The following is a 72,089-nucleotide window of genomic DNA, read 5'->3' as shown; positions in this document are numbered from 1 at the left end:
CAATCTTAGCACCTCCCCCTCGCTGGATGGAGCTCCAGCCGTGCAGGTTGCAGCTTCCGCCGAGGCCAGTTCTGCCATGCCTCCGAAGCCAGTTGCAGCTCTCTCTGAAGACCATTCTTATGTTTGGTGCTAGGTCACTACCCATCATAGCATCGCCCCCTCGCCGGATCCAACTCCCGTCATGCCGGTTGGAGCTCCCACCGAGGCTGATTCCAGCATGTCGTGCCACGTCGCTGCCCATAGTAGTACCACCCCCTGCCGGATGCAGCTCTCGCCGAAGCCAGTTCTAGCACCTCGTCCGCCCATCGTAGCATGACATAGCCGTCCTTCCAACACAACAGCATGGGCTGGCAGCAGCCATGCCTTCCGATTCTAGCTTTAGGTGAAGGCAGTTGCAACACCACGCGTTGTCGATTCTAGCATGACCCTCCTTCGCTCGGAGCTTGCAGCGCGGCATGGTTGCCGTCACGGCGCCGGCCAAGCATCCAACGAGGCAACACCTCGCTTCGACAGCTCTCGCATCAGTGCAGCGTGCAGGCAGTGATCACCGACTCCTAGCGCCATTGTATATCTCCACCTCGTCGGATCCATGGTAGACTTGCTGTGCGAACATGAAGGAGGGGAGAAACGTTGTGACAGTAAGCGGTGGTAAAAGCGAGAACTGGTTGGAGAATAACAAGCAGTGGATGCATGTCTCACTGTCTCCTTTTGCAGATCAGGTAAGCGGTGGTAAAAGCGGTGGGTGGACCCACCACGCATGTGCGACATGGCACGAGGCGACTGGTACTAGTGTTCCGCCAGCCGGCCCAATTTAATCATATCCCTTGTTGAAAAGAAATCAGTGTATTATTTTTTTAAAGAAAAAATTAGTCTATTCGGTACTATATAAAAGAAAGTAGGTCTATATTTCTGTCCTTAATTCTGACCTACACCAGCTCCATTCACCCTGTGACACTTGGCGCTGAAGTGAAGCCACATGTGGGCCCCCGGAGTTATTATCCAAAATTTGGGAAGCAAGCGCAATGCTTGTTGAAATGGCCTTTAAGTATATTCCTTAGGTAAAACTTCTTGGAGATAATGGTGTTGCTTATTTATTTCCTAAACTTTTTCATGCCAATAAGAACTTTACAGGATTTAAAATGACATTTTTAAGCACAATATTTTTCAAAGGTGCGTTATTGTTTTAAATGCTCGCCGTTTTATGGCTCTTAGATTGTGAGCTATTTTGCTGCTCCCATAGATGATTTCCTCTTTGATTCATGGGATTCTCTAAAGACATGAATAGAAAAAATATAGATTTGCAATGTCATAGTCATTTGAATTCCGTAGAAACTATTTATTTGATTGCATCACATGAAAAACAAATGATTCATTGCAAGAGATTTGAGTGGATACACAATTCCACGTGAAATGAACTGTAATGGAATCGATATTGCTTTTCATTAACATGCTACTCGTGTTCGAGTGCTATTTATGCATGCCTAGGAGTATTTCATGTCGCTGTTATGTTACCACTGACGACGTGTTAACACTTAGGTGGATTCGTTTGGAGATGACGTGACTCACTTCATGTTTTTTCAAGCACCAACAAATTTTCCTTCAGTGCATAGTTATCTTTCACGACATAACTCTTCACAGAAAACTAACATATGCAAAGTTTCGTCGTGGTTTTCCATAGTTTTTTTTTGGAAAAGGGGGGTTCCCCGGCCTCTGCATTAGAAAGATGCATACGGCCATCTTATTAACCAAATAAAGTAGTGCCAACATGGTTCCAAAGGTCTTCAAAAATAAAAAAAAAAAGCACAGAAAGCTCACACAGAGCCAATAAGGGCTAGAAACACCAACTAGCCAAGAAAAGATGCCACAACCGGCTGGCTAAAACTAGATAGGGAAACTAAATGCCTATCCTATTACATGACCGCCATCCAAACCGGTTGAAGATATCCCGAGCTACCATCTCCCAGCGAAAAGACCCAGTAAGCAAATGCTCCCTGGCCTCCGTCTGGGTGAGTAGCGACCACGAACGGATCAGTGCCGTAGTTCGGAATATAACCTGCAAAAAATGTATACATGATATTCTGTTAAAGACCAAATCATTTCTGCAAGTCCAGATAGTCCACAGCAAAGCACAAACTCCAACCCGAATATGTCTCGCTAAGTCAGGCTCAATCCCATTAAGCCATGTCCCAAATAACGCATTAACAGAATTCGGTGGTTTGATATTAAAAGCAATGTGGACCGTCTGCCAAAGTACCTTGGCCAACGGGCAATCAAAAAAGAGGTGTTTGATGGTCTCATCCCGATCGCAGAAACTACACCTAGTAGGTCCTGTTCAATTACGCTTTATCAAGTTGTCCTTAGTTAAAATAACTTGTTTATGGACAAACCACATAAACACTTTTATTTTCAAAGGAACTTTGACATCCCAAACATGCTTGGACGTAGGAATGGAGTTCGAATTAATAACATCAATATACATTGATTTAACCGTGAATACTCCAGACTTAGTCAATTTCCAGCGTAATTCATCGAGGTGTTGTGAAAGCTGGACTTCCATCAGTCTCCTAACTAGACGGAGCCATTCTTCCCAACGATTGCCCGCTAGCGTTTGTCGGAACTGAATATTAAGGGGGTAGATTAAAAGACCGATGCGACGAATACCTCACGTCGTTGCACAATGCGGTACAAAGACGGATATTGGATGGCCAAGGGTGTCTCGCCGAGCCAAGTATCCTCCCAGAAACATGTACTCGTGCCGTTTCCAATAACAAACTTCGTCCTATTAAACAAGGATTGTTTGACTTTCATCAGGCCTTTCCAGAAAGGTGAATCGGTCGGCCTGACTGTAACCTGGAACAAAGTTTTTGTCTGGAGGTACTTGCTGCGAAGGATTTGAGCCCACATAGCATCATTCTCCGATGAGAGCTTCCACAGCCACTTGCTAAGAAGGAATTTATTCTTAACTTCTAGATTCTTAATACCTAGACCCCCTTGGTCTTTCGGTCTACAGATGATATCCCATTTAGCTAGCCGATATTTTCTTTTAAGCTCATCACCCTGCCAAAAGAAACGCGATCGATAGAAGTCCAGTCTCTTCCTAACACCAACTGGGACCTCAAAGAACGATAGGAGAAACATTGGCATACTCGTGAGCACCGAATTAATCGGGATTAACCGGCCTCCGTATGACATGAGCTTACCCTTCCAACAGCTCATTTTCTTCTCAAATCGGTCCTCGATGCACTTCCACTCTCTGTTTGTCAGCCTACGATGGTGGATTGGAATCCCCAGGTAAGAGAAGGGTAACTCTCCCAACTCACACCCAAACAATTGCCTATAAGCATCCTGTTCATCTTTGGCCCTACCAAACAGAACAGCTCGCTCTTATGAAAGTTAATCTTTAACCCGGTCAATTGTTCAAATAGGCATAACACAAGCTTCATATTTCTTGCCTTGGCCAAGTCATGCTCCATGAAGATGATTGTATCATCAGCGTACTGAAGGATGGATACACCTCCATCACTAAGATGAGGTACCAATCCACCTACTTGACCATTTTCCTTAGCCCTTCCTATCAAAATTGCTAACATATCCACCACAATGTTAAACAAGATAGGAGACATCGGATCTCCTTGTCTTAGGCCTTTATGTGTCTGGAAGTAATGACCTATGTCATCATTAACTTTAATTCCCACACTATCTTTTTGCATAAATGATTCAACCTGTCGGCGCCAGGCTTTATCAAAACCTTTCATACGCAATGACTGTTGGAGGAATGGCCATTTGACCTTATCGTACGCTTTCTCGAAATCCACCTTAAAAATTACCCCATCTAATTTTTTGGAATGAATTTCATGGAGTGTTTCATGCAGGACGACCACCCCTTCAAGGACATTTCTGTCCAGCATGAAAGCAGTTTGGGACTGTTGCACCACAGAATGCGCAATCTGTGTGAGTCTGTTAATCCCGACCTTGGTGAAAATTTTGAAACTAACATTGAGGAGACAGATCGGCCTGAATTGCTCAATTCTCACAGCATCCATCTTCTTGGGAAGCAGTGTGATAGTCCCAAAATTCAAGTGAAATAATTGAAGCTGACCAGAGAACAGATCATGGAACATAGGTAGTAAATCCCCCTTAATAATGTGCCAGCACTTTTTATAGAACTTTGCCGGGAATCCATCCAGTCCGGGAGCCTTATTGTTTTTCATCTGTGCAATAGCATCAAACACCTCCTTCTCCGAGAATGGGGCAACCAGAATATCATTATCGGCAGCTGATAGCTGAGGCACGTCCTTAGTCCTGGACTCATCGAGGGACACACAATTATCCTCTGGAGGTCCAAATAACTGCTTATAATAGTCGGTAATATATGTTTTTAGGTTATCCTGACCTAAAATAGTGCCCTCGTCTTGCTCAAGCTGAAAGATACGCTTCTTTCTGTGCTTGCCATTAGCTATCAAATGGAAGAACTGAGTATTCGCGTCCTCTTGGACCACTTTGCGGACTTTAGCACGCAAAGCCCACTTCAGTTCTTCTTCGCGAAGCAGTTCTTTCAACCTCTTCTCCGCCTCATTTTTAACCTGAAGCTCAGCTGGCGATAAAATAGTGGATTCGGCCTGAATGTCCAGGGCCTGTATAAGAGTAAGGAGTCTATCCTTTTCAATCTTATACACACCACTGAGGTGCTTAGCCCAACCCCGTAAGAAACTTCTCAAATGCCTAATCTTATTCTGCCAACGCTCTATCGCAGTCTTGCCTCCTACACCTCTATCCCATTCCCTGGCAATCAAGTCCAAGAACCCCTCACGTTCAAACCATGACATCTCGAAGGAGAAGGTGTTCTTGTTACCCACATGGTTCGGCTCCCCTGAGTCCACGAACAATGGGGTGTGATCAGATATTCCCCTCGAAAGAGCTTGCACCGTAACCAGAGGGAACTTTTGTTCCCACTCCACGCTCGCAAGAACTCGATCAAGTTTTTCATAGGTTGGGTTGGGCAGAGCATTAGCCCAGGTGAACTTTCTACCAGAAAGCTCTATCTCTCTCAGATCCAAGCTTGGTTTTCCATAGTGTTTCCCAAGCATCTTGGTAGCTGTTAATGTGAAGTTGTCCTTTGTATTTCCTATATGCCCTTTAAACAACCTTGTCAGCTACCGGGTTGTAGTGATTAGAGTTTGACCAGTCTTGCTGTATCAAGCCTAGTCTTTCGCAAAAGTAGTCTCAGCGGGGTTGGGATGGGTGGGCAGCACTACAAGCCAGCTCAAGAGACAAACCACTTTTACAACCTGCCACACTTGTGTCACTTGTATTGCCCCATATGTTAAGATACCCACGGGCCAACATCTACCTTGATGTGTCAACTGAGCAATACAGTAAATAATGTAGCTAACTCTGACATTTTTCTACGTGCGTAGATATGCTGCCACACTTTAATATTATGGGACGGAGGGAGCAGTTAGGATTTGTGCTGCTCCTGTTCTTGATGAAACTGGTGTTCATGGTGAATCTACATCTAGTCTCCCGCAGCTCGCCTGAGTCATTATCTTAAATTTAGCTAGCAGCTCAAAGCTTGCTGAAAAGACAGGATTAGGAGTTTACGATGGCCTTATGTGGTTAAAGATGACGTCGTGCTGCTTCTTTGAGATGACGTACCTCCTCTATGCATTAGCTAGCTGACAAAGCAAAACTCACATGCATGCATGTCTTTCTGCCGCCACACTTTAATATTCTTGGGAATAATGGAGGTTAAATTTCGTGTTTTGACCCTTTTTGCAAACAGAATCGGGATCTGACCCCTGTTCGAACTTGTTTTGAGATTTGACCCTTTCGCTACCGCCGTAGGTCATGGCGGTAGGCTTGCACAGCCTACCGCCACGGGGAGCGGCGGTAGGTTAATGGCGGCCGCCGTCAGCCCCGTTGTGTGAGGCCACGCGGCGTAACGGTCGTACCGCCACAGGACGTGGCGGTAGTACAGCTAAGGCTACCGTCAGCAGGCTCGGCGGTAGTGCCGTAGGCTGTGCCTTCGGTACTGTGACGAAGATGGCGTTTCCGCTGGCGGTAGGGTACCCCAACCTACCGCCACGTGCCTTGGCGGTAGGGTCCTACACACATGCCTTCGGTACTGTGACGAAGAAACCGTGACCGCTGGCAGTAGGGTACCACAACCTACCGCCAAAGGTCCTGGCGGTAGGATGCCTACACCTACCACCGTCCCATTCGGCGGTAGGGTATGTGCCAGTTAACTTCTAAACTGGTTCTTTGTCTTATCAATCAAAAATAAATAAACATCACAACAAATATTGTTTGTAATTCAAAATAGGATGATCGCACACATTGTAGATAGCAAATTAACATTTCAAATAGTTTGAACATAGTTTGAAAGTAGCAATTCGACATCACCAACAAAGCTTGAAAGTACCAAATAGACATCACTAGCATATCATACAAGTTCTTGCTCACAACTAGTTGCACTAAACGATATCACCAACACGACCTATCACTTGCTCCTGCCCCTCTTAGCGATACGCTCCTCGTTTCTCTTCGAGCGGGTTTCGTCCGGCTTCTTCGTGCGACGACGAGGAACCGGTTTTCTGAAACGGGGATGGGCTCAAAATATCCTGGTGTGGATGAGATACCCTCTTCCCCTGGCTTGGCTGCGTCGGTTGAGGCCCGTCATTGTCGTCGTACTCCTCTGCGTCCTCCTCCTCCTCTTCTTCTGCATCCTCCTCCTCCTCTTCTTCTGCGTCCTCCTCCTCCTCTTCTTCTGCATCCTCCTCCTCCTCTTCTTCTGCGTCCTCCTCCTCTTCTTCGTCGTCCTCTGTTTCTTCCTCCTCTTTCTGCTCAACAACGCGGGATGACGAGGCAACATGAGTAGAGGAAGCTCCGCCGGCGTGGCTTGATGAAGCAATGGCACGCATGGACCCTTCATGAGCAGGATCATGGACGTTGGCCGCGTGAGCGCACCCAAGCATACCCACTATCTTACGACAACGGGTGATGAACTTCTGCAATAGTGAACAACCAAAAACATAATAAGGATCAACTCAAGCTTCTGCAATAGTATAACATGGCTAAGGAGCTCGATGTTACCTTCATTGTATCCCTCATTTTGGTGTTGGATTCCACGGTTCCGGCTTCATATGAAAGGGCGTTCGAGCCATCGATAATGCTTCTATTGAGATCTGAAGCCTGCACATGTAACCAATATGTTAAAGGCTCAAAATCGCTCATGGCTCAAAACAAATGAGATCACCACTTACCACTCTGTTCATCAGGGGTGCATACTCTCTGAAATCACCTTCGAGACCTTTGAGCCGGCCATGGTAAGCTTCGTCCTCGCTGTCATCCTCCTCCAATTCGGCGATATCGTCTTCCGTCCACTGCGGCCTCAGGCGTACACGGTACTTGACACCATCGTCATACCACTTCAGGTGGCGTTCACGGTAGGTGTCCCATTGAACCACTCTCCTCTCGCTGTCTTTGCGATACCTTCTCTCGTCCCACATTTTCATGTACTCCTGGTGCTCGTGCCCCCAGTCTGTGATGGACTGACAATTCTTTCTACTCTTCCTGCAAGGCATAGGAAGCAACGGACGTCATGACAACGTCAAACATAAACGAAAACACATCAAGTAGAGAACAATGTCCTCACCAGTGAAGGTCGGAACCGCCGGTGTCTGTGGGCTTACCCGGTGGGGTATGTTGCAAGATCCCAAACTGTGTGGCCACACGCTGTGGTAAGTGCCACTCGACGGCATACACACATATCAAGGGCACAATGCACCGCCAGGCAAGCCGATCCTCGTTGCACATCGAGTTGACCTCGAACCCCCATTCTCGGTTATGGTACGGAAACTAGTTCACCTACAAAAGGATCTTTAAGTAGAATGAAAGTTGCGGAACGATTGATAAGCTACTTGGTATACCTGGAAATCTGATAGGTTGTCCAGCTCGTTGCTGAAGAGCTTATACAGGGTAGTGGCCTTACCTGGAAATCCGCAATGGGGGGAGCATCTGTCAGAATGTAAACGAAATTGTTAGTAACTAATTTTGTCATAATAAACAATACATCAAATTGACGATAGACATTACCACTCCGTTCTCCATAAAACGGGCGCGGTGACCGTTGTCGAAAGCATGATCAAGCATCGTGTACTTCACGCCGATTTCTGGCGCAAGGGGTGGCCGTCTATAACAATTAAACAATAAGAAATGATGTCATTTTCAACCAACTTGTATCATTTTGAACAAACATGAACATATCAAGTCCAAATCTAAATGAATCATATTCAACCAACATTCATCATTTATCATATATTCAACAAATATAAATGATCAATGTAAATAAATTATTCACCAACATTCATCATTTATCGTATATTGAAACAATTAGAAAATTGCATATACATCATTCATCAAAATCCATCATATGACCATTTGTTCAAAAAAATGCATATACATATTTCAATCACATGTAAGCAACTACTTACAATCCCTCCAACATCAATCACATCACCACTTGTTCAAAAATAATGTTAATCTCCAACTACCTTCGTGATGAACTAGGGTTCATATCAAAACTACACATAATCTCCACAACTAGTTATTAGAGTTTATATTCAACTATATACATCATATATAATCAACCTAAGCAATCCTAGGGTAAAAACAAAGTAAAAAGATAGGTTTGTTTGCACCAAATAATGCATCAAATCGAAAGCGTTTCGAGTAGAACTAATTGGAGGGATTGAGAGAGCTTACTTTTCCCGTTTTGGAGCCGTCTCGATCCGCAAAAATGGTGCCCAAACGAAGGAGATCGGAGGGGGGAGTGGAGGGGATGAGAGAGAGCTTGTGCTCTCTGTTCTTGCGCCGCCCCGCGGCAAGGGGAAGAAGATGGGGGCGGGTTTGTGGGTGGGCCCCACGAGCCGGCCGCGCGGGCTTATAAGGTTTCAGCTCCTACCGCCAGAGCCTACAGCGGTAGGATTACAGAGCCTACCGCCGTGGGCTCTGGCGGTAGGGTGGACGGCAGGAGACGGTTCCGTTTACTTGGGGCTGACGTGGATAAGTGGGCTACCGCCGATCCCTTTGGCGGTAGCATGCACAGGCCTACCGCCGTGTAGCCTAGCGGTAGGCAAAAGGGTCAGATCCCAAAATTTTTTCGAACCGGGGTCAGATCCCGATTTTGTTTGCAAAAAGGGTCAAAACACGAAATTCGGCCTATAATGGACAGTAGAACTAGCAAGTTTGTCATTATTTTCTAGTATTTTCTAGCTGGACCTTCCATTCATGGATGTCTTTTTAATCCTTGAATGTCGTCAAGTACCCACTTTGCGGCCTATGGTGCCAAGTTTGTAATATGAAACAGAATTGTAGTTATATGTCCCACCGGTCACCAAGCAACTATATTCTGCCGGTCAATCATACGCAAGTTGGCATGATCAATCATCCCCGCCAAGTATAGAAGACACAAACAAGCCAGCAAGTTTGCACTAAGTTTTGCGGCCCATATTTCTACTTAACTGTAGTTGCCCGTGAGGGCGTTGGGCATCAAATTTTAATCCATTTGGTCTGAGCTGCCAGCCCTAGAAGCAAAATATATTTGTGGTGTCATGTGCTTCTCTTGCCTCTGTGTTGCTAGCCGTCTGACCCTTGGGTGTCTCTGGTTCCTCACCTCTAGTGTATGGGGGTAATTTTGCCAATGCAAGGACCTTGCCACTACGAACACATCTAAAAGGCAGGTGAGTGAGCTCACTGAGTCATAAAAGCTACTTACTTACCATTATATCGATTAGGGATATAGTGTTAATCTCTTTCCACAGCATATTAAAATATAAATATACCTAAACCATAAGCGCTGTCCTTGCTCTAACAAAATTATATAGCCCCTCCATTCTTTGTATTAGGTGTATTGACGAAGACACTTATCCGACAGTAATTTTGGACCAAAATTACCCTGGTTACAATGTTAATTAGAGAAGTAATTACCCGTGGCAGATTAATGATTTTTGCAATTCAGGGGAGTACAATTGGCATCTAGTGAAGATACCTATAACAATTCAATATATATAACCAGAGTGCCCTTACATTCGTAAACAATTCAATTTTTACTTACAAAATACATCTAATGAAAAGAAATGCAGAGAGTACATTGTTAGCCGGTTATATTCTAAAAATAATGAAAAGCAAAGGTCAAACTTAAGTAAATTTAGACCAGAAAAAAATATACAAAATGTAGGGAATCACAAGGCTGCCTCAGGAACAGTTCGCACACTGTGTGCTCAGAACACCTCTCTCCACATGCCCCCCCCCCCCCCCCCCCCCCAAATTTAGGAACAAATAGTAATAGCTCTGCTTCAAAATACATGCCATACATTGCTTTGCTAGGATCAGTCTTTGACCAAATATAGTATTAATATATTATACATGTGAGTTAAAATTGATGTCATTAGGTTTGTATTCAACCAAACATACCTGTGCGTTTCATTTGTATCACATAAATGTACATACTAACTTGTACCAATCTATCAGACGCTTGTCCTAATGAAATGAAGTAGGCAGTGTATTTTGAAACGGATTGTGTATGCTCACTAGGTTGCACCAAGTTTGTAGATCCACAATCTTTGCACACATTTATACAAAAAATTGTACTATGGTTTTAATAGTTTTTCTGTAGCTATGTATTCCACCTTCACCAAGAAATCATATTCTACAGTTCACTGTAGAATCTACTAGAAACAAAAAGTTAGCAAGTAACATAAATCTGACATTGAATATGCAGCTGGTGTTCAATTTAAAGTTTACTCTGGCCCTGTTGTCTTAAGCCATACTATACACTATGAACAAACTAAGGAAGCTACTCACTGCTTGCCGACTAGAAGCGTGTGTATTAGTGAATCTCCTATAAATCTTGTTAATAAAATGTCCTTGTCATCTGTTAGAAGGGAGAAAGGGATTTGGTGGAATCGTTGGTGTATTGCTTGAGCCTCGTGGGCATACATATAGGAGTACATGGTTAACTTGGAGTACAAGACAAGCCGGGACATATCTTAGTCTATCTCATATTTCCTAACTAAACATAATACTCAACATCCCCCCGCAGTCACAACGGTAGCGATGCAGACGGTGAGACTGGAGAAGAATCCGAAGGCAAGCCGACGGACACCCCCCACAGTCGTAAGGGTCGATGCATCGCTGAGTCGTGGCTGGAGTGGCAACCTGTTGCTCAAGCAAGGCGGTAGCCCTTTGTGCCGTTTGTCGAGGTAGTCGAGAGCGTATGTGGTGTAGCCGTAGTCGAGGTAGCCGTGCGAAGAACGCCGTGGTCGGGGTCGAGTCGGGGCTCGCCGGTGTCGAGGTAGTCGCCGAGGAGCTGCGAAAGAAGAGCAGCGGCGGCGGCGGCCTAAGGAGGCGGCGGCGGTGCTCGAAGTAGGCGATCGTGAACTCGACAGCATGACGAAGACCGGCGCAGAGGGTGACGTTCCTGCGCTAAAGGAGGCGGCGGGGCGCATATCAAGTGGAAGTCAACGCGCCTGGACGTCGGTGGACTGCGGGCCGCAGCATTACGACCCAAAGGGCCGATGCAACGGCGGCGGGCTGGTTGGGGCGACGGTGGGGAAGACCTCAGGGCGGTTGCAGGGATCACGTGCCACGCTCGCTACGGTCCGACGGGGCGACGCAGCAGCACGAGGGTCAGTGCAGCCTCGGGGACGGCCTGGAGCGGACGGCCTGAGCGCGGCGGTTGACCGCAGGCCGCGGCACTACGGTCCGAAGGGGCGACGCAGCGGCAGCGTGCGATATGGTGCAACCACGGGCCGGAACAGCCTCAGGGCGGCGACGGAGACCACATGCCGCGACGCTACGACCTGAAGGGGCGACGCAGCGGCGGCGCTGATCGGTGCAGCCACGGGGAGAACCACGGGGCGGTGGCCCTACGGTCCGATGAGGCGACGCAGCAGCAGCCCGTTACTCGATCAGTGGAGGGATGCTGTACTCATAGACAATCTTCACGGAATCCGGCCACATGCATCACGCAGCGGTACAGGGTAGGGCCGGATATATGTGGGGCAGGCAAGCTGATGCATGTGCACACGTTGTGCAAAGAAGAAGATCCATGCACGCATGCAAGGAGCAAATCCAACACAGGCAACGATCGGCGGCCGCATGCGCGGAACCAGTCACGCGTGGCCATGCAGCACGCCCGCGCAGGCGCGCGACAGCAGGCCAACGCACGACTGCGCTAGCGGCTGCCTAGCAGCATGCTGACATGCAGCAGAGCTCGGGCGTTGTGCGGCTACCGATCCCACAGAAGACGATGAAGTAGATGCGCATAAATGGAGGTGAGTGACGCAAACCGATTTTAGATCGGAACGTAAAAAAGAAACGCCAATCAATACAACCTGCGAGAGAGAAAAACCCCGATCAACGGATCGAGAAAACGACTCTCTAGAGCAGCCGGTCGACACGACCGGCAGACGAACCCTAGGTACGTGTGACGCGGCCCCCGGCGGCGGTCATGGAGGCCGACCGCCCCAGGGGTGGCGCGCGGATGTGGAAGCGGTGACGGCTGGGGTTTAGGATCGATTAGGCTGATATCATGTTAGAAGGGAGAAAGGGATTTGATGGAATCATTGTTGTATTGCTTGAGCCTCATAGGCATATATATATAGGAGTACATGGTCAACTTGAAATACAAAACAAGCTGAGACATATCCTAGTCTATCTTATATTTCCTAACTAAACATAATACTCAACATCATCAACCAATAAGATGTCGTACAATTACTTCAATTGGTTGTATCTAAGTACGACATCTTATTGATTGAGTATCTAATAGGAGTGGGAAATAAATGTGAGTTCTCTCAGTTTCACCTTGAAGCTTGTGCAAGGGCTGTTGGTGAAATACCATACAACTTTGCTCTCTTCTCTCATCTATTACGTGCCACATAATCGCTATGTCCTAGATGATAAATTTACCAACACCTATCTTATAACTGTTGGTGAATGCTCATAGTGTTTCATGTTGCCTTGGGTACCATTGATGACATGGTGCTGATTAGGTGGACTTTTTTGAAATGACATAGCTCCCTTCACGCATTGAGTCTTTCACAAAATAAATAAATCGATGGATTTAAGATGGGTGGGCGGCACCACATGATACTAGCTCAAAGGAGAACCCACTGACAAGACGGCAACCGTGATGTTTTAATTGGTATTACTCAAAGGTGCACTTCTCAAAAGGGATTTTTTTAATATAACTAATATGATAAAAATGTTTAATGCTTCAAATTTATGCTTGAAGCATATATTTTTCCATACCGAATAATATATTTGTTTTTAAATTTCTATTTTAAATCTTCAGGCGTATGTAGAACTTTTTTTTATGCATGTCTTTTAACTATTCACTATGCCAGCACATTATGACATTTTGCTGCAAGTGTTGATACATTGCCTGCTCTCATGGCGTGCAGCTAGCAAAGGGAAACTCCAGCGAGGATCACCATATCGCCTGCAAATGTGTGAACCGGGAGGTCTAGACACTTTAAGCCATACAGCAAGAGTCATCATATTTGTCCGGACCGGTCCGGACATCCGAAATCCCTCAAACCAGCACTAACCTGGGGTAGGTTCAGGAGAGTTTGTACATCCAGCTCGCCTATTGTTAGTTGGACCACATGTCCCCATAATCCATGTGTCTCACTCTCACCTCTCTTTCCTCTCAGTCCGCCTAGCCCACTGTCAGTCATAGCCTACATTCTAAATTTGATGACTACGGTTGGATAGCCGATACCCCGCTCATTATCCACGGAAACATCCGGTCATTTCCGCGGACATTTGTTGTCGTCTGTTTTGTGGTCCCCGTTGTAGTTTCCCTAACAAGTATAGGATTTGTGTTCCTCTTATTTGAGATGCAGCTCCCCTGAGTCATTAGCATAAATTTAGCTAGCTGCTCAACAGCTCAAGGCAGGTTTGGTATTTCCGTTGGCCTTAGGTGGTCATTGATGATGTGTTGTTGCTTCTCGGCGATGACGTAGCTCCCATATGCATTTGCTAGCTGCCAAAGCAAAACTCACATGCATGCATGCCGTTCAGCTGCCTTTAAATATCGATTTATGCTGGAGTTCCGTTCATGCATATCTTCTTAATCAATGCAAATTGACAAGTTGTTACGAGCATCATTTTTGTAAAACAAAATACTACTACGAAGGACTATGGACTACGAAGACACGGATGTGAATAAACTATATTCTGCAGTTCAATCATAGACAAGTTGGCACGATTGATCATCTCCGCAAAATCTAGGAGAAACAAACAAATTAGCGATTTTGTACTAAATTTTGTGGGCCATATTACTACTTATGTAAATAGTATATGAAGACGTCCGGTGTCAATACTTACTCCATGTGGATTGAGATACCGGCTCCCTAGATTCAGAATATCTACTGGGTATCTTGTCTCCATGTTGCTTGCCCTCCATGTCTTCTATCAATTGGGGGGGGGGGGGGGGGGGGGGGGGTCTCAGCTTCTCGGTCTCATCATTGCTGTGTACTTGCACTTTATCGAATAGGGGTATGACGTTGAGTGCGGTGATTCGGTGCCAAGGTGCAGTAAATTCAATTAAAATATTTTTTTGTGAATTAAATCTGAATCATTTTGCATCGAAGATGAAACAATGTGCTAGGAGCCCCTCGAATGACATTCGAGGACCTCTCCACAAAAAATAAATTTCTGGTCTCGGAGAAACTTTGAAAAAGAACACTATTTGGAGAAGATTTTAATTTTTTTAGGTGTAGAGCCCCTCGAATGTCATTTCTCCTAAAACATGTGCACGCACCTTGCATATTGGAGCATCTTCAATGCCAAAAAAAAATCTTTTTTTTTGAACTTTTTGAATTTATTGTTCATCGGTTGCAGATGAGCCTGGGCTCAGACGGGAATTACTATATGGCGCCAATCTTTCCACATCAAATGGAAATGGCAGCTCTACCTAAAATATAGGAACTATAAATCCTCAAACTGAATCCATGTGCTCCCTCCACCCCTTTTATCAGGTGTATTTGTGCATGGTAACCAAGACATTTATTTAGGGTAATTTGGCACGAAAATACCCATGCCTGCAACATTGTTAAATGGCTTGCACACAAAATATAGCTATATGTTCCACCAGTAGCCAAGAAACTATATTATACACTCATCATGAATATGGTAAACAATAGGGCACTATGCAAAGTTGCATTTTCCAGTAGCGGTGGTCAATATTTGTGAATTTGGTTGACTCTCATAATTCCATACATATATTGATTTTCCCGCGATATGATCTTCACCAATCTGTATTGATACGGTGTATCACTCACAATCAACATGTTGGCTAAAGCTACCTAGCGTCGATTTGTACCGCTCCGAATTTGTATGCCGTTAAGTAATATATGATATCTTGAATTAACTTTCCATCAAGACTTGACATCCATTCTTCTATTCTGCTTATGTATAATTTGTAGAACAAACACAAGAGAGGTGCACTTTTTTTACTCGTAAAAACCAAAACGATATATACTAATGTTTGCCCAAAAGTAAATATAATCAATGGTAATTTATGCACAATTGCGGCCGGGAACATGGCTAGTTTGTAGAGATAATACTACTATGCATTACAAGCAGGCACATGGTGAAACTGTTGCTGTGTTTTCCACCGGCCACCAAGGAACTATATTCAACAGTGTATGTACTAAATTTAGTAGCGAAAATTCGAATCTGAGCCCGAGCTCATCTGCACCTGCGCTCACGAAAAAAACTCAAAATAAATACTAGAAAAATTCAAAAAATTCCAAAAAAAAATTAGGGTGGTAGACAATTTGATGCGTGAGGTACGCTCCAATTTTCGAAACATTTGGACTTCTGCGCAGCTCTCAGAAAAAAAGACAAATCGGAGGTCTGTAAAAATGTGTACTGTTCGTATACTGTTCTGGTCTGATTTGTCTTTTTTGCTGAGAGCTGCACAGAAGTCCAAATGTTTTGAAAATTGGAGCGTACCTCACGCATTAAATTGTCTACCACAATGAATTTTTTTTGGAATTTTTTGAATTTTTTCGAATTTTTACGATTTTTTTTGACCGGGTGCAGATGCACCCGGGCACCGAAACGCGGCTCTCATTTAGTAGGCTATATTCTATTTAATTTTTGTAGTAGATGTGTGCGGCCGATCAGCGTCAAAATTTAATCCCTGTGGTCTGAGCTATCTGCTCGCTAGCTGCTCATAGAAAGTGATTAATCATTCAAGCGACCGATTAGCTACTTGCCGGCAATAAAGATCTAGTAGACCTGTACTATAGTGAATTGCTTTTCTTGACAGCTAGCCCTACTATTCTTTATTTGACTACCTTCGCTGCCTCATTTGTTAGAGACTCTTTGTAGGAAGGTGCCATAGCTAACTGCCAAATAAAGCGTCCGTATTGATGCATGTCGTGATGTCCCAGTTAATCAACCATGATAAACTAGTTCAGAAATGCAGATGGGAAATCAAACGAATCACTAACACCTAAGTTAGAGATTTCAACTACTACGGTAGTGATGGGGTGCCTGTTTACCTAAGTAGGCCTAGTTCTTTCTATAATGAGCATTCGCATCCAGCGACTTTGATCCAACTTCAGCCGATGGGGAAACGACAACGGATGCACCGGTATCTGGACACGTGATGGACCCAGTAGTAAATATTCCTTTGTGGAAGGCTTTGGTTATACCTGGGTCGCAAAGCGAAGTTTCTGGTGGGTAGGTGTCTAAAACAACCCTCTGCAAGGAAGGACGCCGACTTAATTTACCATAAAATTGGTCGGAAAAACTACTAAAAAGATCACAAGAAACCCAGCTCAAAGTGAATGGAGAGAGAACCCCTGCGCCTTGGAAGGATCTGAAGCTGTTCGGACACTCATAGACAAGTGAACTCCAATCGAGGATCCCTCGAAAAGTGAAGTGAACTAGCCAGGTAGAACAGTCAGGTTAGGAAAAGAGTCTTTCATGTCAAGGTGAACATAGACAGACAAGGTTAGTTTGTTTCCTTAATTCTCAGAGAAAAGACTCGTTGCTGGAACCGAGAGCACTGGCGATTGCTTTCTTTCTGACCTTCAGCCGAGAAATTCCATACCTTCCACCGACTTCTCTACCAAATGAAGGAATATACATCATTTGCAATTTCTCTGGGCGATACTTATCTGTACTTGGTTCATGCTCCCTGATACTTATGTGTACAGTCTTCTCATAAGTCATAACTGTTGTTTCCTCTACTAGAGCCTGCACACTTTACTCTATAATAGATCACATGCAGTTGTTGTGAATGGTTTAGAAGAGTATTATATATATAGCTGCAACATTTTTAACATTCTCTTCAATCTAGTAAGCTAAAATATTTGTAAGCGTTAATGTGTGGTTGTATTGATTTCTTATATCCCTATTTGTATATTTTGTATTTAGAATTCCAAATATATATTAATTTAATTGATCCATGGTTAAACTTAGTTGGCATCGTGCATGTTATTTCTCTCTACACAGAATTGTGCGTGCATGCATGTTCTTGCAAAATATCAATTCTGCAAAATATTGTACTGAAAATGCAACTCGAATAAAGGAGCTTGAAGAGCACCATGCATGATAGTAAAAGTTAAGTGGTGCGGAAAGAACCATGACGAGATTTAAAACACGGAAGGGATATAAGGGGCCTTAGAGCATCTCCACTCGTCTGGCCCCCAGCGCACCGGCCGGCACTTTTTTGGCCCTTCGGCCCGCGCTTTTCTGGCCCTGGGGGCGATCTAGTTTCCAGCCACGCCCCATGTTTCGGCCCCAAGACGCATATAAATTCAAATTTGACATTTTCCGCAACCCAAGAAAACGACACAAGTTTGGTGATCAACGGCTGCCACATAGTTCGGCGATCACCATGCCACAGTTTGGCGATCAATCATACTCGAAAGTTCGGCATTCAAAAGGAAGGACAATGCATCAAACGGCAGCGTTGTCCTCCGGCGTCGGACTGGCAGGAGTCGGCGTGCGCGGGCTGGTCAGCGTCGGCGCGGCTTGTGTGCTAGCCTTTGTGGAGGCATCATCGCTCGAGCTTGGCGGCGGCGTTGGGGTCGGCGTGGGACTTGGCGCGGTGGTCGATGGCATCTGGTTCAATATGAGGTCGCGCTCTGCCAGCTACAACGCCTTGACCTCCACGTCCATCGTCGACTTGTCCGCCCCCATAAAAAACGCCAGGTCGGTGTTCCTCTTCTTCGCGGCGACGTTGGTCCGGAGCAGGGCAACATTGGTCCAGAGCAGGTCGAGCTTGACAGCGCTGCTCGTCATCAACGCCGACCACCGCGCCTTGGATTTCTCTTCCCTCTAGGCGGCGTGGTTCTTGGCGTTGGCGATGCACTGCTCGATGGACGCCTGCAGCCGATCGGTAGCCGGTGCGACATCCTGGGCCGTCTTGGCTCATTTGTTGCCGTCAGGGCGTCCCTCCGCCGCGCCCGGTGTGGGCGCGTCCGGCTTGTACGTATCCTTGGCCTTGGCGAGGGTGCGCCGGACATCCGCCCACTTCTCGCACTTCTCGATCCGGGAGAACACATGGAGGTACTTGAACTCTTTGTCGGTGCTGTTGTCCTGGCGGTACATGGCGAACATCCGAACCATCTGCGCCGAAGAACAAATGTCGGTGATGCACACGAGGAAAAAGGAGCGAGAGCCGGCGTCTGTGCATACCTGTCCCTCAAATTTGGCGCCGCTTTCCGGGCAAGGTGCGGCCTCCTCGACGATCACATGCCATTTGTTGCACGCCATTTGGATGAGCGCCCAATGGTTCGCCGTGGCCTTCGAGCCGGGCTGCGTATGGATGGTGGCGAAGTAGGGGTCGACCAACTTGCGCTCGTCGAACTCCGACTTGATGCGCTCCTAGTACGTGTCGGCGTTCTGTTTCGTGTCGGTGATCGGGTCGAGGCAGAAGGTCTTCCATGCTTCGGCGAGGCACTCGTCTTCTTTGGACGTCCACTTGACGCGCGGTTCGCCGGTCCTAGCCCCCCGCTTCTTCTTTTCCCCTTTCCTCGCCTGAGCATGCGCCGGCTCCTCCTCCTCTTCCTCCTCCTCCTCCTCCTTGCCATAGTCGAGCTCGTTGTCCATGTCGCCGGCGAGGTCCATTGTATCGTATTGCGCCTGGAACCCGGGGGAGGCGGCGGCGGTGGCCGAACCGCTCGTGATGATCTCATCCATGTCGGCTTCCGTCGCGTCGGGGTTGCCGAAATGCGACGACGAGGCTTGTGAGAAGTGCAGGGCGCCACGGCGCAGAGGCGGCGTCAGGGAGGCAGCGTAAGCCGGCGGTGAGTAGGTGTGTGTGTGTGGGGGGGGGGGGGGGGGTATCGGACGCCGGCGAACACCGGCGTGGGCGTGCGCTGGTCGGGGTTCAGACCGGAGGGCGAGGCGCGCTGGCCATGCGGAAAGGTGGTGTTGGGGTTGAATCGGCCGTGCGCGTCGCCGTCGGCGGAGCCAGGCAAGGGTGTACACCCCCAGGGCTGTGGCGACGGCGAGAAGCTGGCCGGCGACCCGACGCTTTGCTGGCTCTAGGCAGCTTGCGAGCCCTGGCCGCCGGGTGGATTCATCATCCCCGTGCGAGACGCCTCTGCCTGCTCCGCCGCTGACGCGGCCGCGTCCCGGGCCCTCTTGGAGTTGAGCCAGTTCCGTCGGTCGGTGGTGAAGGCCTCCCAGCGTTGAACCTCCGCCTTTCATTCGGCGTTCGACCTGCCCGATGATTTTGCCGGTGGCGCCCTCGGCTTCCTCTGCTTCGGCTAGGTAGCATCGGCAACAGCAGCGGCGCAAGGGACCGTATACTTCTTCGGCGGGATGGCGGCCGGATGGCGGGTAGAGGGAGAAAATTGGCGGGAGAAGAGGGGCAAAAGGGGGGAATGGAGGGAAATGTAGGGGGCAAAGCGGGGGATCGGCGGGAAAAAGGGCCGTCTCTCGCTGACAGAGCGGACCCAGGTGCCTTTTCACTTCGGCCGGCGGCCCCTGGGGGCTTGGGTTCGGCTCGGGTTCGCCAGCTGTTATTTCGGCCCAAACCGGCGATAAACAAGGTCTTGGGGGCGCGACTTTTAGGCGCCAGCGCTAAAAAAAGAGCCCTGGGGGCATGTTGGCGCGCGAGTGGAGATGCTCTTATGATGTTATGTTTTAATGATCATTATGTTTTTGATGCAAATTGGAAATTTCATGTATTAATAGCTGCAGTTCTCCTATCTTATTTTCTGTTAGTTAATTGTATTTGGATATAAAAACTACTAAATCATTGTAAGGTTTATCTATTATTAAACCAAAAGAGCAAATATGCTGCGATGCAAATTGGAATTTTGAAAGTTCCACATGCATATATTCTCTATGAAAAAAATGCAATAGGATAGATTCATGTTGAGCAGCTGTGATCAATGTGGCCTATTTCCTTTCAAAGCTTATTCCACTGGTTCACGGATTAATAAACACTGGCTTTGCCCATTTATGAAGTAGTTATGTTGGCCTTATGTGTTTACGTCTGATGACGTCGTACAGATGAGGCAGCTCCCTGATGCATTTGCTATCTGCCAAAGCAAGACTCACATGCATGCATGCCTCTCGGCTGCAACACTTCCATATTCTAGGGCAGGAAGAGAACAGAACGACTAGCAAATTGTCATTCTTTTTAAGCTGGTTCTTTCCATTCATACATGTCTTCTTAGTACATGCAACTTGTTAGGTGCTAGGTCAATAAAGCTTCCATGATACCGCGATGGAACTGATTCGCAAGTTTGTACTTGGTTAAGTAAGGGGATCCAGATTATCAAACCAGGGGCGGGGGTGGTATTGAAGAATTAGGTGCATCTGAACCCAATGAAATTCATCTAACGCTCGATTAAATTAGTCTATGGCAATGGAACATTAGGCAAACTTACATCAAAACCCTTACAGCAACCAACAATTTAACCAATCACTCTTCGGCTTTGTTCCGACACATCTTTTTCCCATTCATAGACAAACTAATCCTAAGTCATCGTTTGTTTGGGCTTCAGCTTCATAGAATCAGCTGTGGATTCACTGTGACGGCAAAGCTGATTCGTTGAATCAACATTGACACTGAAGTAATCCGTGACGTGCTTCAGAGAAATACACTGGAAATTTCCCGAATCAGATTTTGGCTGTTTTTCATAGCTGATTTGAAATAGTGGTTTGTTTCTGCTAAATCCTGTCCTTAAAGCTGTAAAAAAATGCCGACAATAACGGACCGACACTATAACTCTGAAAGAAGTTTTGCTTGCTCAAAAATTGGAAGACGCTTGTCCTAAGTACAGGATTGAGATTAACTTAGGAAAGATACCGATGCATGGTTAAAGTTCGAAACATAGAACCTTGTTCTGTGGAACACTAGACGCACCGCAACATGTGTAAACCTAGCTCAAACACACGTTCAGAACTCGATTTACCACGGAGCCAGCTCTTTGGATAGCTCGAGCTGGATTTGCTCACTTCGATGTGTATTTCAAGGTACCCGACATTGATGTCTTTGGAACAAGTGTAAGAAATCTACCAGCTTGATGTGTGGGTGACTGGGGGGGGGAGGGTGCATCTATGTCTAAAACATTTCAACAGTTATAATGTAGGTGATGGAAGTAATTTACCTATGTCAACAAATATGGTGGCTTGTTTTGTTTGCTTGTTATTTTAATAATACAATATTCATATGGCGCACTTACCGAAAAAATTGAAGTGTATCAAATTTTTTCTGTCTCTATTTCTGAATTGTGTTACATACATCATATCTCTAAACTAAAGTTTTGTTATATACAAAGTCTCAAATTTACAAGGAAATTTTTGTACTCGGTTCGTAAAAGTGCATACATATATCTAAGTGAATATTTCATGTGTCGTTGTTATGAATTTTGTATGGAAATTATATATCACTACACATATGTTTATATACAACTAATTTGGACCGGTATACTTCGAATGAAGAAGTACGACAGGATGCGATCTCCCCGCGCGCCACTCCCGCGACGCGGCTGGGGCAAACCCTAAATCAGCGCTGCCCTTAGCTCCTCCCTCGCCACCGCCCAAGGGCGTGGATCGGCAAAGCCCATTCGTCGCTAATAGTGGTGGGGCCTCTGTGTCCTCCCGCTCGGTAGGCGCCGACATGGGCCGGCTCCCCGAGCTGGAGCATCGCGCTGGGGTCGAGTGTCACGGCGGCACGGTGTGTAGAGGCGATGCATGGGTACCTCTACCTCCTCGCGGCGGGCCGCGAGGTGGTGCGGCGCTACTGGGTCATTGGGACGGTGGCGGTGCGGGCAGCGGGTGGCCACCTCTGCGATGGCCTTCCTGGCTGGTGGTGGGTGCTGGAGGTCGGGGATGGTGGCTGCATCGGCGAGATCCGGCTTCATAGTGGCGTGGGCGATTGGCGACCTGGTCTGCAGTCAGCCACGTTGACAGGGGCCTCCTTGGTTGGTCGCGGTGGTGGCACAGTGGCGGAGGTTCGGCCAGCCCTTGTTCAGAGTTGTGGTTGGAGGTTCTTCCGGCGGGTGGAGCACAACGGTTCAGCGCTTCTCGCCTTTGGCTGGCCTCGGTGGCAGGGGCGCTCCGGGAAGTCGGCAGGGGTGCCTTCGGTCCTACTGTTGCCAAGGGTGGCAACGGCGATTATTCTTATGTTTGAAATCCTTAGACAAGACAGAGTTATATTACATATGCACTTAATAATCATTGTATATATGTACTTATATCAACTTACGTGTGATAGATTTCAGAGGTTATAATTCGGACCCACTATAGAATCACGGTGAAGATAGTTTAGCCTGTACCGACGATGAGATGAACATGGTTGCATGTTTGCCTCTTGTTTTGGTAATTTAATTGTTGTTAAGTCACATCCTTATTTTATTTTAGCCATTTCGCTTACATCCAACTGTGGCGACAAGTTGAATGATGTGAGTTAATCTGGGGTACTGAAAGAGTCTCCGATCAATAAATAAATATTCATAACATATATATAGATATGGACAGGAGATAGCTCCCTTACGATGTTTAGACATCTGACATTTTTTTTAGTACTTGGGCCAGTTGGAGCCTAGCTAGCACTTCGTCCTATTAATACCCTCTGAAACGAGCTAGATGCACCAAGAGCAAGAGTGTCTTCGAACACAAATCTATTCAGTACATCCTATTCCACAACTTTCCATCTATATATCCTACTTCATAGCATCCGTACAGCTAGCTCATGCGCAATGAGTTCGCAAACAATGTACGGATTCTCAAGTCTTACGGCTTTTGCTACGCTGGTCATTACCATGGTCACCGTACTTTTTTTTGCACTCAAAAATAGAAAAATTCTACTGTCTGTCAAAAGTGAGCAACACCAGCTCCCACCCGGGCCTCCCACGCTGCCCTTCATCGGCAACATTCACCAGATGAGGTGGAACAAGCCGGCCGTATTCCGGTGGATCCATCGCCTGCTCCAGGAGATGGACACAGACATCATGTGCCTCCGTCTCGGAGCCATTCACGTCGTCGCCGTGACATGCCCGCAGATAGCATGCGAGGTTCTGCAGAAGAAGGACGAGGTGCTGGCCTCCCGTCCGGCAACCTTCGCCTCGGGTTCGTTCAGCTTCGGGTACAAGGGCACCATCGTGACACCACATGGAGAGCAGTGGAAGAAGATGAGGCGCGTCCTCACTTCGGAGATCCTCACCCCGTCCATGAAGCAGAAACTCCATCATCTTCGGCAGGAGGAGTGTGACCACCTTGTGACGTACATCAACAAAACCTGCATGGCATGTCCAAACAACCTCGTCGACGTGCGACATGTCGCCCAACATTTCTGTGGTAACATGATAAGAAGGCTCGTGTTGGGTAAGAGATACTTTGGCAGCGAGCTGCCGTGTTCGTCGGCTAGCGGACCCGGACATGATGAGATGGCACATGTTGCCGCTCTCTTCACGCTCCTCAACTACCTCTATAACTTCTGCGTGTCCGACTACTTCCCAGCCCTTGTAGGGCTTGATTTGGAGGGCCATGAGAAGGTTTCCAAGGATGCTATGGGAATACTCAACTGGTTGCATGACTCCATCATTGAGAAGAGGATCATCGAAAGGTCGAATCTTCGGAATGGTGGTGGAAGCAAAGAGGCCAGAGACTTTCTGGACGTCCTGGTTTATCTAGATGATGCAGATGGCCAACCATTGTTGTCCGTGGATGATATCCGGGCGCAGATAGTGGTTAGTACGCATTTCAACCTCTATCAATATTCAGTAATCCAACAAACAACCATGCATGCATTCGTGAACTGCAAGAAGAATTTGATCCCCCAACTTTCTTTTGATAGAAAACTGACCATTTTTTTTCTATATCGATGTAGGAAATGATGTATGCAACAATCGATAACCCATCGAATGCTGTTGAGTGGGCGCTCGCTGAAATGGTGAACAAGCCAGAGGTGATGAAAAAAGCAACTGATGAAATCGACACCGTCGTCGGTAAAGATAAACTTGTCCAGGAGTCTGACATTCCACTACTAAACTATCTCAAGTCATGCATCCAAGAAGCTTTCCGCATACACGCATACCATGCTTTTAACCCACCCCATGTCGCCATGGTAGACACCACTATCGCTGGCTACACCATCCCTAAGGATAGCCATGTCATTTTAAGCCGGATGGGACTTGGTCGGAATCCCAAGATCTGGAACGAACCACTTGATTTTCAGCCCGAGAGGCATTTGAATACCGCAAATGTGCTCCTCAGTGAAACAGGACTACGTTTTATTTCATTTAGTAGTGGGAGGAGGGGTTGTCCCGGAATTTCACTTGGTACCTCAGTCACAGTGATGTTGTTTGCGAGGATGTTGCAGGGATTCTCCTGGACGAAGCCCCCTGGAGTTGACAGAATCAGTCTCCAAGAAAGCAATACCGGCGCGCTTGTCTTAGCTGAACCCCTGGTTCTGCAAGCTAAACCACGGCTGGCCGCACATCTCTATGAGAAAATTTAATAGAGTTAGTGCATGCTTTAACCGATTATCAGGAATATATATCCTAATAAGAATTTTGTAGATCCCATGTCCTCAGTGGTCGTGCATTCCTCGGTTCTTCAAAAAACAAAAGGGAACAACGTGTGTCTGTACAAATAAAGCAATGACAATGCTAATATAATGTGTGTTGTTGGGTTGTGTGCACTGTCTGTGTGGGCAGAAGCCGCAAAAGTTGTTATTTTATTGTATTGTCAAACTAAATCTATTGTATGTACTTAGCATTATGATACTCTGCAAACAGTTCATGGAATTATAAATTTATATGTTGCCTACCACCTTCGCATCATAAATGTACAAGCTAATGTTTATTACAATGTGACAACCAGCGGAATAAGCTATAATTATTCACCTCTTAGTATTAAATACAATTATCTAGGAGAAAATAAGATGAAGACTGGTGAAGAAATACGTATGGAGGGAAGATAAATAGTTTTGTATCATTAAAAGGTATAATATGAATACAAAATTATATTTCCACATTTTCTAATGTTGTGGAAAGCAAAGAAGGACACACATATACTGGTAAAACACATTGTCATATGACATCTTGTATTCTTCAATGTTTCAAATTCCTTCATATTCTTTTTCGACACTTCACTTTCAGTATTGTACATGGTGCTCTTCCGGCTCTCTTCTTTCACTTCCACGTACTCTTTCTGTAAAGAAATATAAGTGTGTTTAGATCACTAAATAGTGATCTAAGCTCTCTTAATATTTCTTTACAGAGGGAGTACCATATTTGCACCGTCAATATATATGGTGCAAGAAAAACATTCACATACATGATTGCTTCTAGAGACAGATGGTAGGATTCCAATTCATTTTAACCATGGAGTCGTGTCCAATTAAGATACAAATATTGGAATGCTTATTTACAAATTCAGTAATCCAAATAGGCATATAGAAAATCAATCCAAGCATACGTTAATGCTTACAAATATTTTCTTGTCAAGCTCGAAAATAAGCTACAAATGCAAAAATAGCAGGATTCCTATTAAGTTTAACCGTGTGTCAAAAGAAAAAATAAGTATAAGCATGGAATCATGTCCGATTAAAGATACAACTATCCAAATTATTGTTTAAAAGCCAATCTAAACAGGGATATAAGATAGCAATACACCCATGCATTAATGCTCACAGATATCCACACAGACAAGCCGTAAAGTAGACAAAAAATTGTCCAGAATCTATATAGTATAACAAAAGTGCACGCTCGTGTGGAGTAAGAAAAAATTATGAGACTGTAGGCCGTGGGGCATGAACCAACGACAGGTAGAACTAGAAGCACCCGTAAGATAACGTCGTCGACTATGAGTAGGACATGCACACGTTGTATATTCATTCATTTGGCAGTTAGAGATTCGTTAGATTTCCAATCTCCATTTCTCTGGACTAGTTTATCGTGACTTAGTAGTTGGGACTTCAACACATGCATGCATACGGACGCTTACAGAGAGTCTCTCTAACAAATGAGGCAGCGAAGGCTGTCAAGAAAGACAAATGTACAGGACCTGATAGGTATTGACGGCATGTCGTCAAAGAGTCGCTTGCATAATTCCTCACTTCCTTTGAACATGCAGCGAGCAGGTAGCTCAGGCCACATGGAATAAATTTTGACCCCGACCGTATGCATATACTACAAAATTTCAATAGAATATAGCCTACTAAATTTATGACGTGCTTGCTTGTTTGTTTCTCGTAGATTCTGCGGAGATGATCGATCGTGCCAACTTGTCAACTTGTGTATGATGAGCTGTATAGTATAGTTCAATAGCGACCGGTGGAAAAACATAGCTACAGTTTTGTGTGCGTCCTTGTAATCCACAATTGTGTTTTATTTTTACAAACCAGCCATGTCCCCATAAGCAGTTGCAGGTAAAAACATATCATTGAGCGCATTTAAATTTCAGATACATATCAGTAGATATTATTGTTATGTCGCCCATCCATTCACATATATAGGATGTTTTGGATATTTCAATATAGACAACGTAGGGACTTAAATGAGTGGCAAACACACTAAAATGTGTCTATATACATCCAATTCAGAAAAAAAGTTAGAACATGTTATATTATTGAACGGAGAGAATAGTTTATGAAAAAGAAGATCCATTCCGACTTGTGTTATTTATACATAATATGCATCGATACATACGTATATGTCAAGTCTTGATGGGAAATAAATTAACCATATTATTACTCACTGACATAAAATACTTCAGAGCGAGCTTATTACTATTATTTGATGGGACATTAATTATTGCCTAAAGTAGAATATTTTTTGTTCAAAGACTGATCCTTCAAAAAAGTACGCGATGTATTTCAGATCGAGCTTATTACTATTTTGCACCTAAATATGAACGGGGCCAGGGTTCACGGAAATTTCTCATTTGGGCCAGTAGGTAATAGTTGTCCTCGGGAGAGCCCGGTGGAGGTTGACATACTGAGCACACGAGATAATTTCCACCTATTTTCATTTTTCCTTCCCAATTTCTATTTTACTTCAGCTTCACCTTTGCTCTTTTTTTAATGTTTTTGGAATGTAAGTGGCCATCAATACATAATTCATCCTGTCCTTTTTATTAAATGTATTTGTTTCTGAATTTTTAGGTACCTTTCCTTCTTCCTCCCGTAGATTCTAATCTATTCCCCAGAAACTGTAAGACTCATTAATTACCTTTGCAAATCCAAAATAGAGCTCGAGCTCCATGGATCTCAGTTAAAAAAACATTTTAAAGTTTCAAAGAATTCTGAAAACAATAGTGCACCTTCATTAGGATGTATACTACATGTGTAATGTTTGATGATGATGTACATTAAGGTGAGATCTACACACAAAAAAATATGTGATTTCGAAAATAGGGAACAATACACAGACTATTCACTATAAAAAATGAACAATTTTTATGTAGCTCACATGTTAATGTATTTCATTGTAATTCTTTATACCCTTCATATAATACATCCATATAAACATGTAGAAAATATTAACGATTTTTTTGAAACTTTAAAGTATACATTTTGAACTTCTCAAAAAAAACTTCATGGAGTTCGGGCTTCAAAATGACTCACTCTAACTAGCTACCGTTAGTTACTACTTCAAGCAACATGTAAGCGGGGGAAATAATCCTCAAATAAATTTATTGGTAACCATGCACAAAATCAGAGTCTTGATAAAAGAAACAGAGGGAATATATGAATTCAACTTTAGCAATGACAGTTGTTAGGTTATGGGTAGATCAGAATTTCAATTTGTTATCGAAAGAGTATGACTTCATATCCCTAATAAAAACTTCAAGAATCATTAATTAGCTACTTGTAATTACTGCTCTAATCAACATTATAACCAGGGGAAATAATCCTCACAACAATGTCTTGGTCACCATGCACTAAAAAGATACCTGGTAATAGAAATGGAGGAAGTACATAATTCAACTCAAGAAATGATGGTGCTTATTGTTATAGGTAGACTTGACTTTTAATGTGTTGTGACAATATATTAACGTTATATCCTCTAACAGATATAGTGGCAGGTACATAGCTTTTTATGACACAAGGAACTCACACACCTGCCATTTACCGCCAAACCTAGGGACATTGTTCACGGTAAAATTACCCCCACCCCCTTATTGAACTCATGTTCTTTCAAGGAGACCGAGAATATGTGAATCTCTGATAAAGGAAATTAAGTATTTATTTCAGGGGCTTTGAAAAGCGAAAGGATGAAGATGATTTACATCCTTTGAAAGCACAGGAAGTGTGGCTTTTGAGCTTTTTCTCCACCCACCTCTGAGCATCCTGTTGGAATGGTCCTAGGAAAAACTACGTACGAGCACAACCATCTTTCCCCTTCTAAGCAAATAAATGTAGTATTTAGTCCAACCAATCATTGGTGAATATATGTATTTCATGAAAAGTGGAGTATTTGAGGCCAAGATCTTTCTATTAGTAGGTGCACACATCTAGAAGAAAGCTGAGACACCCAAGGCACGGGAAGGCAAGCAACATGGAGACAAGAGAAGCACAAGGTAGGACAAAATATATTCTGATTCTAGGCAGCTCGCAGCTCAGACCATATGGATTAAATTTTGACGTTGGACGTCTTCATGTACTAGTATAATTAACTAGAAATTTGGCCCTCGAAATGCAGCACAAACTTGCTGCCTTGTTTGTTTCTCCTAAATTTTGTGGAGATGATCTATCGTGCCAACTTTTGTATATGATTGATCTGTAGAATATAGCTCCATGGTGAGCACTGGGACATATACTTACAGCTTTGTTGCGTGCGTCGTTGTACTCTATAGTACCATTTCTTTTTACAAACTTGGCACCATACCCGGCAAAGTAGGCACTCGACGACACTGGAGATTAAGGGCACATTCATGAATGGATGTTCAGCTAGAAAATACTATTAGGAAAATAATGACCAACTTGCTAGTCCTTGTGATTTCACCTGCTGCTCTTGAATATATAAATGTCTTGCTTTTAGCAGCCAATAAATGAAGAGAGGAGCGACGTCATCTCAAAGAAGCAATACGACGTCATCTATAACCACGTAAGGCCAATGTAAATTCTAAACCTGTCATTTCAGCAAGCCTTGCGCAGCTAGCTAAATTTAAAATAATAACTCAGACGAGCTGCTCGAGACTAGATGTGGATTAACCATGAACACCAGGTGTGCATGCCTACAATAGGAGCAACACAAATCATGAACTTGTTAACTATGGAAAATTAGTCGTAACAAAATATTTGAATTCTTCATGTGCCCGGTGAATTAAACTTCAAATTTTAAACATGAATACTTGTTTGTTCTTTATGGAATTTGTGCTTAAAGGTTAAATTTGAAGCATTAAACAATTTTGTTGGAATTAGTTACATTAAAAAAAATCCTCAATGGACCCTTGACTAATTATTATAGTTACCAATTGACACATCACTCTAGTTGTGGGCTTCTGTTTTTATGGTTAGATGGTCCGTGTGTATCATCTCATATGGGATAACACAAGTGACACGAGTGTGGCAGGTTCTAAAAGTGGGTTATCTCTTGAGCTGGCTTGTATAGCCGCCCACCCCATTGAACTTTTTTTAATCAAAGCTTGGGCTTAATACAAGACTGGTCCAACTCTAATCACAACACGGTTGCTGACACAAGATGCATATACATAAAGAGTAACATGCTATTTCAGTGATATATCATGTGCCAAATACAAACTAAGATCATACTATATGGGAGAACAAAAATGGCTCGCTATTCTGACGTGCAATCACTAATGAGTGTTAAAACAAAATATACAATACATGCGAAAGTAAAATGTACCGACCCGACCCGAAACGGTCAAGTCTCTGTGTATCTATGCCGTCCCAAGATCAGGCTGGCACACAGAGTACATTAATGTATATATCAAAGTTCAATCGTACACACAGTACATTGATGTATATATCAAAGTTCAATCACACGTGCTTTATTACATCAAATCTCATATAGAGTCTTTATTACAATAGAATAATTTCGGCCAAAGGCTAACTCATGAGATAAACTACTGCGGTAGACATAGAAGATAGCGAGTCCACACGACTCCAAGGGCATATCACCGAGCATAGATGGTAGCCTCACTCCTAGTCAGAACAAACCTCTGCATCATGACACGTTGCAGCCGTGTAGGTCAGCATTTTGAATTTGCGGCAAGTCACATAGAGGAAACAATAATAAAATCCTATCGATGTATGCAATTTTGGTTGTGGGGCTGCAAGTTTAAGTTTTTGCGAAAAGAAATTTATATACTACAACAAAAGGACTTGCTTTTAATTACTACAAAGTATTTGTTGTTAATGAGATGGTTCCGCCAACCAGTGTCTCATACCAAAGTCATTATTAACCCAGCATTTAATTAATTATTTTGGTGTTGAGAGTTCCAGATAAATCTAATTCCAGAGGCTCAGATGTCCGTAACCGGGGATAGGGCTGATCAATGAGATTTCCACTCTGCAGAGTCTTCAGCACTTTACCCACAAGAATCGTTCCCTCCTTTTATATCCTCGCACTGCCTAATGTTTGAGGACGGGACAAACGAAACATGGCCTTCCGTAGAGTTCCTCTGGGCCACCACCGGTGCCCATCCATTTCCTACTGTTCTTCTACCTCTCCTGGCACCGTCCGTCCATAGTCACAACTAGGGTCAACCAAGCCAGAGTCCAATTGACTTGTGGCTCAACAAGTAAGTTTCCAGTCAAGGTGTATCCATTCGTTTCTTCGAGCCTGGGTGAAGCTTTCCGCAAGATGTCATGGCGCTTCTCCAAGCATCCCTGGGTTAACCACTGGGTACTCCAGGGTGCCCTTCCATCTGTCCTCGACCCAGTAGTGAAATTGAAGTCCGTCTTGAGAGCTAGAAGTCTTGGGGTTGTAGTCGTCAACCTAAATCTCACAATTCCCATGTAATTCACTCAACAAACCCTGTCTACTAAGCATAGCAAAATAACTACAACGTTCCTAGGCATTGGTAACAAGGTGATTTGGGTTCAACCTACCACATGATACTACTCAAGAACAGAAAATCAAATTCACCTACTTGCATGAAGTGTGGGCGGGATATCAACTAATGCAATAAAAATCATAGGTAATAAAATACATGATCAAATGACTTGCCTTGGTGACGATCTTCAAACTCTACAGACTCGTAATAACAAGCGTCACACTCCGCATAATCTATCAAAACAAACAAGACATACGTAAGCATACCATCATACAAAATAATACTATAACAGGAAGTAAATCTAATAATAAAACAATCAATGAAACACATAAAGAAACCTAAAAACAAAACCAAAGAAAACAATAAAACTCAATGCAACATCTTACTACAAGTAAAACAAGCTACAAATAAATTTTCGGCCACTAATAAATTTTAACAAAAACCAAAATAAAGGTTTTACTAAATAACAGAAATAAAATCAACTAAAAATTTCCATGCAAAAAGAATCATAGTAAAATCATTTATAAAACTCCTATAATGATCAAAACTAATTTTCAAGCAAGATAAAAGAAACAAAGTAATAAAAGTATTTTTTACTACAAATAATTGGTCTATTGTTAACTTAACAGAAATTAAATAGATCTTGTAAAAAAGGCAAAAGCAGATAATTAAAACAATTAAAACGAAAGAAAATAGCACTAATCCTGTAAAATACTAAAACAATACTGTTATGCTAAAATATAGATTCTAATATAAAGTAAAAAACAAAATCATAAGAGCTACTGAATACACAACTATTTTTATGACAAACTACAAAAAGAATTAACTTAAATGATATTTTCAAACACATGTTATTTCTAATCTAGTGTTTGAATGAAATTCATGCAAATTAAAATTTCAAGTTTTTAAACATAGCCAAACTTGTTCTCTATAGAAACTTCATAAAATTTCTAACCTAATGCGAAAAGAATAACTAAAAAAATACTAAAACTGTAGGAGATATGGATTTTCTAAAAACAGAAACTATTCTGAAATCTAAAAAGAAAATAGAGAAGAAAAAAACTACGGATCGGTTGATGGGCTACGAGGCAAAGCCCTATTGGCTACGGCTAGGGACCGAACTTAAACGCGGGTGGACGAGCGAGCGCTAGAGAAATGGTTCACACCTAAATAAAAATGCGTTCTATTATGGCCATGCGATTTAGATCCTACGGTGGAGGGGGCTCTGATAACCCACAAGTATAGGGGATCGCAACGGTTTTCGATAAGTAAGAGTGTCGAACCCAACGAGGAGCTAAAGGTAGAAAAATATTCCCTCAAGTTCTATCGACCACCGATACAACTCTACGCACGCTTGACGTTCGCTTTACCTAGAACAAGTATGAAACTAGAAGTACTTTGTAGGTGTTTTTGGATAGGCTTGCAAGAAGATAAAGAGCACGTAAATAAAAGCTAGGAGCTGTTGTAAGTAAAGAAGCAATAAAGTAAATATAGAGAGTGTGGAAAAGTGGTGGTAGGAGTTGCAAAATTGTCCCTTAAGCAATTGACTACTTTACTAGACCGATAGCAAGTATTATGTGGGAGAGGCCACTGCTAGCATGTCATCCCTGATTTGGAATTCTATGCACTTATGATTGGAACTATTAGCAAGCATCCGCAACTACTAACGTTCATTAAGGTAAAACCCAACCATAGCATTAAGATATATTGGTCCCCGCCTTCAATCCCGTATGCATCAATTTCTATGCTAGGCTGAAGCTTCTGTCACCCTTGCCCTCCAATACATAGTCCTATCAACATACAACTAACCCTATGGTATGATCCACGCGCGCGCTCATATGATGGGCACCAAAGGACAGCAACATAACCACAAGCAAATTAAATAAATCATAGCAATTCATCAACCACCGATAGGACAACGAAAATCTACTCAGACATCATAGGATGGCAACACATCATTGGATAATAATATGAAGCATAAAGCACCATGTTCAAGTAGAGGGTACAGCGGGTTGCGGGAGAGTGGACCATTGTAGATAGAGGGGGAAAGGTGACGGAGATGTTGGTGAAGATGGCGGAGGTGTTGGTGAAGATCACGGTGATGATGATGGCCCCCGGCGGCGTTCCGGCGCCACCGGAAGCGAGGGGGAGAGAGCCCCCCTCCTTCTTCTTCTTCCTTGACCTTCTCCCTAGATGGGAGAAGGGTTTCCCCTCTGGTTCATAGTCTCCATGGCGTGGGAGGGGCGAGAGCCCCTCCGAGATTGGATCTGTCTCTCTGTCTCTCTTTGTTTCTGCGTTCCTCCCTGCTGCCCTTTTACCGTTTCCTATATATATGGAGATCCGTAACTCCGATTGGACTGAAACCTTCGCCGTGATTTTTTACCAAAAATTAGCTTTCTTGCGGCCGAAGAAGGGCATCAACCGCCTTACGGGTGGCCCACGAGGGTCAGGGCGCGCCCAGGGGGTAGGCGCGCCCCCTACCTCGTGGCCTGCTCGGGCACCATCTCAGTTGACCTTTCTCCCAGATTTTCCAAATATTCCAAAAATAAGCTCCGTCCCTTTTTATCCCGTTTGGATTCAGTTTGATATGGATATTCTGCGAAACATAAAACATGCAACAGAAAGGAACTGGCACTGGGCACTGGATCAATATGTTAGTCCCAAAAATAGTATAAAAATTTGCCAAAAAGTATATGAAAGTTGCATAGTATTGGCATGGAACAATAAAAAATTATAGATACGACGGCGACGTATCAGCATCCCCAAGCTTAATTCCTTCTCGTCCTCGAGTAGGTAAATGATAAAAAAGATAATTTTTGATGTGGAATGCTACCTAGCATAATCTTCATCATGTAATCTAATCATGGCAAGAATATTAAGACATGAGTGATTCAAAGCAATAGTCTATCATTTGACATAAAGACAATAATACTTCAAGCCTACTAATAAAGCAATCATGTCTTTTCAAAATAACATGGCCAAAGAAAGTTATTCCTACAAAATCATATAGTCTGGCTATGCTCCATCTTCACCACACAAAATATTCACATCATGTACACCCCGATGACAGGCCAAGAAATTGTTTCATACTTTTGATGTTCTCAATCCTTTTCAACTTTCATGCAATACATGAGCGTGAGCCATGGACATAGCACTATAGGTGGAATAGAATATGATGATGGGGGTTATGTGGAGAAGACAAAAAGGGAGAAAGTCTCACATCGACGCGGCTAATCAACGGGCTATGGAGATGTCCATCAATTGATGTCAATGTGAGGAGTAGGGATTGCCATGCAACGGATGCACTAGAGCTATAAGTATATGAAAGCTCAAACTGAAACTAAGTGGGTGTGCATCCAACTTGCTTGCTCATGAAGACTTAGGACATTTGAGGAAGCCCATCGTTGGAATATACAAGCCAAGTTCTATAATGAAAATTTCCACTAGTATATGAAAGTGATAACTCAAGAGACTCTATATGAAGAACATGGTGCTACTCTGAAGCACAAGTGTGGTAAAAGGAAAGTAACATTGCCCCTTCTCTCTTTTTCTCTCATTTTTTTGTTTTCTCTTTTTTTTGGGCCTTCTTTTTTTGGCCTTTCTCTTTTTTACACCAAGTAGCCACCAGATGGTTTGAGCATCTCGCGTGACGTCACCGCCAATCTTAGCACCTCCCCCTCACTGGATGCAGCTCCAGCCGTGCCGGTTGCAGCTTCCGCCGAGGCCAGTTCTGCCATGCCTCCGAAGCCAGTTGCAGCTCTCTCTGAAGACCATTCTTACGTTTGGTGCTAGGTCACCACCCATCATAGCATCGCCCCCTCACCAGATCCAACTCCCGTCATGCCGGTTGCAGCTCCCACCGAGGTTGTTTTCAGCATGTCGTGTCACGTCGCTGCCCATAGTAGTACCACCCCCTGCCGGATGCAGCTCTCACCGAAGCCAGTTCTAGCACCTCGTCCGCCCATCGTAGCATGACTTAGTCGTCCTTCCAACACAACAGCATGGGCTTGCAGCAGCCATGCCTTCCGATTCTAGCTTTAGGTGAGGGCAGTTGCAGCACCACGTGTTGTCGATTCTAGCATATGACCCTCCTTTGCTCGGAGCTTGCAGCACAGCATGGCGGCCGTCACGGCGCCAGCCAAGCATCCAACGAGGCAACACCTCGCGTCGACAACTCTCGCATTAGTGCAGCGCGCAGGCAACGATGACCGACTCCTAGCGCCATCATATATCTCCACCTCATCGGATCCATGGTAGACTTGCTGTGCGAACATGAAGGAGGGGAGAAAAGCTGTGACAGAGGTAGGGACGAGAAACAAGAAGCGAGAACTGGGCGGAGAATAACAAGTGGATGCATGTCTCAGAGTCTCCTTTTGCAGATTAGGTAAGCGGTGGTAAAAGCAGTGGATGGACCCACCACACATGTGCAACGCGGCACAAGGCTACTGGTACTAGCATTCCGCCAGCCAACCCAATTTAATCATATCCCTTGTTGAAAAGAAATCAGTGTATTCCTTTTTTAAAGAGAAAATTAGTGTATTCGGTACTATATAAAAGAAAGTAAGTCTATATTTCTGTCCTTAATTCTGACCTACATCATCTCCATTCACCATATGACACTTGACCTATATTCCTTTTTTTTTATTTTCAAATTTTTGAATTATTTTAACCTCTAGTCTGTAATCACCACCCCTCATCACTTCTCAATTTATCCTCTAATCACCCCTCATCATTCCAAATCATCTAACTTCCCGAACGGTCACCCATCCTCCCACTCCCCCAACCTGAGCACGCTTAACTTCCGGGTTCTATTCTCCCTCGCTCCAAGTCTGCACTTGTTGTTTTCCTGACAATAGTAAGATGTCAATCCTATTAACCTTCAGGAATTTTGCTTGAGCATGAAGTGACATATTTCACTGTTTGAGTTTGAAACTATTGTTTTAAAAAACAATAATTATTTAGTAACACTAATATTTCTTGAATAATTAGTTTGACCATTGTTTGACCACAGTTTGACCACAGTTTGACCAGATTTGACCAAAATTGAAATAACTAAAATAATTATTCAGTAACACTAATATTCTAGAATAATTAGTTTGACCTTTGTTTGACCACAGTTTGCCCACTGTTTGAATATTTTTCGATTTTTTCCACTCTAGATCTTAAAAGCCCCGTAACTTTTTTTCTATTAGGTTTTTGAGGATTTTGCAAATGTTTAACGGGGTTCCCCCGTTAAATTCGTATGTAACTTTTCGAGTAGATGATTTTTCATATAAAAAACTTTTTCACCCAAGTTAGTATGCAAAAGTTATGCCCATTTTTAGAAATTTCAGAGAGATTTTGCAAATAAAGTCAAAATTCACATTTGCAAAATTTCCCAACAACTAGACCACAAATCACATGAGAAACTTATTTTCTTTTATTTTTTTGACATTTCCATCGTTTTCTTTTATTTTTTTTAAATTGAAAAGGCGATCCACCAGGGGGGTAGAGTTTGAAAATGGGACCTTTAGTACCGGTTCGTGGCACGAACCGGGACTAAAGGTCTCAACCCCATTAGTCCCGGTTCGTGCCTCAAACCAGGACTAAAGATTACACCTTTAGTCATGGTTTGAGGCACGAACCGGGACTAAAGGTCATCGCACCCTTTAGTCCCGGTTCATGTCTTAAACCGGGACTAAAGGGCCCGAGTGAACCGGGACTAATGCCTTAGCCGCATGAACCGGGACCAATGCTCACATTAGTCCTGGTTCGTGACTGAACCGGGACTAATGTGAATATTGCCCCGTGACCATAGCCCTGTTTTCTACTAGTGGTCACTTAACTCTCGAACTAGAACATAAGGCATATTGGGCTATTAAAGAGCTCAACTACGATTTTAAACTTGCCGATGAAAAGAGGTTATTTGATATTAGCTCACTTGATGAATGGAGAACCCAAGCTTATGAAAATGCCAAGTTGTTTAAAGAAAAGGTTAAAAGATGGCATGAAAAAAGGATACAAAAGTGTGAGTTTAATGTAGGTGATTATGTATTGCTATACATCTCTCATTTAAGATTTTTTGCAGGAAAACTTCTCTCTAAATGTGACGGACCCTATGTTATCGAGGAGGTCTATCGTTCCGGTGCCATAAAAATCAACAACTTCGAAGGCACAAATCCGAAGGTGGTAAACGGTCAGAGAATTAAACATTATATCTCAGGTAATCCCATAAATGTTGAAACCAATATTATTGAAACCGTAACCCCGGAGGAATACATAAGGGACACTTTCCAGAATGTTTGTAGACTCCGAAAGGAATAGGTATGTGGCACGGTAAGTAAACCGACTCCAAAACAATTTTTAAGGCAATATTTCTCCATTTTGGAATATTTAGAAAAATAGAAAATTAAGTAGCAGTCCAGGAAGGACACGAGGGTCCCACTAGGGTGGAGGGCGCGCCCCCTACCTCGTGAGCACCACGTGTGCCTTCCGAACTCCGTTTTCTTGCACGATATGTATTGTGGTCGGTAAAAATTTACTATATAATCTCCCGGGGGTTTTGACTCCCGTATCACGCAAAAATCTCCTGTCTTTGTTTCGAGCTGTTTTCTGTTAGGGTTGTCAAGGCCAGGCACTATGTCGTCTCCCTCCTCCTCCAACCATGAGGGCAACGATGCTTGGCTAATGAAGATAGAGCTGAAGATAGAAGAACCTATGGAGATCAACAAGGATGAAGGGATTAAGAAGGCCATGGAGGACCAAGTTCCAGCAATAGAGGACACCCTTCAACTGGATCATAATCTTCTTACCCCTACAGAAATCGAAGCTTTCAAGATGATTGAGTTGGCTCATATACAAAATAGTATCTCACACGTGAAAATATTTTGTTGAAGGAGCATATCATCGCACTCGAGGGCATTATCCGCAAGTTAGAAGACCTCCTACACTCGATGTGCGACTATCCGTCATCAACAACTCCACCTTCTTCACCAACAAAGGAGATATAATCACATGGGTATGGGCACTCCCCTTGGCGCCCACCAAGCTTGGGGGAGGTGCCCCGGTATTGTATCACAATCACAACTCCTATCTTTACCGTTTTCCTTCGTTCGATCCTATTAGTAGTATTTTGATCTAGTAGAATAAAGTTTATGGAATGATCTAGTTTTAAGTTTTGCTTTATGATCTCTCTATGTAATCGAGTCCATGAGCTATATAATAAAGATTAGTGTTGAGTCAAGGGCTTGATTTTCTTGCTATGATCTTGGGTGAATAAAAGAAAAGAGGAAAAGAATAAGAAGAAACAAAAGTTCATATTGATCTTATTGATAGTAATGAATTCACATAGAAAGAGTGTGATGATTAAAAGTTGTTGGGAGTTGGCAGACATAGCTTTTGTCATCGTTGCAATTAATAGGAAGTAATAAGGAAAGAGAGGTTTCACATATAAATATACTATTATTGACATTTTTATGATTGGGAGCACTCGTCAAAATATAACATGCTAAAGAATTGATGTTGGACAAGGAAGACAACATAATGGGTTATGTTTTCTTATATCTGAGGTAAAGTATGTTGTCATGGATCATCCAACATGTTGAGCTTGCCTTTCCCCCTCATGCTAGCCAAATTCTCAACACAAGTAGAGATACTACTTGTGCTTCCAAATATCCTTAAACCAGTTTTGCCATGAGAGTCCACCATATCTACCTATGGATTGAGTAAGATCCTTCAAGTAAGCTGTCATCGGTGCAAAGCAATAAAAATTGCTCTAAATATGTATGATTAGTGTGGGAGAAATAAGATTTATATGATCTTGTGATGTGGAAGTAATAAAAGCGACAGACTGCATAATAAAGGTTCATATCACAAGGGGCAATATAAAGTGACCTTCTTTTGCATTAAGATTTTGTGCATCCAACCATAAAAGCGCATGGCAACCTCTGCTTCCCTCTGCGAAGGGCCTATCTTTTATCATTATCTTCTACCTTATTCAAGTGTCATGGTGATATTCACCTCTCCCTTTTTCATTTTATCCTTTGGCAAGCCCAGCATGTTGGAAAGAACCTGATATATATATATATATATATATATATATATATATATATATATATATATATATATCTAATTGGATGTAGGGGGGCATGAGTTATTATTGTTGACATTACCCTCGAGGTAAAAGGTTGTGGGGCGAAACTATAAGCCCCTATCTTTCTCTGTGTCCGATTAAAACTCCGTAACCACAAGTATTGCGCGAGTGTTAGAAATTATGAAGGACTAGATGATAGTTGAGTATGTGGACTTGCTTTTTTAGCTCTGACATAGACTCTTTCTGATGTTATGATAAATTGCAATTGCTTCAATGACTGAGGTTATAGTTTTTGGGTTCTCAATAAGGTTTCTGATTCATACTTTTGCATTGTGAATAGATCATCACTTGAACATAAGTAATCATATGACAATATCTATGTATGTTGATGTTATGAGAATAATCATGATGCCTTCATGTCCGTATTTTATTTTTATCGACGCCTCTACCTCTAAACATGGGGACATATTTATTGTTATCGGCTTTCGCTTGAGGACAAGCGAGGTCTAAGCTTGGGGGAGTTGATACGTCCATTTTGCATCATGCTTTTATATCTATATTTATTGCATTATGGGTTGTTATTTCACATTATGTCACAATACTTATGGCTATTCTCTCTTATTTTACAAGGTTTACATAAGGAGGGAGAATGCCGGCAGCTAGAATTCTGGGCTGGAAAAGGAGCAAATATTAGAGACCTATTCTGCACAACTCCAAAAGTCCTGAAACTCTACGGCATACCTTATAATGAATAATGAAAAATCCTCACCAAAGATGAAGACCAGGGGGCCGACACCCTTGCCACAAGGGTGGGGGGCGTGCCCCCCCTAGGGCGCGCCCCCTACCTCGTGGGCCCCCTGGCGGCTCTCCGATGAGCATCTTCTCCTATATGAAGTCTTTCGTCGAGAAAAAAATAAGAAGCAACCTTTCGGGATGAAACTCCTCCGCCACGAGGCGGAACCTTGGCGGAACCAATCTAGGGCTCCGGCAGAGCTGTTTTGCTGGGGAAACTTCCCTCCCGGAGGGGGAAATCATCGCCATCGTCATCACCAACGCTCCTCTCATCGGGAGAGGGCAATCTCCATCAACATCTTCATCAGCACCATATCATCTCAAAACCCTAGTTCATCTCTTGTATCCAATTCTTGTCTCCAAGTCCGGGATTGGTGCTAGTAGGTTGCTAGTTGTGTTAATTACTCCTTGTAGTTGACGCTAGTTGGTATAATTGGTGGAAGATCATATGCTCAGATCCTTTATGCATATTATTACCCCTCTGATTATGAACATGAATATGCTTTGTGAGTAGTTACGTTTGTTCCTGAGGACAAGGGAGAAGTCTTGCTATTAGTAGGCATGTGAATTTGGTATTCGTTCGATATTTTGATGAGGTGTATGTTGTCTAGCCTCTAGTTGTGTTATGTGAACGTCGACTACATAACACTTCACCATTATTTGGGCCTAGAGGAAGGCATTGGGAAGTAATAAGTAGATGATGGGTTGCTAGAGTGACAGAAGCTTAAACCCTAGTTTATGCATTGCTTCGTAAGGGGCTGATTTGGATCCATATGTTTCATGCTATGGTTAGGTTTACCTTAATACTTTTGTTGTAGTTGCGGATGCCTGCAATAGAGGTTAATCATAAGTGGGATTCTTGTTCAAGTAAGAACAGCACCCAAGCACCGGTCCACCCACATGTCAAATTATCAAAGTACCGAACGCGAATCATATGAACGTGATGAAAACTAGATTGACGATATTCCCATGTGTCCTCGGGAGCTCTTTTCCTTATATAAGAGTTTGTCCAGGCTTGTCCTTTGCTAGAAAAAGGATTGGGCCACCTTGCTGCACTTTATTTACTTTTGTTACTTGTTGCTCGTTACAAATTATCTTATCACAAAACTATCTGTTACCACTTATTTCAGTACTTGCAGAGAATACCTTGCCGAAAACCGCTTATCATTTCCTTCTGCTCCTCGTTGGGTTCGACACTCTTACTTATTGAAAGGACTACGATAGATCCCCTATACTTGTGGGTCATCAGGGGTCAGTCCGGTGGCATCCTCCTCGGGGTGAAATGCGAATCTTTAGATGTGTTTAATGTGGTTTCGAAGATTTTACCGTCAAATTTCGAGTACGGTCGAAAGTTGCTGGCTTCAGATGGGCTTTGGTTGCCATAGATGGTGCGGCCCAGCCAGAGCTCAAATCGGATTTACTAGCGGATCTGTTGAGAATTTGTGGTGATGAAAGACTTCCCATTTAGGTGGGGGAGACTTCAATATAATTAGAAGACAAGATGAAGAAATAATGACAATTTCTAGGGGAGATGGTCATTCATGTTTAATACGATAATTGAAAGTCTTGAGTTGAGGGAGATTGACCTCACTGGGAGACAATTCACATGGGATAATTCTTTACCAGCACCTACTTATGAGAACTTAGACCGGGTTCACACTAGTATTGAGTGGGAACAAAAATTTCCTTTGGTAATGGTTCATGCCCTACAGAGGGCTATTTCTGATCATACTCCACTGTTGGTTGATTCTGGGGAAGCGACACATGTGGGCAACAAAAATAATTTCTCTTTTGAATTAGGATGGTTTGAGAGGGAAGGCTTCCTTGATCTCATTGCAGCCGAATGGGCCAAGGAGTCGGGTGGGATATCAAATATTGATAGATGGCAAAACAATATTAGACACTTGCGCCAATTTTTTAGAGGATGGGTCAAGAATCAAAGTGGTTTATATAAAGTAGAAAAGGAGAGACTGATACAAATTATTAATGAGCTTTATTTGAGTGCGGAAACAACACTTCTTAATATGTCTGACCAGAATATTAAAAATGAGGCGGAGAAGAAGTTACAAGCTCTTTTGCGAGAAGAGGAGATGAAATGGGCACTTAGAGAGAAGATATCTAAGATAGTCCAAGGGGAAGATAATACCCAATTCTTTCATCTCATAGCTAATGGGAGACACCGGCAAAAGAAAATTATTCAACTTTAACAAAATGAGGGTACAATTGTAGGGCATGAGAACCTCAAACTGTACATATCCAATTATTATAAAAATCTTTTCGGAGTACCAGAAGAAAATTCTATATCCCTAGATGAGAGCGAGATCGGGGATATACCTCAGCTTAGCTCCAACGAGAATGAGGTGTTGTCTGCTCGTTTCACAGAGAAATAGGTGTTTGATGCAATATCACAAACGAAAAAAAATAAAGCCCCTGGATCGGATGGGTTCCTGGCGGAATTTTATAAGTGGTGTTGGCATATGATCAAGGGAGATCTTATGCCTTTGTTCCAGGACTTGTTTGATTATAAATTACAGTTATTCCACTTAAATTTTGGAACAATAACATTGTTCCCAAAGAAGGTGGAGGCAATCCGTATTGAGCAATTTAGACCGATATGTCTTCTCAGTGTAAGCTTCAAGATCTTTACCAAGGTTGGCACGAATAGGTTAACGTAGATAGCTCATTCGGTAGTTCAACCAAGCCAAACCGCGTTCATGCCAGGATGACACATCCTCGAAGAGGTTGTCGTCTTACATGAAACTCTCCATGAAATGCACACAAAGAAACTAAATGGTGTTATATTCAAAGTTGACTTTGAGAAAACGTATGATAAGGTCAAATGGCCCTTCCTCCAGCAAGCCTTTCGTATGAAAGGGTTCAGTGAGTCATGGAGATCTCAGGTGGATGCATTCACACAAAAAGGTAGTGTTGGGATAAAAGTAAATGATGACACTGGGCATTATTTTCAGACTCACAGGGGGCTAAGACATTGGGACTCCATGTCTCCCATGTTGTTAAACATAGTAGTCCTTATCGGTCGGCCTAAAGAGAATAGCCAAGTAGGACGACTAGTTCCCCAGGAGCAGGGGGTATCCATACTACAATACAATGATGAGACCATTATTTTCATGGAGCACGACCTCGCAAAGGCCAGGAGTATGAAGCTTGTGCTTTGCCTATTTGAGCAATTTTTTGGACTAAAAATAAATTTTAACAAAATCGAATTGTTCTGTTTCGGGAGAGCGAAAGAGGTACATGATGAGTACAGAAAATTATTCGGATGTGAAATGGGTTCCATACAGTTTAGTTACTTAGGGATCCGAGTCCACCATAGGCATTTAACGAACAAGGAATGGAAATGTATAGAAGATAGATTTGAAAAAAGACTAAGCTGTTGGAAGGGCAAGCTAATGTCATACGGAGGTCGGCTGGTTCTGATAAATTCAGTTTTGACGAGCTTGCCAATGTTCTTTCTGTCCTTCTTTGAAGTGCCCTTAGGGGTGCGAAAGAGATTAGACTTCTATAGATCCTGCTCTGTTTGGCAAAGTGATGAGACTAAGAAGAAATATCTATTGGCCCAATGGGATATCATCTGCAGATCCAAGGACCAAGGTGGGTTAGGGCTTGAGAACTTAGAGGTAAAGAACAGATGCTTGCTTAGCAAATGGCTTTACAGGTTATCGGAGAAGACTGAGGGTATGTGCGTACAAATTTTGCGGAATAAGTACTTATGCACTAAAACTTTGGCCTAGGTTACAGCTAGACCTATAGACTCACCTTTTTCGAAAGGGTTAATGAGGACAAAAGTCACCTTCCAATGGGTGAAGTTCATCGTAGGTAAAGGTACGACCACTAGATTCCGGGAGGATACGTGGCTGGGGAAGATGCCTCTAGCCCTATGGTATGCATCACTATATAATATTGTGCAACAAAAGGATGACTTTGTTGCCACGGTATTAAATTCGGTACTGCTTAATATCCAATTTAGGCGATCCCTAGTAGGGGATCGGTGGAACGCGTGGTTACACCTTGTCCGTAGGTTGATGGAAGTTCAACTATCGGACCACGAAGATACGTCTCGCTGGAAGTTTGCTGCGAACAGGATCTTTTCGGTGAAATCTATGTATCTGGACTTAATTGATTCAGGGTCATTGTCTAGGTCTTTACACATGGAAAATTAAAGTTCCGCTTCGAATTAAGATTTTCATGTGGTTCGTTCACAAAGGAGTTGCTTAAAAGAAGTTGGATCGGTAGCTCCAGATGTTGTTTTTGTGAGCACTATGAAACAATTAAACACCTATTTCTCGAGTGTCCACTTGCAAAATTATTATGGCGCTCAATTCATATAGCTTTTAACGTACATCCCCCAACGAGTATAAACACGTTATTTGGGACGTGGCTCAATAAAGTGGACTTACATATGGCGAAACATATTCGGATAGGGATATGTGCACTACTTTGGGCGATATGGAATACAAGAAATGATGTGATTTTTAATGAGAGAAACTTCACGATTTTTTTGCAGGTAATTTACAGACCTACAACGTGGATCAGTATGTGGTCATTACTCACTCATGTGGGCTCCAGTGAGCTTTTGGTTATTGCGTGCAACCGTTGGGAGACGGTAGCACATGCTATCTTCAGCCGATTTGCATATCGTGTTGATAATAGACTAGGTGTAGGCATCATAGTCTGATCTGTATCGCCAGATGTGGCATTTTTCATTTGTTTTATTTCGTTTGGCACTTTGATTATGGGATCCTAGTGACCAAAAGACTTTGTTATTTTATTGTTAATAAGATGGCTGCATGCATCGATTGATGCAGAGACCGGGGGTTTTGCCTCCTTTTCCAAAAAAATACACTAATTAACACAAGGAACATACAATCATCACAAGGATGAAAAGCAACGCATCCTAAGTTGCGTTTGTCATTCAGGTGGATTAACCTAATAATGCTTTAATTTTCCAACCAACCCTTGCTTATTTTTTCATTTGGCTAACACAGTCTTTTTTTTGCTTTTGGTACCATTTTCTGATAGCAGGTTACAAAATACATTGAGTAGTGTAAGAACCGCCAAGCATAGACGGACACACTTACTTATTATAAAGAAATGAACACAAAACAAATTACACATCCAACAAAACATGAAGAAGTGACCGGTCATATTTCCAACCATTTGGTTTGATCACTGATATGCAGTGTACCTTGTCGGCACTCGGCACCAACATCAGTGTCGTCTTCTTTCGAATGGTCAGAGCCCCTTCCTCCTCCATGCTTAGATCCTCAATATTCATTCCAGGTGGAAGCTCCCAGTTGAAGCAGTAAAGCATGTTGGCCAGGATGAATTCTACGTTGGCCACACCCATGTCCATTCCTGGGCAGATGCGCCGTCCCGAGCCAAAGGGCAAAAGCTCGAAATGTGCTCCATTGAAGTCTATATCCGTGACCTCAAAACGTTCAGGGTAAAACTCCTCCGGGTCCTTCCAAACATTGGGATCCCTAGCAATAGCCCATGCATTTACAATAACCCTTGTCTTGGCTGGGATGTCGTATCCTGCAATCTGAATCTTCCGTAAGGTCTCCCTTGGTACCAGCAAAGCCGCCGGGATACGCAGCCGTAGGGTCTCCTTGACAACCATTCTTAAGTAGCATAGCTTGGACATGTCTTCGTTTTGCACCCTCTCTTTCTTCCCTACTGCAGTTCTGATTTCTTCTTGTACCTTCTTGAGCACCCTTGGGTGCCGAATTAGCTCTGCCATTGCCCAGTTTATTGTTATTGCACTAGTATCATTGCCAGCAACGAAAGTGTCCTAAAACATATGTATTCACGTGAGAAAAATATATTTGACTACTAGTTGCACAAGAAGATGAACCAAATATTAATTCTTTTCTTTCCGAAAAGGAGTTGCATGATGCATCTTCCACAACGAATGCGATAATTATTATTACCATGAGGATAGCCTTTACATGATCCTTAGTGATCTTATTGTGCTTTTTCCATAAGTCGATAAGTTCTTCCAGAAGTGCTGATCCACAATTGTCATCAAGTTTTTTCCTGGTGGGGTCTTCATTCACGTAATGCTCGATGACTTGTTCGAAGAATCCATCGAGCTTCTTAAAGATCCTGTGTCGGCGGGCCTTGATGCCTGTAACATGGTCAAAGAGGCTGCCAGTGGCGTTGGCAAAGAAGTCCTCGGCAGAGAAGCTGCTCAGCATGTCCACGGCCTCGTTCATCACAGGGACCAATTGCCCCTTGAATTTCTCTGCAGCGCGGTTTCCCCCCAAAACAAAAGAGCCAAAGATCCCATCCAACGTAGCAGAGATGTAGTCCGGAACCGGCACTGGTTTTGTCCTGATACTGGTGAGGTTATTCACCAGCTTTTCTACCTAATCATTGACATGTAGAAATTAATAGGATTACCACAGTCGTTTCCTGTTAATTCTCAATATTTTCTTATCCATGGACTAATAATTTATGTTTAGTTATGGACTACACACTCTCTCTCTACATGGCAAAAACTAACTCTATGTATAGTACTATGGCTAATATTAATTCTGAAGAAAGCAACCGTACTTAACTATCAGATGTGAATTATGCAGCTAGGTTGAACATGAGATTAGTTTGTTTTCTGCATTAGTTGTCTTAGTTTGAAACTAACTACCAAGGATGCATGTCTCACACATGAACTGTGCCAAATGGGCTCAAGGTGTATGCTTCAAAAGGAAAAATGAATTCATCGCCCAACTATTAGATAATTTTACTTAGGGACATGATACATATGTAACTAACATGTGTCCCCTAGAAAACTATAACACGTGTCACATCTCCATATTTTTTTCTTTTATTTTGTATTAATAAATGATTATGACAAAAGTTATAAACCATCAGCGGTTTGATTAGACTTTACGATCAAAATGTTGGAAGACTATAATTTAACTAACATATGTTTATAGTTGTCCTAAAAATAGATATATCCTTGAAAATTATACGTTGGCAGTAGAGAAAAAATATCTACTTCTGATAATTATGCCTAAGCTAATCTCGCTCATAAATCCCCATAACTTTCCTGAGAGAAAAACAAGTTATCTTCAAAATTAACCCAAAACGTATCAGAGAAGATAGATAACTATATCGTTAACGAGTATATATTTATATTTGTTGCGGATGGAAACAGCCTCTAAAATTCTGCAGTACATGAAAATATATAATCATGGTCTTCATTTAAATTAATCACACATGATAAATCTTAATAATTTCCCTGCAAGAAAACCTTGATAGCCATATACTATAAAGTATTAGAGACATTAAATCACTATAGACACACCTGCACAAATCAAAACTCCTAATCATCACGAATGCATGCCTCAGGCTCGAAGCAAATCTGTATCTGTCCTATTCAATTTCTCTGTATTATCTAGAGTATTCATTTCTATGTTTCCCATTTTATATTTTTACTTTTATTTTTATCTCTAGAATATGAACAAGCAGAAGTCAATGAAATATATTTCCAGTCTAGATTTTCTTGGACATACTTTCGTACAAGTAGTATCATATTTATGTGATTCTTCAAGTACATATGTAAACAAACATCTACTATCAATGAGCATATGTTTCTTAGTAGACTAAGAACTGGTATTGCTAAGTTTTTTCACATTTAGTCTTTATCTAATAACTAATTGAGTACATATGCACAAATCTGGGAGAATCATATTTGTAGACATAATGCTGCACAAAAGTATGCACTGTAAATAAATAAAAGCATATGGTCCATGTAAATAAGCCACAAACACTCGCAGATTTAGTGGACCCTTTTGATACCACATACGAACAATCGGATCGCTCACCATCTGAGTTATGTGTACTGAGTTAATATCATGTACTATGAATATGCTAACTTAGTACAAAAAATCTAGTAGCAGACACATCATCACAATTTAAAAGGCACAAACTGATTTAACTTCAATTACAATTGGTCCATCAATTAGTTTCAATCCAAACTTCTAGTGTGCATTATCAATATACCAAAATGCAAGGTTATCCTCAGCCAAAAAAGCTTCTTATTAGCTGCTGTCCGTCTCTTCCAGGGCAGTTTTTATTGTAATAAACTCCAGAAGGTATTTGTATAATTTTCAGTATTCTAATATTATGATATATAGATTTTCGATGCGTAGGACTGGAAGGCTTAACTTTAAATCATAAAACTTTTTGTAGAACTTCTTTTTTAGATGAGCACTGGTGTCTTTTAATTCAGCATAGTTCGGATGGTGGATATAAAAACACAGTATTTATAATCTCATAATATTCGTGTCTGTGTCACTCTTTCTTTCTTAGTCACTCAAAAATTTCTTAGTGTCCATATAGTAATTCTTGGTGCACATATGTGTGCGAGTAACCCAGCTTACTGTACTTGTTTTTCTCTTACACTTCCGATAAATTTAATATCGTGCATAAGTTCACATGGAAAATACAAGATCGATCTACATAGTTTCAATTTGGAAGTTTCTATGTGCGCGCTCCCACATGGGCGATAAGTTGATGACTAATATAAGATTTTCATACAATTTCACTCATTCACAAAACTAATCACGTACGTACCTGGGCATCGCGAGCGTAGCAAGCGGCCTGCACGCGACGCTTGCTGAGAAGCTCGAGGATGAAAAGCTTGCGCATCTCCTGGACATAGTCGCTGTAGGGGGAGAAGATGACGTCCTTGTAGCCATACGACAGCAACCGTGGCCCTGCCGAGGGGGACCGTCCGGAGCAGTCGACGTTGTGGGTCTTGAGAGCCTCGCGTGCGGCCTCCGGCGAGGACAGCACCACCGTCCGCACCATGCCCAGCCGCAGCATCATCACCGGCCCATGCCGCTTTGAGAGCGCCAACAGGCTCCGGTGGGCCAGCGGGCCGATCTGGTGCAGGTTGCCGAGGATGGGCAGCTGCCAGGGCCCTGGTGGCAGCCTAATGCTACCGGACCTGTTCCGGCTCCTGTGTAGGAGGAAGAGCAGGGAAACGAGTGGGAGGATGACTAGCAGCAGCTGCCATTGTTGGGGTAGGAGCTCTAGAAGCTGAGAAAAGAAAATCTTGCGTGATGTGTGGCTTTGGCTGAGGTCTCGGGTGGTTTAAATAACCCGGCCCAATCATTGAAAGAAAAGAAAATTAATGGTTGGAGTAGTAGAAGATGGCTTTAGACACCGGTTAATGGAACCTGCCACAGTTCTGTTAAACAAAGAAACAAAAAAAGACAGTAGCTAGCAAAGTAGTTAGAAGGGAGCGTAGTACTAATAAAATGTTCAAGGACTTGTCACTTGTGCCGTCTTGATGTGATGATGCCCACATGCACAAGAAAACAAACAAACTAGTGTCGACTGAAACTGGCATTTTTAATTTGCACAATGCTTAAATCAAAGGTGCACATCTCAAAGAGGAAAAAAACGAATGTAACAAATTCTTGCAAAGATGTTCAATGCTTAAAAGTTAACTCTTTAGGTACTATACATTTTTCCTTACAAACACATATTTATTCAGCAAAATGGTTTTTAACTTTAGTTGAACCTGCTGGCATATAAAAAACTCAAATATTTGTGTGTATGTTTGGATGGTGGATATAGAACCCAGTATTTATAATCTCATAATATTAGTGTCTATGTCACTCTTCATTTCTTAGTCACTCAAAAATTTCTTAGTGTCCATATAGTAATTCTTGGTGCACATATGTGTGCGAGTAACCCAGCTAACTGTCCTTGTTTTTCTATTACACTTCTGACAAATTTTATGTCGTGCATAAGTTCATATGGAAAATGTAGGATCGATCTATATAGTAGGAAGTATTTTTTGTGTGCGCTCCCACATGGGTGATAAGTTGATGACAAATATAAGATATCGATAAGATTTATTCGTTCATTCACAAAACTAAGCACGCATGTACCTGGGCATCGCGAGCATAGCAAGCGGCCTGCACGCGGCGCCTGCTGAGCAGCTCAAGGATGAAAAGCTTGCGCATCTCCTGGACGTACTCGCCGTATGGGGAGAAGATGACGTCCTTGTAGCCATATGACAGCAACCGTGGCCCTGCCGAGGGGGACCGGCCGGAGCAGTCGACGTTGTGGGTCTTGAGAGCCTCGTGTGCGGCCTCCGGCGAGGACAGCACCACCGTCTGGACCATGCCCAGCCGCAGCATCATCACCGGCCCGTGCCGCTTTGAGAGCGCCAACAGGCTCCGGTGGGCCAGTGGGCCGATCTGGTGCAGGTTGCCCAGGATGGGCAGCTGCCAGGGCCCTGGTGGCAGCCTAATGCTACCGGACCTGTTCCGGCTCCTGTGTAGGAGGAAGAGCAGGGAAACGAGTGGGAGGATTACTAGCAGAAGCTGCCATTGTTGGGGTAGGAGCTCTAGAAGCTGAGAAGCCAGCATTGTTCTAATCTTGCGTGATGTGTGGCTTTGGCTGAGGTCTCGGGTGGTTTAAATAGAAGGTTCCTAAGCCCATTCTTAGTTGGCGTTTTAAAGGACCTTTGTATCAGTTGGTCTTGGTCAAGTCATTTTAACCCCAATCATTGAAAGAAAAGAAAAAACATTGGTTGGCGAAGTAGAAGATGGCTTAAGACACCCATTAATGGAACCTGCCACAGTTCTGTTAAACAAAGAAACAAAAAAAGCCAGTAGCTAGCAAAGTAGTTAGAGGGGAGCGTAGTACTAATAAAATGTTCAAGGACTTGTCACTTGTGCCGTCTTGATGTGATGATGCCCACATGCACAAGAAAACAAACAAACAACTAGTGTCGACTAAAACTGGCATTTTTAATTTGCACAATGCTTAAATCAAAGGTGCACATCTCAAAGAGGAAAAAAACGAATGTAACAAATTCTTGCAAAGATGTTCAATGCTTAAAAGTTAACTCTTTAGGTACTATAAATTTTTCCTTACAAACACATATTTATTCAGCAAAATGGTTTTTAACTTTAGTTGAACCTGCTGGCATATAAAAAACTCAAATATTTGTGTGTATGTTTTTTTTGAAAAGGGGAATATATTGCGAAGATACCAATTACACCCAGCCTCTGCACCAACAAGATGTTGCAAAGACATCTAGGATTCACACAACCAAAGGAGAAAATAAAAAGAAAGGTCCCGCCACAGCGATCGCCTCCTTAGCAGCAGCACACATACCACCACGTAATACAACACACGAAAAATATAAAAGGTCTCGAAAAGCAACGCCTCCAATAAGGGAACAGTGCACAAGCACTGTCGTTGCCTGATCCAACATCTTAGACTTTCACCTTGCAGAAAGTCTGCGCTCTCAAAACAATTCCTTCAGCAAGACAATCGTCAGGCACACCCAATGACCAATGAAGGTCAGACCTTAAGTTTTCACCCAGAAAGCCCCGACTTGGTACCCGAATAGTACCACCAAAAATAAAATCCTCCAATGTTGCCTCCCCACTTATCACTGTTGCTCCTGAGAGTTATCTGACACCTGGCAAACTCCGTCGCTACCAAGGCTTCGTCTGTATAACTGATCCTCCGACCTCTTCCACCATAACCTTCTACACCGCTATCTCCACCAAGGAAATCAAGAAACCAACATGTCTGAAGGTTTCATCAACCAACAGAGCTTCGGGCCACAGCTTCAGGACCTCATTGGCTGATATGGATGTGCAAGACCGGAATCTAACCGATCCAGATATCCCGAGCAAGATCTTCTTAGGGCGTTCTGGAACACATCGATAGCCAGATTGAGGCAGACCGATCACGCATGACGTTGACGTGATGCGGAAAGAGCACGGGGACTGCGACCTCAATCATCACGGCTGCAGGCCCCAATGCCGCCCCGATCTAGCCTACCACAGCCAGGCCGGGTGACGGCACCACCATAGTGCCTAGCAGTCGGCGCCATCGGGGAACAATGCGCCAGCCTATAGGCACGTCCTAGACTCGTCGATCCACCCAAGCCCAAATGGGTTGCGCGAGATCGACGCTCACGTCCGTAGCCACAGGGGTGACCCTGTCGCGGAGCAGTCGTGCATCCATTATTAATGTAATCCCGCGCTCGCCTCAAGAACCTGTCGCTCCACTCAGCCCGCGGATCACTGCCAGATCACGATCCACCATCTTAGAGAAAGATAGCGCCGCCACGCGCAGGAAGAGGCCTCCGTCTCGCCCCACCTGGCCCGCAATCGCCGCGTGACAGATCCGATCCGGTGGCTAGATCGTTTGGCACCCAAGACCAGTGGCCATCCTCCTGCCACTATGCAAAGGGCCCACCACCCCCTTCACTGGCTATGCCCGGCAGTGGCCTCGGGGGGGGGGGGGGAGGCAACGAGAGGTAGTATCAGGGGAAGGCAGCAACGGCTGGGTGACTAGGTTTTATCCCCCGGTCGCCTGGAGGGAGCGATGCAAGGACCGTTTCGGGTCTATCCTTCCGCCTCGCGTGGGCAGCTGTGGCTCCTGCGTGTGTATGTTTTCGATCATGTTACAAATGTATTTGCTATTTTAACTTCTCACTCTATTAGCTTGTCAGAACCTCACATTTTGCTGCTCATGTATATATATGTTGTCACAATCATGGGGCTTAATTGAAATGTTTAGCATTTTGGCACTGGTCGTAGCATTGAACTGAATTTGTATTGCTCCTATTCTAGATACAACTAGTGTTCATAGTGTTATATGATTTATATGTTTGTAATGTGTCATGACTTGTTGTTTACACCAAGTAGCCATCGGATGGTTTGAGCATCTCGCGCGACGTCACCGCCAATCTTAGCACCTCCCCCTCGCTGGATGGAGCTCCAGCCGTGCAGGTTGCAGCTTCCGCCGAGGCCAGTTCTGCCATGCCTCCGAAGCCAGTTGCAGCTCTCTCTGAAGACCATTCTTATGTTTGGTGCTAGGTCACTACCCATCATAGCATCGCCCCCTCGCCGGATCCAACTCCCGTCATGCCGGTTGGAGCTCCCACCGAGGCTGATTCCAGCATGTCGTGCCACGTCGCTGCCCATAGTAGTACCACCCCCTGCCGGATGCAGCTCTCGCCGAAGCCAGTTCTAGCACCTCGTCCGCCCATCGTAGCATGACATAGCCGTCCTTCCAACACAACAGCATGGGCTGGCAGCAGCCATGCCTTCCGATTCTAGCTTTAGGTGAAGGCAGTTGCAACACCACGCGTTGTCGATTCTAGCATGACCCTCCTTCGCTCGGAGCTTGCAGCGCGGCATGGTTGCCGTCACGGCGCCGGCCAAGCATCCAACGAGGCAACACCTCGCTTCGACAGCTCTCGCATCAGTGCAGCGTGCAGGCAGTGATCACCGACTCCTAGCGCCATTGTATATCTCCACCTCGTCGGATCCATGGTAGACTTGCTGTGCGAACATGAAGGAGGGGAGAAACGTTGTGACAGTAAGCGGTGGTAAAAGCGAGAACTGGTTGGAGAATAACAAGCAGTGGATGCATGTCTCACTGTCTCCTTTTGCAGATCAGGTAAGCGGTGGTAAAAGCGGTGGGTGGACCCACCACGCATGTGCGACATGGCACGAGGCGACTGGTACTAGTGTTCCGCCAGCCGGCCCAATTTAATCATATCCCTTGTTGAAAAGAAATCAGTGTATTATTTTTTTAAAGAAAAAATTAGTCTATTCGGTACTATATAAAAGAAAGTAGGTCTATATTTCTGTCCTTAATTCTGACCTACACCAGCTCCATTCACCCTGTGACACTTGGCGCTGAAGTGAAGCCACATGTGGGCCCCCGGAGTTATTATCCAAAATTTGGGAAGCAAGCGCAATGCTTGTTGAAATGGCCTTTAAGTATATTCCTTAGGTAAAACTTCTTGGAGATAATGGTGTTGCTTATTTATTTCCTAAACTTTTTCATGCCAATAAGAACTTTACAGGATTTAAAATGACATTTTTAAGCACAATATTTTTCAAAGGTGCGTTATTGTTTTAAATGCTCGCCGTTTTATGGCTCTTAGATTGTGAGCTATTTTGCTGCTCCCATAGATGATTTCCTCTTTGATTCATGGGATTCTCTAAAGACATGAATAGAAAAAATATAGATTTGCAATGTCATAGTCATTTGAATTCCGTAGAAACTATTTATTTGATTGCATCACATGAAAAACAAATGATTCATTGCAAGAGATTTGAGTGGATACACAATTCCACGTGAAATGAACTGTAATGGAATCGATATTGCTTTTCATTAACATGCTACTCGTGTTCGAGTGCTATTTATGCATGCCTAGGAGTATTTCATGTCGCTGTTATGTTACCACTGACGACGTGTTAACACTTAGGTGGATTCGTTTGGAGATGACGTGACTCACTTCATGTTTTTTCAAGCACCAACAAATTTTCCTTCAGTGCATAGTTATCTTTCACGACATAACTCTTCACAGAAAACTAACATATGCAAAGTTTCGTCGTGGTTTTCCATAGTTTTTTTTTGGAAAAGGGGGGTTCTCCGGCCTCTGCATTAGAAAGATGCATACGGCCATCTTATTAACCAAATAAAGTAGTGCCAACATGGTTCCAAAGGTCTTCAAAAATAAAAAAAAAGCACAGCAAGCTCACACAGAGCCAATAAGGGCTAGAAACACCAACTAGCCAAGAAAAGATGCCACAACCGGCTGGCTAAAACTAGATAGGGAAACTAAATGCCTATCCTATTACATGACCGCCATCCAAACCGGTTGAAAATATCCCGAGCTACCATCTCCCAGCGAAAAGACCCAGTAACCAAATGCTCCCTGGCCTCCGTCTGGGTGAGTAGCGACCACGAACGGATCAGTGCCGTAGTTCGGAATATAACCTGCAAAAAATGTATACATGATATTCTGTTAAAGACCAAATCATTTCTGCAAGTCCAGATAGTCCACAGCAAAGCACAAACTCCAACCCGAATATGTCTCGCTAAGTCAGGCTCAATCCCATTAAGCCATGTCCCAAATAACGCATTAACAGAATTCGGTGGTTTGATATTAAAAGCAATGTGGACCGTCTGCCAAAGTACCTTGGCCAACGGGCAATCAAAAAAGAGGTGTTTGATGGTCTCATCCCGATCGCAGAAATTACACCTAGTAGGTCCTGTTCAATTACGCTTTATCAAGTTGTCCTTAGTTAAAATAACTTGTTTATGGACAAACCACATAAACACTTTTATTTTCAAAGGAACTTTGACATCCCAAACATGCTTGGACGTAGGAATGGAGTTCGAATTAATAACATCAATATACATTGATTTAACCGTGAATACTCCAGACTTAGTCAATTTCCAGCGTAATTCATCGAGGTGTTGTGAAAGCTGGACTTCCATCAGTCTCCTAACTAGACGGAGCCATTCTTCCCAACGATTGCCCGCTAGCGTTTGTCGGAACTGAATATTAAGGGGGTAGATTGAAAGACCGATGCGACGAATACCTCACGTCGTTGCACAATGCGGTACAAAGACGGATATTGGATGGCCAAGGGTGTCTCGCCGAGCCAAGTATCCTCCCAGAAACATGTACTCGTGCCGTTTCCAATAACAAACTTCGTCCTATTAAACAAGGATTGTTTGACTTTCATCAGGCCTTTCCAGAAAGGTGAATCGGTCGGCCTGACTGTAACCTGGAACAAAGTTTTTGTCTGGAGGTACTTGCTGCGAAGGATTTGAGCCCACATAGCATCATTCTCCGATGAGAGCTTCCACAGCCACTTGCTAAGAAGGAATTTATTCTTAACTTCTAGATTCTTAATACCTAGACCCCCTTGGTCTTTCGGTCTACAGATGATATCCCATTTAGCTAGCCGATATTTTCTTTTAAGCTCATCACCCTGCCAAAAGAAACGCGATCGATAGAAGTCCAGTCTCTTCCTAACACCAACTGGGACCTCAAAGAACGATAGGAGAAACATTGGCATACTCGTGAGCACCGAATTAATCGGGATTAACCGGCCTCCGTATGACATGAGCTTACCCTTCCAGCAGCTCATTTTCTTCTCAAATCGGTCCTCGATGCACTTCCACTCTCTGTTTGTCAGCCTACGATGGTGGATTGGAATCCCCAGGTAAGAGAAGGGTAACTCTCCCAACTCACACCCAAACAATTGCCTATAAGCATCCTGTTCATCTTTGGCCCTACCAAAACAGAACAGCTCGCTCTTATGAAAGTTAATCTTTAACCCGGTCAATTGTTCAAATAGGCATAACACAAGCTTCATATTTCTTGCCTTGGCCAAGTCATGCTCCATGAAGATGATTGTATCATCAGCGTACTGAAGGATGGATACACCTCCATCACTAAGATGAGGTACCAATCCACCTACTTGACCATTTTCCTTAGCCCTTCCTATCAAAATTGCTAACATATCCACCACAATGTTAAACAAGATAGGAGACATCGGATCTCCTTGTCTTAGGCCTTTATGTGTCTGGAAGTAATGACCTATGTCATCATTAACTTTAATTCCCACACTATCTTTTTGCATAAATGATTCAACCTGTCGGCGCCAGGCTTTATCAAAACCTTTCATACGCAATGACTGTTGGAGGAATGGCCATTTGACCTTATCGTACGCTTTCTCGAAATCCACCTTAAAAATTACCCCATCTAATTTTTTGGAATGAATTTCATGGAGTGTTTCATGCAGGACGACCACCCCTTCAAGGATATTTCTGTCCAGCATGAAAGCAGTTTGGGACTGTTGCACCACAGAATGCGCAATCTGTGTGAGTCTGTTAATCCCGACCTTGGTGAAAATTTTGAAACTAACATTGAGGAGACAGATCGGCCTGAATTGCTCAATTCTCACAGCATCCATCTTCTTGGGAAGCAGTGTGATAGTCCCAAAATTCAAGTGAAATAATTGAAGCTGACCAGAGAACAGATCATGGAACATAGGTAGTAAATCCCCCTTAATAATGTGCCAGCACTTTTTATAGAACTTTGCCGGGAATCCATCCAGTCCGGGAGCCTTATTGTTTTTCATCTGTGCAATAGCATCAAACACCTCCTTCTCCGAGAATGGGGCAACCAGAATATCATTATCGGCAGCTGATAGCTGAGGCACGTCCTTAGTCCTGGACTCATCGAGGGACACACAATTATCCTCTGGAGGTCCAAATAACTGCTTATAATAGTCGGTAATATATGTTTTTAGGTTATCCTGACCTAAAATAGTGCCCTCGTCTTGCTCAAGCTGAAAGATACGCTTCTTTCTGTGCTTGCCATTAGCTATCAAATGGAAGAACTGAGTATTCGCGTCCTCTTGGACCACTTTGCGGACTTTAGCACGCAAAGCCCACTTCAGTTCTTCTTCGCGAAGCAGTTCTTTCAACCTCTTCTCCGCCTCATTTTTAACCTGAAGCTCAGCTGGCGATAAAATAGTGGATTCGGCCTGAATGTCCAGGGCCTGTATAAGAGTAAGGAGTCTATCCTTTTCAATCTTATACACACCACTGAGGTGCTTAGCCCAACCCCGTAAGAAACTTCTCAAATGCCTAATCTTATTCTGCCAACGCTCTATCGCAGTCTTGCCTCCTACACCTCTATCCCATTCCCTGGCAATCAAGTCCAAGAACCCCTCACGTTCAAACCATGACATCTCGAAGGAGAAGGTGTTCTTGTTACCCACATGGTTCGGCTCCCCTGAGTCCACGAACAATGGGGTGTGATCAGATATTCCCCTCGAAAGAGCTTGCACCGTAACCAGAGGGAACTTTTGTTCCCACTCCACGCTCGCAAGAACTCGATCAAGTTTTTCATAGGTTGGGTTGGGCAGAGCATTAGCCCAGGTGAACTTTCTACCAGAAAGCTCTATCTCTCTCAGATCCAAGCTTGGTTTTCCATAGTGTTTCCCAAGCATCTTGGTAGCTGTTAATGTGAAGTTGTCCTTTGTATTTCCTATATGCCCTTTAAACAACCTTGTCAGCTACCGGGTTGTAGTGATTAGAGTTTGACCAGTCTTGCTGTATCAAGCCTAGTCTTTCGCAAAAGTAGTCTCAGCGGGGTTGGGATGGGTGGGCAGCACTACAAGCCAGCTCAAGAGACAAACCACTTTTACAACCTGCCACACTTGTGTCACTTGTATTGCCCCATATGTTAAGATACCCACGGGCCAACATCTACCTTGATGTGTCAACTGAGCAATACAGTAAATAATGTAGCTAACTCTGACATTTTTCTACGTGCGTAGATATGCTGCCACACTTTAATATTATGGGACGGAGGGAGCAGTTAGGATTTGTGCTGCTCCTGTTCTTGATGAAACTGGTGTTCATGGTGAATCTACATCCAGTCTCCCGCAGCTCGCCTGAGTCATTATCTTAAATTTAGCTAGCAGCTCAAAGCTTGCTGAAAAGACAGGATTAGGAGTTTACGATGGCCTTATGTGGTTAAAGATGACGTCGTGCTGCTTCTTTGAGATGACGTACCTCCTCTATGCATTAGCTAGCTGACAAAGCAAAACTCACATGCATGCATGTCTTTCTGCCGCCACACTTTAATATTCTTGGGAATAATGGAGGTTAAATTTCGTGTTTTGACCCTTTTTGCAAACAAAATCGGGATCTGACCCCTGTTCGAACTTGTTTTGAGATTTGACCCTTTCGCTACCGCCGTAGGTCATGGCGGTAGGCTTGCACAGCCTACCGCCACGGGGAGCGGCGGTAGGTTAATGGCGGCCGCCGTCAGCCCCGTTGTGTGAGGCCACGCGGCGTAACGGTCGTACCGCCACAGGACGTGGCGGTAGTACAGCTAAGGCTACCGTCAGCAGGCTCGGCGGTAGTGCCGTAGGCTGTGCCTTCGGTACTGTGACGAAGATGGCGTTTCCGCTGGCGGTAGGGTACCCCAATCTACCGCCACGTGCCTTGGCGGTAGGGTCCTACACACATGCCTTCGGTACTGTGACGAAGAAACCGTGACCGCTGGCAGTAGGGTACCACAACCTACCGCCAAAGGTCCTGGCGGTAGGATGCCTACACCTACCACCGTCCCATTCGGCGGTAGGGTATGTGCCAGTTAACTTCTAAACTGGTTCTTTGTCTTATCAATCAAAAATAAATAAACATCACAACAAATATTGTTTGTAATTCAAAATAGGATGATCGCACACATTGTAGATAGCAAATTAACATTTCAAATAGTTTGAACATAGTTTGAAAGTAGCAATTCGACATCACCAACAAAGCTTGAAAGTACCAAATAGACATCACTAGCATATCATACAAGTTCTTGCTCACAACTAGTTGCACTAAACGATATCACCAACACGACCTATCACTTGCTCCTGCCCCTCTTAGCGATACGCTCCTCGTTTCTCTTCGAGCGGGTTTCGTCCGGCTTCTTCGTGCGACGACGAGGAACCGGTTTTCTGAAACGGGGATGGGCTCAAAATATCCTGGTGTGGATGAGATACCCTCTTCCCCTGGCTTGGCTGCGTCGGTTGAGGCCCGTCATTGTCGTCGTACTCCTCTGCGTCCTCCTCCTCCTCTTCTTCTGCATCCTCCTCCTCCTCTTCTTCTGCGTCCTCCTCCTCTTCTTCGTCGTCCTCTGTTTCTTCCTCCTCTTTCTGCTCAACAACGCGGGATGACGAGGCAACAGGAGTAGAGGAAGCTCCGCCGGCGTGGCTTGATGAAGCAATGGCACGCATGGACCCTTCATGAGCAGGATCATGGACGTTGGCCGCGTGAGCGCACCCAGGCATACCCACTATCTTACGACAACGGGTGATGAACTTCTGCAATAGTGAACAACCAAAAACATAATAAGGATCAACTCAAGCTTCTGCAATAGTATAACATGGCTAAGGAGCTCGATGTTACCTTCATTGTATCCCTCATTTTGGTGTTGGATTCCACGGTTCCGGCTTCATATGAAAGGGCGTTCGAGCCATCGATAATGCTTCTATTGAGATCTGAAGCCTGCACATGTAACCAATATGTTAAAGGCTCAAAATCGCTCATGGCTCAAAACAAATGAGATCACCACTTACCACTCTGTTCATCAGGGGTGCATACTCTCTGAAATCACCTTCGAGACCTCTGAGCCGGCCATGGTAAGCTTCGTCCTCGCTGTCATCCTCCTCCAATTCGGCGATATCGTCTTCCGTCCACTGCGGCCTCAGGCGTACACGGTACTTGACACCATCGTCATACCACTTCAGGTGGCGTTCACGGTAGGTGTCCCATTGAACCACTCTCCTCTCGCTGTCTTTGCGATACCTTCTCTCGTCCCACATTTTCATGTACTCCTGGTGCTCGTGCCCCCAGTCTGTGATGGACTGACAATTCTTTCTACTCTTCCTGCAAGGCATAGGAAGCAACGGCCGTCATGACAACGTCAAACATAAACGAAAACACATCAAGTAGAGAACAATGTCCTCACCAGTGAAGGTCGGAACCGCCGGTGTCTGTGGGTTTACCCGGTGGGGTATGTTGCAAGATCCCAAACTGTGTGGCCACACGCTGTGGTAAGTGCCACTCGACGGCATACACACATATCAAGGGCACAATGCACCGCCAGGCAAGCCGATCCTCGTTGCACATCGAGTTGAGCTCGAACCCCCATTCTCGGTTATGGTACGGAAACTAGTTCACCTACAAAAGGATCTTTAAGTAGAATGAAAGTTGCGGAACGATTGATAAGCTACTTGGTATACCTGGAAATCTGATAGGTTGTCCAGCTCGTTGCTGAAGAGCTTATACAGGGTAGTGGCCTTACCTGGAAATCCGCAATTGGGGGAGCATCTGTCAGAATGTAAACGAAATTGTTAGTAACTAATTTTGTCATAATAAACAATACATCAAATTTACGATAGACATTACCACTCCGTTCTCCATAAAACGGGCGCGGTGACCGTTGTCGAAAGCATGATCAAGCATCGTGTACTTCACGCCGATTTCTGGCGCAAGGGGTGGCCGTCTATAACAATTAAACAATAAGAAATGATGTCATTTGCAACCAACTTGTATCATTTTGAACAAACATGAACATATCAAGTCCAAATCTAAATGAATCATATTCAACCAACATTCATCATTTATCATATATTCAACAAATATAAATGATCAATGTAAATAAATTATTCACCAACATTCATCATTTATCGTATATTGAAACAATTAGAAAATTGCATATACATCATTCATCAAAATCCATCATATGACCATTTGTTCAAAAAAATGCATATACATATTTCAATCACATGTAAGCAACTACTTACAATCCCTCCAACATCAATCACATCACCACTTGTTCAAAAATAATGTTAATCTCCAACTACCTTCGTGATGAACTAGGGTTCATATCAAAACTACACATAATCTCCACAACTAGTTATTAGAGTTTATATTCAACTATATACATCATATATAATCAACCTAAGCAATCCTAGGGTAAAAACAAAGTAAAAAGATAGGTTTGTTTGCACCAAATAATGCATCAAATCGAAAGCGTTTCGAGTAGAACTAATTGGAGGGATTGAGAGAGCTTACTTTTCCCGTTTTGGAGCCGTCTCGATCCGCAAAAATGGTGCCCAAACGAAGGAGATCGGAGGGGGGAGTGGAGGGGATGAGAGAGAGCTTGTGCTCTCTGTTCTTGCGCCGCCCCGCGGCAAGGGGAAGAAGATGGGGGCGGGTTTGTGGGTGGGCCCCACGAGCCGGCCGCGCGGGCTTATAAGGTTTCAGCTCCTACCGCCAGAGCCTACAGCGGTAGGATTACAGAGCCTACCGCCGTGGGCTCTGGCGGTAGGGTGGACGGCAGGAGACGGTTCCGTTTACTTGGGGCTGACGTGGATAAGTGGGCTACCGCCGATCCCTTTGGCGGTAGCATGCACAGGCCTACCGCCGTGTAGCCTAGCGGTAGGCAAAAGGGTCAGATCCCGAAATTTTTTCGAACCGGGGTCAGATCCCGATTTTGTTTGCAAAAAGGGTCAAAACACGAAATTCGGCCTATAATGGACAGTAGAACTAGCAAGTTTGTCATTATTTTCTAGTATTTTCTAGCTGGACCTTCCATTCATGGATGTCTTTTTAATCCTTGAATGTCGTCAAGTACCCACTTTGCGGCCTATGGTGCCAAGTTTGTAATATGAAACAGAATTGTAGTTATATGTCCCACCGGTCACCAAGCAACTATATTCTGCCGGTCAATCATACGCAAGTTGGCATGATCAATCATCCCCGCCAAGTATAGAAGACACAAACAAGCCAGCAAGTTTGCACTAAGTTTTGCGGCCCATATTTCTACTTAACTGTAGTTGCCCGTGAGGGCGTTGGGCATCAAATTTTAATCCATTTGGTCTGAGCTGCCAGCCCTAGAAGCAAAATATATTTGTGGTGTCATGTGCTTCTCTTGCCTCTGTGTTGCTAGCCGTCTGACCCTTGGGTGTCTCTGGTTCCTCACCTCTAGTGTATGGGGGTAATTTTGCCAATGCAAGGACCTTGCCACTACGAACACATCTAAAAGGCAGGTGAGTGAGCTCACTGAGTCATAAAAGCTACTTACTTACCATTATATCGATTAGGGATATAGTGTTAATCTCTTTCCACAGCATATTAAAATATAAATATACCTAAACCATAAGCGCTGTCCTTGCTCTAACAAAATTATATAGCCCCTCCATTCTTTGTATTAGGTGTATTGACAAAGACACTTATCCGACAGTAATTTTGGACCAAAATTACCCTGGTTACAATGTTAATTAGAGAAGTAATTACCCGTGGCAGATTAATGATTTTTGCAATTCAGGGGAGTACAATTGGCATCTAGTGAAGATACCTATAACAATTCAATATTTATAACCAGAGTGCCCTTACATTCGTAAACAATTCAATTTTTACTTACAAAATACATCTAATGAAAAGAAATGCAGAGAGTACATTGTTAGCCGGTTATATTCTAAAAATAATGAAAAGCAAAGGTCAAACTTAAGTAAATTTAGACCAGAAAAAAATATACAAAATGTAGGGAATCACAAGGCTGCCTCAGGAACAGTTCGCACACTGTGTGCTCAGAACACCTCTCTCCACATGCCCCCCCCCCCCCCCCCCCAAATTTAGGAACAAATAGTAATAGCTCTGCTTCAAAATACATGCCATACATTGCTTTGCTAGGATCAGTCTTTGACCAAATATAGTATTAATATATTATACATGTGAGTTAAAATTGATGTCATTAGGTTTGTATTCAACCAAACATACCTGTGCGTTTCATTTGTATCACATAAATGTACATACTAACTTGTACCAATCTATCAGACGCTTGTCCTAATGAAATGAAGTAGGCAGTGTATTTTGAAACGGATTGTGTATGCTCACTAGGTTGCACCAAGTTTGTAGATCCACAATCTTTGCACACATTTATACAAAAAATTGTACTATGGTTTTAATAGTTTTTCTGTAGCTATGTATTCCACCTTCACCAAGAAATCATATTCTACAGTTCACTGTAGAATCTACTAGAAACAAAAAGTTAGCAAGTAACATAAATCTGACATTGAATATGCAGCTGGTGTTCAATTTAAAGTTTACTCTGGCCCTGTTGTCTTAAGCCATACTATACACTATGAACAAACTAAGGAAGCTACTCACTGCTTGCCGACTAGAAGCGTGTGTATTAGTGAATCTCCTATAAATCTTGTTAATAAAATGTCCTTGTCATCTGTTAGAAGGGAGAAAGGGATTTGGTGGAATCGTTGGTGTATTGCTTGAGCCTCGTGGGCATACATATAGGAGTACATGGTTAACTTGGAGTACAAGACAAGCCGGGACATATCTTAGTCTATCTCATATTTCCTAACTAAACATAATACTCAACATCCCCCCGCAGTCACAACGGTAGCGATGCAGACGGTGAGACTGGAGAAGAATCCGAAGGCAAGCCGACGGACACCCCCCACAGTCGTAAGGGTCGATGCATCGCTGAGTCGTGGCTGGAGTGGCAACCTGTTGCTCAAGCAAGGCGGTAGCCCTTTGTGCCGTTTGTCGAGGTAGTCGAGAGCGTATGTGGTGTAGCCGTAGTCGAGGTAGCCGTGCGAAGAACGCCGTGGTCGGGGTCGAGTCGGGGCTCGCCGGTGTCGAGGTAGTCGCCGAGGAGCTGCGAAAGAAGAGCAGCGGCGGCGGCGGCGGTGCTCGAAGTAGGCGATCGTGAACTCGACAGCATGACGAAGACCGGCGCGGAGGGTGACGTTCCCGCGCTAAAGGAGGCGGCGGGGCGCATATCAAGTGGAAGTCAACGCGCCTGGACGTCGGTGGACTGCGGGCCGCAGCATTACGACCCAAAGGGCCGATGCAACGGCGGCGGGCTGGTTGGGGCGACGGTGGGGAAGACCTCAGGGCGGTTGCAGGGATCGCGTGCCACGCTCGCTACGGTCCGATGGGGCGACGCAGCAGCACGAGGGTCAGTGCAGCCTCGGGGACGGCCTGGAGCGGACGGCCTGAGCGCGGCGGTTGACCGCAGGCCGCGGCACTACGGTCCGAAGGGGCGACGCAGCGGCAGCGCGCGATATGGTGCAACCACGGGCCGGAACAGCCTCAGGGCGGCGACGGAGACCACATGCCGCGACGCTACGACCTGAAGGGGCGACGCAGCGGCGGCGCTGATCGGTGCAGCCACGGGGAGAACCACGGGGCGGTGGCCCTACGGTCCGATGAGGCGACGCAGCAGCAGCCCGTTACTCGATCAGTGGAGGGATGCTGTACTCATAGACAATCTTCACGGAATCCGGCCACATGCATCACGCAGCGGTACAGGGTAGGGCCGGATATATGTGGGGCAGGCAAGCTGATGCATGTGCACACGTTGTGCAAAGAAGAAGATCCATGCACGCATGCAAGGAGCAAATCCAACACAGGCAACGATCGGCGGCCGCATGCGCGGAAGCAGTCACGCGTGGCCATGCAGCACGCCCGCGCAGGCGCGCGACAGCAGGCCAACGCACGACTGCGCTAGCGGCTGCCTAGCAGCATGCTGACATGCAGCTGAGCTCGGGCGTTGTGCGGCTACCGATCCAGCAGAAGACGATGAAGTAGATGCGCATAAATGGAGGTGAGTGACGCAAACCGATTTTAGATCGGAACGTAAAAAAGAAACGCCAATCAATACAACCTGCGAGAGAGAAAAACCCCGATCAACGGATCGAGAAAACGACTCTCTAGAGCAGCCGGTCGACACGACCGGCAGACGAACCCTAGGTACGTGTGATGCGGCCCCCGGCGGCGGTCATGGAGGCCGACCGCCCCAGGGGTGGCGCGCGGATGTGGAAGCGGTGACGGCTGGGGTTTAGGATCGATTAGGCTGATATCATGTTAGAAGGGAGAAAGGGATTTGATGGAATCGGTGTTGTATTGCTTGAGCCTCATAGGCATATATATAGGAGTACATGGTCAACTTGAAATACAAAACAAGCTGAGACATATCCTAGTCTATCTTATATTTCCTAACTGAACATAATACTCAACATCATCAACCAATAAGATGTCGTACAATTACTTCAATTGGTTGTATCTAAGTACGACATCTTATTGATTGAGTATCTAATAGGAGTGGGAAATAAATGTGAGTTCTCTCAGTTTCACCTTGAAGCTTGTGCAAGGGCTGTTGGTGAAATACCATACAACTTTGCTCTCTTCTCTCATCTATTACGTGCCACATAATCGCTATGTCCTAGATGATAAATTTACCAACACCTATCTTATAACTGTTGGTGAATGCTCATAGTGTTTCATGTTGCCTTGGGTACCATTGATGACATGGTGCTGATTAGGTGGACTTTTTTAAAATGACATAGCTCCCTTCACGCATTGAGTCTTTCACAAAATAAATAAATCGATGGATTTAAGATGGGTGGGCGGCACCACATGATACTAGCTCAAAGGAGAACCCACTGACAAGACGGCAACCGTGATGTTTTAATTGGTATTACTCAAAGGTGCACTTCTCAAAAGGGATTTTCTTAATATAACTAATATGATAAAAATGTTTAATGCTTCAAATTTATGCTTGAAGCATATATTTTTCCATACCGAATAATATATTTGTTTTTAAATTTCTATTTTAAATCTTCAGGCGTATGTAGAACTTTTTTTTATGCATGTCTTTTAACTATTCACTATGCCAGCACATTATGACATTTTGCTGCAAGTGTTGATACATTGCCTGCTCTCATGGCGTGCAGCTAGCAAAGGGAAACTCCAGCGAGGATCACCATATCGCCTGCAAATGTGTGAACCGGGAGGTCTAGACACTTTAAGCCATACAGCAAGAGTCATCATATTTGTCCGGACCGGTCCGGACATCCGAAATCCCTCAAACCAGCACTAACCTGGGGTAGGTTCAGGAGAGTTTGTACATCCAGCTCGCCTATTGTTAGTTGGACCACATGTCCCCATAATCCATGTGTCTCACTCTCACCTCTCTTTCCTCTCAGTCCGCCTAGCCCACTGTCAGTCATAGCCTACATTCTAAATTTGATGACTACGGTTGGATAGCCGATACCCCGCTCATTATCCACGGAAACATCCGGTCATTTCCGCGGACATTTGTTGTCGTCTGTTTTGTGGTCCCCGTTGTAGTTTCCCTAACAAGTATAGGATTTGTGTTCCTCTTATTTGAGATGCAGCTCCCCTGAGTCATTAGCATAAATTTAGCTAGCTGCTCAACAGCTCAAGGCAGGTTTGGTATTTCCGTTGGCCTTAGGTGGTCATTGATGATGTGTTGTTGCTTCTCGGCGATGACGTAGCTCCCATATGCATTTGCTAGCTGCCAAAGCAAAACTCACATGCATGCATGCCGTTCAGCTGCCTTTAAATATCGATTTATGCTGGAGTTCCGTTCATGCATATCTTCTTAATCAATGCAAATTGACAAGTTGTTACGAGCATCATTTTTGTAAAACAAAATACTACTACGAAGGACTATGGACTACGAAGACACGGATGTGAATAAACTATATTCTGCAGTTCAATCATAGACAAGTTGGCACGATTGATCATCTCCGCAAAATCTAGGAGAAACAAACAAATTAGCGATTTTGTACTAAATTTTGTGGGCCATATTACTACTTATGTAAATAGTATATGAAGACGTCCGGTGTCAATACTTACTCCATGTGGATTGAGATACCGGCTCCCTAGATTCAGAATATCTACTGGGTATCTTGTCTCCATGTTGCTTGCCCTCCATGTCTTCTATCAATTGGGGGGGGGGGGGGGGGGGGGGGGTGTCTCAGCTTCTCGGTCTCATCATTGCTGTGTACTTGCACTTTATCGAATAGGGGTATGACGTTGAGTGCGGTGATTCGGTGCCAAGGTGCAGTAAATTCAATTAAAATATTTTTTTGTGAATTAAATCTGAATCATTTTGCATCGAAGATGAAACAATGTGCTAGGAGCTAAAAAAATTCTTGGTAAAATGACATTCGAGGACCTCTCCACAAAAAATAAATTTCTGGTCTCGGAGAAACTTTGAAAAAGAACACTATTTGGAGAAGATTTTAATTTTTTTAGGTGTAGAGCCCCTCGAATGTCATTTCTCCTAAAACATGTGCACGCACCTTGCATATTGGAGCATCTTCAATGCCAAAAAAAAATCTTTTTTTTGAACTTTTTGAATTTATTGTTCATCGGTTGCAGATGAGCCTGGGCTCAGACGGGAATTACTATATGGCGCCAATCTTTCCACATCAAATGGAAATGGCAGCTCTACCTAAAATATAGGAACTATAAATCCTCAAACTGAATCCATGTGCTCCCTCCACCCCTTTTATCAGGTGTATTTGTGCATGGTAACCAAGACATTTATTTAGGGTAATTTGGCACGAAAATACCCATGCCTGCAACATTGTTAAATGGCTTGCACACAAAATATAGCTATATGTTCCACCAGTAGCCAAGAAACTATATTATACACTCATCATGAATATGGTAAACAATAGGGCACTATGCAAAGTTGCATTTTCCAGTAGCGGTGGTCAATATTTGTGAATTTGGTTGACTCTCATAATTCCATACATATATTGATTTTCCCGCGATATGATCTTCACCAATCTGTATTGATACGGTGTATCACTCACAATCAACATGTTGGCTAAAGCTACCTAGCGTCGATTTGTACCGCTCCGAATTTGTATGCCGTTAAGTAATATATGATATCTTGAATTAACTTTCCATCAAGACTTGACATCCATTCTTCTATTCTGCTTATGTATAATTTGTAGAACAAACACAAGAGAGGTGCACTTTTTTTACTCGTAAAAACCAAAACGATATATACTAATGTTTGCCCAAAAGTAAATATAATCAATGGTAATTTATGCACAATTGCGGCCGGGAACATGGCTAGTTTGTAGAGATAATACTACTATGCATTACAAGCAGGCACATGGTGAAACTGTTGCTGTGTTTTCCACCGGCCACCAAGGAACTATATTCAACAGTGTATGTACTAAATTTAGTAGCGAAAATTCGAATCTGAGCCCGAGCTCATCTGCACCTGCGCTCACGAAAAAAACTCAAAATAAATACTAGAAAAATTCAAAAAATTCCAAAAAAAAATTAGGGTGGTAGACAATTTGATGCGTGAGGTACGCTCCAATTTTCGAAACATTTGGACTTCTGCGCAGCTCTCAGAAAAAAAGACAAATCGGAGGTCTGTAAAAATGTGTACTGTTCGTATACTGTTCTGGTCTGATTTGTCTTTTTTGCTGAGAGCTGCACAGAAGTCCAAATGTTTTGAAAATTGGAGCGTACCTCACGCATTAAATTGTCTACCACAATGATTTTTTTTTGGAATTTTTTGAATTTTTTCGAATTTTTACAATTTTTTTTGACCGGGTGCAGATGCACCCGGGCACCGAAACGCGGCTCTCATTTAGTAGGCTATATTCTATTTAATTTTTGTAGTAGATGTGTGCGGCCGATCAGCGTCAAAATTTAATCCCTGTGGTCTGAGCTATCTGCTCGCTAGCTGCTCATAGAAAGTGATTAATCATTCAAGCGACCGATTAGCTACTTGCCGGCAATAAAGATCTAGTAGACCTGTACTATAGTGAATTGCTTTTCTTGACAGCTAGCCCTACTATTCTTTATTTGACTACCTTCGCTGCCTCATTTGTTAGAGACTCTTTGTAGGAAGGTGCCATAGCTAACTGCCAAATAAAGCGTCCGTATTGATGCATGTCGTGATGTCCCAGTTAATCAACCATGATAAACTAGTTCAGAAATGCAGATGGGAAATCAAACGAATCACTAACACCTAAGTTAGAGATTTCAACTACTACGGTAGTGATGGGGTGCCTGTTTACCTAAGTAGGCCTAGTTCTTTCTATAATGAGCATTCGCATCCAGCGACTTTGATCCAACTTCAGCCGATGGGGAAACGACAACGGATGCACCGGTATCTGGACACGTGATGGACCCGGTAGTAAATATTCCTTTGTGGAAGGCTTTGGTTATACCTGGGTCGCAAAGCGAAGTTTCTGGTGGGTAGGTGTCTAAAACAACCCTCTGCAAGGAAGGACGCCGACTTAATTTACCATAAAATTGGTCGGAAAAACTACTAAAAAGATCACAAGAAACCCAGCTCAAAGTGAATGGAGAGAGAACCCCTGCGCCTTGGAAGGATCTGAAGCTGTTCGGACACTCATAGACAAGTGAACTCCAATCGAGGATCCCTCGAAAAGTGAAGTGAACTAGCCAGGTAGAACAGTCAGGTTAGGAAAAGAGTCTTTCATGTCAAGGTGAACATAGACAGACAAGGTTAGTTTGTTTCCTTAATTCTCAGAGAAAAGACTCGTTGCTGGAACCGAGAGCACTGGCGATTGCTTTCTTTCTGACCTTCAGCCGAGAAATTCCATACCTTCCACCGACTTCTCTACCAAATGAAGGAATATACATCATTTGCAATTTCTCTGGGCGATACTTATCTGTACTTGGTTCATGCTCCCTGATACTTATGTGTACAGTCTTCTCATAAGTCATAACTGTTGTTTCCTCTACTAGAGCCTGCACACTTTACTCTATAATAGATCACATGCAGTTGTTGTGAATGGTTTAGAAGAGTATTATATATATAGCTGCAACATTTTTAACATTCTCTTCAATCTAGTAAGCTAAAATATTTGTAAGCGTTAATGTGTGGTTGTATTGATTTCTTATATCCCTATTTGTATATTTTGTATTTAGAATTCCAAATATATATTAATTTAATTGATCCATGGTTAAACTTAGTTGGCATCGTGCATGTTATTTCTCTCTACACAGAATTGTGCGTGCATGCATGTTCTTGCAAAATATCAATTCTGCAAAATATTGTACTGAAAATGCAACTCGAATAAAGGAGCTTGAAGAGCACCATGCATGATAGTAAAAGTTAAGTGGTGCGGAAAGAACCATGACGAGATTTAAAACACGGAAGGGATATAAGGGGCCTTAGAGCATCTCCACTCGTCTGGCCCCCAGCGCACCGGCCGGCACTTTTTTGGCCCTTCGGCCCGCGCTTTTCTGGCCCTGGGGGCGATCTAGTTTCCAGCCACGCCCCATGTTTCGGCCCCAAGACGCATATAAATTCAAATTTGACATTTTCCGCAACCCAAGAAAACGACACAAGTTTGGTGATCAACGGCTGCCACATAGTTCGGCGATCACCATGCCACAGTTTGGCGATCAATCATACTCGAAAGTTCGGCATTCAAAAGGAAGGACAATGCATCAAACAGTAGCGTTGTCCTCCGGCGTCGGACTGGCAGGAGTCGGCGTGCGCGGGCTGGTCAGCGTCGGCGCGGCTTGTGTTCTAGCCTTTGTGGAGGCATCATCGCTCGAGCTTGGCGGCGTTGGGGTCGGCGTGGGACTTGGCGCGGTGGTCGATGGCATCTGGTTCAATATGAGGTCGCGCTCTGCCAGCTACAACGCCTTGACCTCCACGTCCATCGTCGACTTGTCCGCCCCCATAAAAAACGCCAGGTCGGTGTTCCTCTTCTTCGCGGCGACGTTGGTCCGGAGCAGGGCAACATTGGTCCAGAGCAGGTCGAGCTTGACAGCGCTGCTCGTCATCAACGCCGACCACCGCGCCTTGGATTTCTCTTCCCTCTAGGCGGCGTGGTTCTTGGCGTTGGCGATGCACTGCTCGATGGACGCCTGCAGCCGATCGGTAGCCGGTGCGACATCCTGGGCCGTCTTGGCTCATTTGTTGCCGTCAGGGCGTCCCTCCGCCGCGCCCGGTGTGGGCGCGTCCGGCTTGTACGTATCCTTGGCCTTGGCGAGGGTGCGCCGGACATCCGCCCACTTCTCGCACTTCTCGATCCGGGAGAACACATGGAGGTACTTGAACTCTTTGTCGGTGCTGTTGTCCTGGCGGTACATGGCGAACATCCGAACCATCTGCGCCGAAGAACAAATGTCGGTGATGCACACGAGGAAAAAGGAGCGAGAGCCGGCGTCTGTGCATACCTGTCCCTCAAATTTGGCGCCGCTTTCCGGGCAAGGTGCGGCCTCCTCGACGATCACATGCCATTTGTTGCACGCCATTTGGATGAGCGCCCAATGGTTCGCCGTGGCCTTCGAGCCGGGCTGCGTATGGATGGTGGCGAAGTAGGGGTCGACCAACTTGCGCTCGTCGAACTCCGACTTGATGCGCTCCTAGTACGTGTCGGGGTTCTGTTTCGTGTCGGTGATCGGGTCGAGGCAGAAGGTCTTCCATGCTTCGGCGAGGCACTCGTCTTCTTTGGACGTCCACTTGACG

At 44.1% G+C, this 72,089-nt stretch overlaps 4 protein-coding genes across 4 annotated transcripts; 1 reads left to right on the top strand and 3 right to left on the bottom strand.

The window, feature by feature from the left end:
• Window positions 1-6,518: 6,518 nt before the first annotated feature.
• LOC147982844 (uncharacterized) lies at window positions 6,519-7,815 on the bottom strand. The gene is made up of 4 exons (XM_087540564.1): window positions 7,655-7,815; window positions 7,263-7,572; window positions 7,093-7,191; window positions 6,519-7,007 (listed from the first exon to the last, which is right to left on the bottom strand). Exons 1-4 carry the CDS (start codon window positions 7,813-7,815, stop codon window positions 6,519-6,521), a joined length of 1,059 nt encoding a protein of 352 aa, XP_087396690.1.
• A 15,473-nt stretch (window positions 7,816-23,288) lies between these two features.
• Window positions 23,289-25,009, top strand: LOC147982843 (tyrosine N-monooxygenase-like). Its single transcript, XM_087539370.1, has 2 exons — window positions 23,289-24,239; window positions 24,380-25,009. Exons 1-2 carry the CDS (start codon window positions 23,313-23,315, stop codon window positions 25,007-25,009), a joined length of 1,557 nt encoding a protein of 518 aa, XP_087395496.1. The 5' UTR covers window positions 23,289-23,312.
• A 20,375-nt stretch (window positions 25,010-45,384) lies between these two features.
• On the bottom strand, window positions 45,385-49,327 carry LOC147982842 (4-hydroxyphenylacetaldehyde oxime monooxygenase-like). Its single transcript, XM_087542710.1, has 3 exons — window positions 48,980-49,327; window positions 46,333-46,770; window positions 45,385-46,193 (listed from the first exon to the last, which is right to left on the bottom strand). The coding sequence occupies exons 1-3, from the start codon at window positions 49,232-49,234 to the stop codon at window positions 45,510-45,512; spliced, it is 1,377 nt and encodes a 458-aa protein (XP_087398836.1). The 5' UTR covers window positions 49,235-49,327; the 3' UTR covers window positions 45,385-45,509.
• Window positions 49,328-49,358: 31 nt separating this feature from the next.
• LOC147982841 (4-hydroxyphenylacetaldehyde oxime monooxygenase-like) lies at window positions 49,359-50,797 on the bottom strand. The gene has a single exon (XM_087542711.1). It carries the CDS (start codon window positions 50,788-50,790, stop codon window positions 50,284-50,286), a length of 507 nt encoding a protein of 168 aa, XP_087398837.1. The 5' UTR covers window positions 50,791-50,797; the 3' UTR covers window positions 49,359-50,283.
• Between the last annotated feature and the right edge of the window lie 21,292 nt (window positions 50,798-72,089).

Source organism: Triticum urartu, chromosome 2A (assembly GCF_056163025.1).
Source record: "Triticum urartu cultivar PI428250 chromosome 2A, HENAU_Tu73, whole genome shotgun sequence".
NCBI lineage: Eukaryota > Viridiplantae > Streptophyta > Magnoliopsida > Poales > Poaceae > Triticum > Triticum urartu.
The sequence above is the reverse complement of the archived record's forward strand: the minus strand, read 5'-3'. Positions and strand labels throughout refer to the sequence as shown.

Bases quoted from the DNA above. Each gene is read 5' to 3' on its own strand.
- LOC147982843 (XM_087539370.1), top strand. From the start codon at position 23,313: ATGGTCACCGTACTTTTTTTTGCACTCAAAAATAGAAAAATTCTACTG. The intron at 24,240-24,379 runs GTTAGTACGCAT...ATATCGATGTAG, and splicing joins ATATCCGGGCGCAGATAGTG to GAAATGATGTATGCAACAAT.
- LOC147982844 (XM_087540564.1), bottom strand. From the start codon at position 7,815: ATGTGCAACGAGGATCGGCTTGCCTGGCGGTGCATTGTGCCCTTGATA. The intron at 7,573-7,654 runs GTGAGGACATTG...TATGCCTTGCAG, and splicing joins GGCGGTTCCGACCTTCACTG to GAAGAGTAGAAAGAATTGTC. The intron at 7,192-7,262 runs GTAAGTGGTGAT...TTACATGTGCAG, and splicing joins CACCCCTGATGAACAGAGTG to GCTTCAGATCTCAATAGAAG.
- LOC147982842 (XM_087542710.1), bottom strand. From the start codon at position 49,234: ATGATGCTGCGGCTGGGCATGGTGCGGACGGTGGTGCTGTCCTCGCCG. The intron at 46,771-48,979 runs GTACGTACGTGA...GTCAATGATTAG, and splicing joins GCTACGCTCGCGATGCCCAG to GTAGAAAAGCTGGTGAATAA. The intron at 46,194-46,332 runs GTAATAATAATT...CATATGTTTTAG, and splicing joins ATGTAAAGGCTATCCTCATG to GACACTTTCGTTGCTGGCAA.
- LOC147982841 (XM_087542711.1), bottom strand. From the start codon at position 50,790: ATGCTGGCTTCTCAGCTTCTAGAGCTCCTACCCCAACAATGGCAGCTT.